General features: G+C 43.8%; 2 protein-coding genes across 2 annotated transcripts in view; both read right to left on the reverse strand.

Moving 5' to 3' along the window:
* Nucleotides 1–257: 257 nt before the first annotated feature.
* On the reverse strand, nucleotides 258–51,169 carry LOC128424921 (matrix metalloproteinase-17-like). Its single transcript, XM_053411367.1, has 10 exons — nucleotides 51,029–51,169; nucleotides 31,192–31,324; nucleotides 30,942–31,077; nucleotides 22,094–22,380; nucleotides 10,409–10,585; nucleotides 9,290–9,392; nucleotides 6,759–6,841; nucleotides 5,864–6,016; nucleotides 5,119–5,376; nucleotides 258–583 (listed from the first exon to the last, which is right to left on the reverse strand). The coding sequence occupies exons 1-10, from the start codon at nucleotides 51,167–51,169 to the stop codon at nucleotides 258–260; spliced, it is 1,797 nt and encodes a 598-aa protein (XP_053267342.1).
* Nucleotides 51,170–71,952: 20,783 nt separating this feature from the next.
* The window catches only part of LOC128424931 (eukaryotic translation initiation factor 4 gamma 1-like), a 1,027-nt gene continuing 890 nt past the window's right edge, over nucleotides 71,953–72,089 (reverse strand). Inside the window, exon 2 of the mRNA XM_053411379.1 lies at nucleotides 71,953–72,089. This exon is cut by the window's right edge and continues 424 nt beyond it. Coding sequence (XP_053267354.1) covers nucleotides 72,007–72,089 — 83 coding nt within the window. The 3' untranslated portion in view covers nucleotides 71,953–72,006.

Consider the following 72,089-nt stretch of genomic DNA (forward strand, 5'->3'; position numbering starts at 1 on the left):
TAGAATGTTGTGTAAATGTGACTTAGTGAGAAAGAGCTTTATAAGAACAGTCCTTTTATCTCTTCCTTCAATAAACAGTTATAGCGCTGTGGGCGCTGTGGGCAGGTTGATGTCTTTACCGACCACACGCCAAATAAATAATAACCAAACGAGAGCAGAAACGAATGATAAGAATGAGAACAAAATATTCCAGTTGTAGGATTGTGTCCACTGGCCCTCCACCAGTCGGCTCAGGAACTCGGTCCCGTGCTCTGGTATCATAGCAGTTCGGAGCTGAGGGCCAGCGAGAGCGTCCAGAGCGGCGGCAGCAGCCAGAGGGGGGAGAGGGAGGGGCGGGCGCCCGAAGGCGAGGCGGAGTCCGAGGTGCAGGAGCACACCTCGTACCCGTTCTCCGCGTGGTCCGGCTGGCGGTGCACGTTGACCCTGGTCTCCGTGCTCTTGGGCTCCGCGTCGGGGGAGTCCGACTGCATCTCCGTGCACAGCAGCCAGTCCTTGGCAATGAGGCGGGGGTAACCTGCCTCCACCTCCATGTCACTGCCCGGAACTTTCCAGTACTCCTTCCCCTTGAAGAAATAGGACGAGCCTTCACGAGGAGAGAGAGGAGAGAGAGAGAGAGAGGGGGGGGGGGATGTTAGTGTCTGTGTGTTCTTTATTATCAACAGAATTATCTTTGCTCTCGTCTCAAACACACAACAAGCTCCGAACACGTAGAAACATCGAGGGCCTTAATTTCGTGAGCCACTGATCCAGAGTAGAAAGTGTTTATGTTAAGCACTTCCGCAGTGTTATTACCCCCCCCCCCCCCCCCCCACCCCCACTCCCACACACACACACACACACACATACAAACACAAACACTTGAGATGCAAAGAGAATAATTTGATTGCGATTGCAGAAGATGCATAACAGCGGGGATGTGTATGGAAAAACAAATTCATCACGGAAAATCTAATGCAAAATTAAAGCAGATATAAGTTAACAATAACAATGTTGACAATGTTGCTGAGGGTTGTATGCGTCCACAGATCAGTGCAGTGACACGTTGCATTTACAACAAGAGGTCAACGTGACCTTCAACCTCTGAACACTGAAATCCTATTCATCCTGGAGTTCAACTGAAGTTTGGTACCACATTTGAAGACATTCCCTCGAGATGTTCTTAAGACATTTTGTTCACAACAATGGGTCAGACGGACAACTGGAGACATTATTGTTTCTATTCCTTCAGTGGCATGAAAACACAATGATCATTCCGACTCTGCTTGTATTTGTAATTGTGTAACTTTGTTTGTTTGATGTGCTCTGATACAAATGTAGCTTTGAGTCTCCTAACAAAACAATTCTTAAAACCAAAACCTCCAGATCTACCAAATAGGTCGACTCTTTTCTCTCCATAGGAAAACAGCAGCTGCTTTAACTGATTCAAATCTAGTTTTATTTGCACCGACACAAATGTAAAATTCTTTACAAATAAATAAGTGCAATAAATGGGGATCACATTCACAAAAGGGTTTAAAATACATGTGAGTGTGTGGTAACTTTGCCGGCTCTCTGTTGGACAGCAGAGATCACAGAAACGCCTGGTGGGCGTTCTTGACACCGTAATTGCACCGGCACTCCCCCTTCCGCGCCTGTTCTTCACCGTGGTGTATTTAAGTTAATTAGTGTCACCGAAATACAAAAAAAGGCTCCGACAGAATCTGGAGATAAAGACTGCACGCTGTGGAAATACCACGTTTCAGGAACAAAGCCTTCAAAGTCGATGTGAAGAAATAGCTTCGGTGTGATAGCTGTGGTCATAACATTCCTTTTGTTGGGGCTAGTGTTAGTTCAGTAAAGTCTAAAGACCTTAAATCAATTTTTTTCCCGAGGTGTCAAGTTGAAAGTGTTGAAAGAGGCGAAGATGATGTAATCAGAGCAAATTGAAAACGGACCAATCACAGCATTCAGTTTACTCCTGACTATCTTCCATTGGTCAAGGACCTGAACACAGAGTGGTATGTTTACATTTATTCCTTCTTTCTATCCTCGTCTTTTACTGTTTTTCTCTTGCAAACATATTCATTCCATCTTATTAATTCGTATCCACACTTGTAATTATTCCCTTTGCACTTTGGCTAAACTGGTGATGTTAATGTGCTGCATGAATAAATCTCACTTGACTCGACAATCTCTTCCAAATAAGCTCTTTTCCCTCTTTTGGTGTTTTCCGTATCCATCTGTCATCGTTACTGCAGGACAGAGCCCAGAGGCCTGAATGACACAGTCTTCTCCAGCTTCCCTCTTCTCCTCGGGGAACAGAAGTCAGGGAGGTGTCAAGGTCGGTGAACAAATCCCCGAATCAGTTTGAGAAGAGTTTTGTCTTTTGATGCTAAAGATAAAATCGCAGACAAAAGCTGCTTTCACGGATGTTTCGAGAGCTCATGTGAGAAATCAGGTAAACAAAGGGCACTTGTGTTTTTTGGGGGATAATAATCCAATTGTATTTGGATTAGACTGCAAAACCGTTTAGTGCAGAAACTCCCATAGTGTTTTGTGGACTTTTCCGGTGAACTATCCCTTTAAGCTCTTTAAATGTTCTGTGCAGGTATCATGGTTATTTGTGTGTGTGTGTGTTTGTTTTGTGTAGTAATTCCAGGAACAACACAACACACCCAGCCTGCTGCTGCAAAGTTAAATAAAAAGAAACAGGGCTAAATACTGCATTTATTGCACTAGTTAGTTTTTGATTAATATGCCAGTTAGTATTCTGCTGTACATGGCGTATGGGACCGACTCCTAATTTACTGCATTTCCCAGCTTTTAGGTTATAAAGGAGCATGTGACTGAGACTGTGGCTCACTGTGTGTATTAGTTTCTGGACAATGGAATTGGAATGAGCTATTTCAGGCTGTGGCTACACACACACACACACACACACACACACACACACACACACACACACACACACACACACACACACACACACACACACACAAACACACACACAGTTATTAGTGGGATCACTTCATTGTTGCTCATGGTATTTTCAGTGGATTTGCTGACAATAACAACACAATAGATTGAAGGGAAATCTGTGGCTGTAGAGAGATTTCTGTCGCAGCCAGTTTTACTCACTGGTTTCTTGTTTTTGTTATTTTTTCTCCAAACATTGCCACCGTGGAAACCACCGGGGGACTGTCTCGGTTCAGAGGAAGTTCAGTCAGATTTTTTTTGGACTGAGGCCTTGTCTAAATTTGTAAACCCTTTTATTTTAAAACTCGTATGAAAAATGCAGCGTCCACTTTGTGGCAACAGATGCCGTAACTTTGTTTTGACAAATATTAATCTGTATTTTCCCTTTCTCCAGAGATGTAGCAGCTATTATGATTCCATGATTCCTCTGTTCATCCTCTGAGTCAAGTCATCCATCCTTCTCACACATCTCCTCTCTTCCCTTTCCTTGTCCTTTCCGTCTTTCTCCTCAGGTATCCTTCACATCTCTCTGCTCATCTTTCATCGAGAGGTGTCGCAGTCTCTCCTCCGTGCTGTCGCATCGCTCTTCCCCCCCCACCCCCCCCACCCCCCCGTCTCCTTTCTCTTCATATTCATCCTGAGCTGCTGAGACAAACAGAGAGGGCCGGCTTTGATGTGGCTCCAGAACCCGGGCCCCATGGTCCTCCTGTGTGTGTCTGTGCATGTAGGTTTCCAAGTTTACCCTTGCAGGCTCTGTGCTGATAACAGCCGGGGGTGCAGCAGGGTTGGGACTTTGCGATTGGCCCTCTTGTATCTCTCTCACACACACAGACACACACACATGCACGCTCATGCACGTGCGTACCGACATCAAAGAGCTGGGAGCGAGACCTCTGAGTCCACAAGCTGAGGAGACAGAACCCAGGCCACTAAACACCTGACAGGGAAAGAGCTTCCTTGTATTCACATGCTGCGGGGGGGGGGATTAGGGACACCCTGCCTCCAGCTGAGAAGTGGTCTCACATTTCAAGAGTCAGGGGCTGCTTTTCCTTTTCTGGGTATTTTTTTAAACTCAGCACCCCCCAGAGCTCCATGCACACACAAAGATGATTGTACCTCTATCTTAGTGAGGACACTCATCGGTTCAATGCATTTGGAGCCTACCCAAACCGTAACCATCCAAACTAAATGCCTAACCCGTACCCTAGCTAAACCTAATTCTAACAATAACCCTGAAAGCAGGTGTTAGCCTTCAAACAAGCCTCTGAAAAAGCGAGGACCAGCCAAAACTGTCCTAACAAAAGGTATAAGTAGAGTAACACACACAAACAAACACACACACCGTCACGAGGCTCTAACAGAAAATAAAATGCTGCACAATTGCCCCCCCCCCCCCCCCCCCCCGTTAGACCTTCCCATTAACATGCACACGTGATCAGATGAGTGTGGCTGCTTGACGGGAGCAGGCGGTGTGACCTTGACTCTGTGATTACACTGGGTTCGCTCCAGGGCTCGAGCGTGTTCGCCTGATAAAAAGGTTTCAAATACAATATTTTCAAATCAGGAAAAAAAAAAATACACAAACAGAAGAAGGGAAAAAAAATCAATCAAATGCAAATGTGCCTCTAATCTGGAAACCGCAGCTATGCCAAACAAAAGCATGAGCATGGATGCAGACAGGGATTGCCAAAATAAACTCAAATTGAACAAACTGTATGAGTCACAGCAAATACTGAAATAGGGAATATATTCATCCGGTGGAATGTCTTATCTCGGAGCGACAGAAGTAGATGCAAACGAATAAATAAAGAAAGTTGTGCGATGTTCGACATCAGTGATTATTACTTGAGTGTCTAAAGTATTCCAGGTGTAAAAGTCTGTTGTATTTTGAGTCTTACACTGAAAGTAACATGAATCTTCTCTCTTTGAGCATGAAGTTTGACCTGAAGATGATTTTAAAAGATCCCCATGGTCGTGACAGTTTTATTTTGAGGAGAACATGAAAAGCTGAACCAACAAAACATGAATGGACCAAAGAGGAAGTGTCTGTAAAGATTCAACTGTGGCTCATTAAGTGTCTGGAAAATTGTCAGATGTGTCGATATCATGTTTATTTTCGTGTTTTGTAACTAAACAAATTGTTTTGCCCAATCGACCACTCACCGTCCGACCACCTCATGGCGTCGTCCAGGTGCAGCGGCAGCCCCTTCCACAGCGAGCTGTCTTTGGGGTAGCCCTGGTCCATGCGCCTCACGTGGTCATCGTAGCGCCAGTACTGGTTGTCCTTGAAGAAGTAGGTTTTCTCGTTGTGCAGCCAAACAAACGCCGAGTCGATGCCTTCCAGGGGCAAACCAAAGTCACTGATCGGACGGGGGTAACCTTCCTCCACGATGTTGTCTTTAAACACCCAGTACTTGAGACCTGAAGAGGCAGAACACGGAAAATAGACTTAGATCACATAACAGGCGGCGTTTTCCACTCGAGATGATAAGTGTGAAAAGATGAGAGACCAGTAAGACACGTGAAGGACAGACAGATAATAAATAAAGCGGTTTAAACATATTTTCTGATCCACAGCCAGTGACGAACGTTCTCTGCCAGGAAGACTGTTGAAAACCGAGATGTGCCCTTGTTCCTGCACCTGTGTTTTTTTATTCAGTTTATAACTCCTGTGTTTAATCTCCTCTCACAGTCCCAGTCACGTTGTATGGAAGGTGTGAATATCCTCTTCAGAAAGACGGGAGATCATCGGCAGTTTAAAAATATACCGGATGCACTGTCACTAAAAATACAGTCTGTACTAAAGTATGAACAAGAGAGAGAAGCTTCTATGATTCCAGATTCTCACTGTCACTATTGAAAAAACTTGAAATTTGACAACATATTGGAAATGCAGACGGTTTTGTACCTTTGAAAAAGACGATCTTGTGATCTCCTGGTCGCTCGTACACGGCGTCCAGCCCGTCCAGGTTGGTCGGCAGGCCTCTCCAGAAGCGATGGATCTGAGCCGGACGCAGAGATACCAGGTGCTTCTCTCGAGTTAGTCGCCAGAAGTACTTTCCTACGAGGAGAAGAACGGGTGTGAGTACGGGGGAGCAGCTATATCCAGGCTGCAGGCCAGAGATATTATTGTTTATTATCTTTTGTGCGTTTCCTAACAGCACAAATGTGAATTCATCTCATGTGCTGTCACTGCTGTTGTGTTGAAAATCGTATCCACGTTAACCTGCTCTGGACTGTTTCCCAGGCTTTTCATTTTCATCTTACTTTGTATTCTTTATCTGAATTAACTTGGAACATGAGATTACTTTTACAAAATGATTTGGCCTCGATTCAAACAAAATCCTCTCCTAAAACCTGATGGCTGAAAATAACAAAAAAGAAAAAAGACTAAAGCTAGTGTAGAAATGATCTCTTAAACATTGAATGATTTTTTTAAATGAGAGACGTTTGCAAAATGTCAATGAAAGGTCAGCACTGTTCACACTGCTGCTGCTCGTCTGGGGCCTCGGTGGACGGCTTCGGGGGGGATCCCTCCAGAGGCGCAGGCATGAAAGCCTGATGTAATTTTTGGGTCTGTTAGCCGGGCTCAACCGGCTCAGCTGGGTGTCTGCACAGCTGCTACCCCCCCCCACACCCCTCAGCTCCTCTCTCTCTCTCATCCTTTTTTCTTATCTCTATCTTACTTCCGCTCATTTAGCTAATTTCTCTCTCTTTTTTTTTTAAAACATATTATTTTCCCACGCAGCTCTGCAGCTCTGCAGCTCTGCGTCTCGCTCTCTTCTCCCTCTGTGCTGCTGTACCTTTGAAAAAGAAAGCCTCCCCTCGTATCTGGGCCACGGCATCAAAGTGACTGGAGCATCTGTCTGGGGCATCTTGCGCCAGCCTGGGAGAACGTGAAGAAAGAAGGAAGAGGATTAGAAACGAGGGGGGGGGGGGAGAACGTCTTGGTCCAACCACACCAGCACAATTTACAAAACTTTAAACTTTGAACAACTACAAACAATGATGTTTTCTGCAGCTGATGGAGGAGGAAAAATTGTCCGACATCTTTTTACGTGTCCACATTTTATTCCCACTTCTGTGACTGGATACCTGCTTGAGTCGGTGATACAAGGCTAAAGATGAGATTCTACCAAGTCGACGTGGTGAAGTCCCTCTGTGCATTTATCACTGATTTAAAGCCCCGATGTGGTCAGCCTGCCAATGATGAATCCATTAGCCCCACGACGCTGCCAGGCCTTGTATCACCAACAAAGATCTCCATTCAGAGCTCTAATAGCACCACACCACTGCTCAGTGGTCAGCACAGGAGGCCCGGGTCAGAGCTTCTCATTGTGGCATGATGAAGCAATATTTAATACAGGCAAGTTATGAGTGTCGTAATGAAAAAGTAACCAACTCTGCCTTGGATTTTCAAAAAAATGAAACAGTAAAATCTTCTGACACGTGATGTACGGACAGTGAAGGTCACCATGAACAAGAGTCAGGGGAAATACGGGTGTCACTTCAATGGAAACAAATCCCCTAAACCAAAACAGCTCCAAAAATCAATCGGGTTCTTCCCTGATCCAATCAAAATCCTTCCCTAAAGTTTCATAGCAATTTGTTGAGTAGTTTTTGCGTAATCCTTCAGAAAAACCTACGGACGGACAGGGGGAAACGTTGCCTCGTCGGTGGAGGGAAAGAAAAGGAAAGAAGCTTTAATTTAAATCAGAGTGAAGACAGGTTTATAAAGTTGTTTTGCTCGGGCCTCTTGAGGGACGTCTTTAAGGTTAGCGCTCGGTGGTTTGGGAGCGTGTGCGTGTTTATGCACGTTCAAAATACATTGATAGACAAAATTAAGTCTAATTATCCTTGATAATAAAAAAAAATACTTCTGCCTCTTAGCCGCCCAACCTGCTGCAGGGAATTACCTAATTAGACGAGCAGGCTCCAAACTACTGAGCCAATTTGCTTTGTTGACACCTCATGATTTCATATCAGGAGGCAAAAAACTCTTCTTTACAACACATGTAGTGAACTCTGCACAGATTCATAACATCGTCTCTCAGTGGGAGTGGTAAAAAAAGTAAAAAAAACAAAAAACGACTTAATCATCCTGACGTACAGGGAACAATCCAGAATAATAGAAATATCTCTGTAACCACGTGCACTAGAGCTTCCCTGCAATAAACAGCACCTGGGCGAGGCCTACTAAAAGTTTAGCGTTCTTATTTGATGCAGCTGAACTGCTGTTATTGCTTTAACTTCATATTTTTTATGACAGTGTAAACATTCACAGTCGAGGAGCATATGTGTGTTAGTGTGCACGAGCAGCTTAGCAAACAGAAGCACTCTCTAAGTTGTGTGTGTACGGAGAAATCTCTAAGGTTCACAGAGACAGCTGATTTTTATTGACCCTCTTCGAAGTGACCATGTCGGAAATTGGCTTGAACAAAAGAAAAAGAAAATCAACATTTATCGGTCCACAAAAAATATCATGTTAGAGGCCGCAAATAAATGAATGTTTGGGAAACACTGAGAAGAGTAAAGATCATTTTGGTTCTTTGTGAAACTGAGTTCACGGTTCTTCAATGTGGCTCACGATGCATTTGAGGACACATGCAGTCAAAAGAAAGTGTCCCAGCCATCAGGACGCATTCGGTCCTGTACTTGGCTCGGACCACTTTACCATCAGATCACAGAGGACGGATGTTAAAACTAGGCCCCGGGTCCCAGACCAGCTCCAAATGTGGTCTGAGTGATCAGATCTTAAAAGCATCCTCGAAGCATCTTGGGGTTTGTGGGTGTGGATCCTCGACCCCAGGCCTGTTGGTGCCAGGCTCATTTGGGGATTTGGCCTAAAACTTAGAAATGATATCTGGGTTGAGGTTGGGTTCGGTCATGTTTGGCTGGGCTGTCTACTCGACTTAGTTTCACACCGCATGTATCTGTCATCGGGGGAAACATTGGCCTCGGTTTTGGTTCGGACAATAAAAACACCACCTGTCATGATCGATTACTTTTTTCTCCGGTTCGGACAGAGAAGTGCGACCCAAGCAGCAATCTGACCACGTTAGATCGGATCAATCAGGTCTAACCGGGTCCACCAGTGCTCCCTCTGGCCACTGAAGCACAGGCAGTGTCCTGTTGAATGAGATCCACAGCAAGTGAAGCCTCAGAAACATCTGTTAAACTGCAGCTCCGGTGACGCTGGGTCACTGCGTCTGATCTCGGCTCAAACGTCCAGGTCCTCCAGTTAGAGCCAGAGGGAGTGTCCAAGAGGCTGGAGTGGACTTTTTAGGACGAGTGCAGTCCAGTAACTTTTAGTTGCATGACTTTTTTTACTCACTGAACGTTGGACCTGTTCTCAGGAAGGTCCAGCAGGACGGGAGGCTCAGCCGTCTGCGAGGTGCCGCCCGGTCCGATTGTGTGCGACACAGAGTCTCTGACACCTGGGAAGAGAATTAACATCATATTGAGTAAAATTCTGCTGATTCATAGTTACTTTCTGTGTCTCTCTTCTTTTGCAATGTCATTAATTTCCTATTCTGTACCGTAGTTATACATAGCGAATACTGAGTGCTGTTCCTCTCCTGCAGCTTTACCTCCACTTCACCTCCATTCACTCCACCTCAACTCGATTCAATTCATTCGCCCTCGCACACTCATTCCCGCGCTTCATTCTCTCTCTCTTCATGTTTATCGTTCTCTTCTCTCATCCCCGCCGCGTTCCTGTATCAGGGCGCGGCGTTAAAAGGTCAAATGCCACAGCGAAGCCCAATTAACTCCATCCCTGTTTTCATTAAATCAATAACCTCGCTCTACAGAGCTCATCAACCGCCTCCTGCATGAGGAGGTCTCCAGATCGTCAGTATTCTGAGCTGCCACCGGCGAGCAGCTGCCTCCGCCGCTGCACCGGGAACACACACGTAATTACAGCAGAGGCTCTGGAGTCATGGTCAGTGGAGGAGAGGAGGAGGTGTCGGTGAATGCAGATGTGTGCGTCTCCACCGGGTTTTCACACAGACAAGAGGATTTATCAGAGAAGAAGCAGAGATTTATTTCACGATCTATCAGAATTAACCAGTATTTACTGTAGATTCCATGTTCATAATGAGATCATACGCCAGATAATGCTGGAAATATCTCCGGTAATGACTTAAATGGCAAGGCAGGTGGACACACAAGAAAATATTCTGATAAATGTCATACTTCCATTTGAAGTCACAGCTCCTTCATAGTTATATTACCACTTTGCTTTTTCTGCCAGCAACGTTCCCAGTACTTATACAGACAGAGAGAGTGGAGACCCAACTCGAGCCCAGGCCGGGTGAGGACAAATCAGTTTGAATTGATATCTGAAATTGGGGTCGCGTAATAATGCGTGTGTGCTTTTTGTAACACTGAAAGCAGATTTATTGGAGGAAATGAAAATAACCCTTCACACACAAAAACAGTTCCCTCGTACCGTAGAGCTGCCACACGCGGACCTTGTCCTCATAGGGCAGGTCGTATTTCAGAGGGTCTCCTACGGGGCCCTGGTAGTACGGCCTCATGATGGACTCGATGGCGGAGGTGTGGACCAGGCCGATGGCGTGACCGAACTCATGGACTGCAACCGCAAACAGATCCATCCCATGGGAGTCTGGAGGAGATGGAGAGAGAGAGAGCACATGGGTAAAGGTCCAAAAAGATCATGAACTAAAGAAAATAAAAATAAACATAAGGCAAACTCCATTAAAGCACAATCCAAAGGTCAAAAGTTAATTTCACTGAATGGTTTAAACTTTTCTGTAAAAACTGTGGCTGGCTCCACGAACCCACTTCAACCTGCTTTTAACACGGACACGGTGAACTCATGCTCACCCCCTCACACCAGTTACCTGAGCCTCTGTGTTCAACTGAAAATTAAACGAAAAATCCTCGATATATGCCAAAATTAAAAGGGTTATTTTACGTGACCCGTTCTTGGAAATCTGCCAAGTAGTTTTTGTGAAATCTTGCTAATAAAGCAAACTAACGAGCAAACTGACAGAGGCGGACCTCCATAATTGACGGAGGTAATTTTAGTGGTTATTTCAGCTGTAATATAGCAGATATAAGTAGCGTAGAGTAAACTGCTTCATATCAGTCACTAATAACCTGATTTAAATGGTCAGATGTGTTGTTTAATACATTTTGACATATGCAGAATACCCAAGATTCTCTGTGAATAACTTTGGGATGACCCCGCGGCTGAACTCTCTGATATGACCCGGTCCAACCCCTGCTCAGGTATTTCATCCTCTCTCAACTCATCTGCAAATTAAGAGGCATGACAGCTCAGGGGGCTTTCAGGGCTGTTAGGCGTGTGGTCTGGTGCGATAACTGTGGTAATACTGCCTGAGTCCCTGCACTGCCAATCAAAACCTGAGAGTGGAAAGACACCTAAAGAGCCTCTGGGCTATTAAAGCACATTTGAGAAAACCAGCCGAAACTCCTTGTCTGGCTTTGCAGAGGAAGACAAAACCCGGGGCAAGGAGATTTAGATTTGCAGAAAGAGTTGGCATGTCGAGCCGAGCTAGCTTAGGGTTCCTTGGTGGCTTAGCTCAAGTCTGCATTCAGTTAACCTTGCACACACACTACAGTACCCACCTGGGGTGTGCAGGAGGCTAATGCCGACTCTAATCTGCAGGAGCACACGGTGCAGAGAGGAAAGGTGAACAAAAGGAAGGAGAGAGGGAGAGAGAGAGAAAGAGAAGAGGGGCTCACAACAGAATATGCACCATGTCATCAGCTCCACGGTTCACGGGCGTCAGACAGAATAGACGTGATGCCTGCGGACAAAGCGGGAGCAGAGAGAACTCGGTGGTTGAACCCGATTCGTTTAGGAAGGAAGAGAGAGAAATAGTTGAGTCAGAGTAAAGTCACGTAGCTCGACAGACTGTTGAAATCCTTTTGTGTTCAGCGGTTCATTATTTGTCCTGCAGGACTCACCGTTGAGCCATTAGCTAAATATCAAGCTGAAGGCTTTCATCGCATGGTGATGATGATTTGAACGAAAGGCCTTGATTCACCAGAAACTCTAAACTCTGGAGATTTGCTAATCATCTGTCTGGCTACTTCAAAACATTTCACACAGCTTGTCCTGGAAGCCCTGAAGTTTTCCTACACGGCAAACTCTGTGCGACCCTATTCTCAAACTCATGAGGAACGAGAAGTCACTTGGGCATTTGAGGCTGAAACATAACCTCCAAATATTAGTTCTAGAAAATAAATGATTCATTTCATGAGTGAGAAATTGACAAGCTTCTTAGACCTTAGTTAGAATAACCGTTCAGCCAGGGGAAGAGTTTTCCCATTCTCCCTGCCTGGGTTTTTTCCAGAAGTTAGATTAATTGGAGAGTCTTATTATTTGTCTTTGTAACTTGGCCCTGTGATGGGCTGGCGACCTGTCAGGGGTGTAACACGACTCTGGGCCAATGGGTTTGGCTTGTCGTTACTCTATGGATTTGAAGAGTTGTTATTGGATGGATGGATGAGTGAGAAATCACTTTAGAATCACAGAATTTAGAAAAACATAGTTCTTAGGTTTTCTTAAATTACTTTTAGGATTGCTCAGCTGGAGCAAGCACAAGACTGGGAAATGTTGGTGGACGTGGGCCAGCGGGTTACACTCCCATCACATATTGTCACCTGCACCCTAAGACCTGCTCCACCAACCTGTGCTTTGTCTGTTTCACAGAGGTTCGGACTGTATGGACCGTACAGGGCTGGTTGACTAAAAGGCCAAAACACTTGAAGACGCTGAAGTGCACAACTGAAGCCACGTCCCTAACATCCGCTCCCTGAGTCAAGAAACCTGACGTGACACGATAAGAAGCAAAACTGAATCAAATATGACACATGGTGACTCAGTGACCAGACACACAATGGAAGTCATTCAAGCTGCCTTTTCCTTTGAGATCACAACTTTAATTCAGTCAGTGAAAAGGCTCAGCGGGGGGGCAGGGTGGGTGGAGGGTGCATTAATGTACCAGCTGAGGACAAGCTGCCTGGACCACAGCCACAATGCAGCCCCACCGGGCCACGACACACTGGGATAAAGACCAACACAAACATAATCAGAGTCACTGGAGTTCACTGGCAACGATTTGCCCATTCTCCTGAAATGTCTGCCTCTCCCGGCTGCAGCCGTGTGCATCCGGCATCATTAACAACCTCCTCCATCCACAGTATCTACACCCCCCCTTCCAGCAGGCAACCGAGGGACACTCGAAACAGCGAGGCACAAAACCTGCTTCTTCCCTTGACCAGAGCTGCTCACTGATCCATAAACCGGTGAACAGAACCATGAAAAGCACAGAATTATATGATAGAGCCAATTGTCCTTGTGCTGGTTGCATTCCTTCATTGTCAATTACTCAGTACTTGAAGTTGTATTTCATAGCTTTTTCAATTTTTTCTGACACAGAATATATCTAAAGTAGTTAGTGTGGCTTGTTAGTGAGAGTCCCCTCAATGGGTTATTACCTCGGCCAATGTTTTCATCTACTTTTGTCAGTTAGTTAGCAGGAGATCAAATTGTATGTCTGATAATTGATGTTATTACAACTAAACTATGTAAAAGTTTCATTTTTTTACAAAAAATATCGTGAATAAACTCCAATTCCTACTTCCACTTATTCAAGCGGTAAACAGAAGGTTTATTTAGGCTTCCTACAAGTTGATGAGAAATTGGCAAACTGAATAATGGGCCAACAATAACTTCACACAACACATAATTATTAAACAGTGTATCGTCATTTCTCTCCAGTTCCGTCGAAATGAGTTTGTCACTGTTGTTCTGAGGAAATTAATCAGAATATTAGGTTATTTTTCTCTCTCTCTCTCTCTCTCTCTCTCTCTCTCTCTCTCTCTCTCTCTCTCTCTCTCTCTCTCTCTCTCTCTGGCTCGGGCGGCATCTAACAAGGTAAACAGTGGAACAACGTTCGGTAAGAGAACAAAATGTTCTTCATGCTGTATCTTAGCTTAAAGGTTGAATGCTGTGCACTCACTACAGTGGCAGATGTGTCCTTTGATTCCACCACAGTGTGATGAAATAACCTTGGTTATCAGGGACTCGTTCTCCAGGTCAGCATCATTTGTTGTGGGAGTCGTCAAGTGCAACATGTATAATGCTGCGATGAGGTGATGTAATCGCTCGGGCCTCAAGTACCTGGCTGAACTTTGAGTGCAGATGAAAAGAATCCATCTTTGCACTTGATGTGAATTTTTTTTTTTTAACTATTACAGAATTTCAAGTAGTTTTTTGGTCCTTTTTTAATTTACATATCATATATAACAGGCTGGGAAACTGTACATTTGTTCGTCTCAAATTCCCCAAATGAACTGTTTAGCTTAGGCCGAACAGTTGAAATTTAAGTTTCTATGACAGCAACTGTTTCGTTGTATGTATTTGAACATTTTACCGTCTGCTCTGTTGCCTTAATCGTCGGCCGTCGTGTGAAACGAATGAAAAACAACATTGCACTTTAATAAAGTCTTATAAAGGAGCATGGAACAGCATGACAGCCCATTGTGACTGAAGTCTACCTTTGTCCATATGTCCCTGTTCTTTTAGAGGCTGTAGCAGCACTCTCTCCTTCTCATACACCCACAGAGAAAAAAAGAGATTGACAGACGAACAAGGTTATTTGTCCTGTCCACGGTCCAGGAACCTGACTTGTCCCCTAGCAACAGATTTTATGCACTATGTGAGGAAACCGGAAAAAAAAATCCAAAATTCTGCACATTGTTGGTGCCTTGATCTCACATGAGTTTCATTTTAAAGGTTTTCAAAGCAAAAAATGTAGAGTCAGCCAGTGAACTTGAGTAAAATGTCAAAGCAGTAACGTTTAAGTTATAATCAAGAATCCCGATTTACTACCGTTTTCTGTTGTCAGATTGGATATTCATTAATCTTGTGTGAGGGCAACTTTATTGTATTTATTTAACCTGTTCAAATTCAAAATATACAGTCTGGAAGCACATTAGACGCTGAGCACATCCTGACTGAGAGATAAACAAACACACCAGGCTGCGTGCACACCACAGGAGCGCGTGCGTGGAAAGAAAAAACTGAATATCATGAAAAGTTCACCTGCTTAATGATGCTTTTGTTTTAGTCGGAGTAATCAGTTTGCAGAGGCAGATTGCTGTGATCATAATAATTAATAGACGCAATCTGGCGCCTGTCAAAGACAAAAAAAAAAAAAAAAAACAGCACTTACAGGCCTTCGCTTATTTGATCTCAATGAGATTCCACCTCTCAGCGCTGGCTAATAGACACCAGGACCATCCATCACATAGCGTGGGGTGAACTGGTCCGCTAAATGTGGTGCTTAATATTCCACTTCTCAGCATCATCGTGCACATTAGGAGATGGCCTTCTGCGGACCCAGATGCAGGGCCCTGCTGAGAGCAGTGCGCCGGGAGCCGGGGCCGGGGAATTAGCCAAAGCAATTACTCAGCCGCGGATTTGTTCTGATAAGGTTAATTTTTCTAAAGACGATTACAGAGCGTCCACAATCTGCTGGAGCGTCGACATTGGCTCTTTACCCTGTGGGCCCGACCTCACAGGTTTACCTCTCCTCATGGGATTGCACACCTGATTGAAAAGGTAACAAAGAACCAACACTTGATGGATCCGATAGCTCTGTGGGCGCAGGGCTGAGCGTCGCCCCGTCCGACAGGCACACACCGTGCACAGAGGCAGATCCTGACATTTGCTGAACAATGCCTGAGAGACGCCGGATGAAAGGAGTTGAGAGATAGCAGCGAGGTGAAGCCGGCGGAGTGTGACAAGAAGAAATTAAGAGTTGTTTAATTAACTTTTTTCCTCCTCTATGCCTCAATGCGTCAGTCTAACAGCCTCAGATTTACTGAGAAGGGAAACTCAACAGCGGGAAAAATAAGTGTTGAATGGAACGGCAGAGTGAGCACCTCCTCCAGCAGCCCCCTTATGAGACCACATGCAAATTCACAAGATCTGGATTGTTTGAAAATCTGTCTCAGCAGAGTTGACATTTTAAAACCTCTGTATTTCTATCTTCACAAATTCTAAAGGAAAAATTCAAGATTTAAAACGGTAAATTTGTACGTATATATTCAAGTTGCTCAAATTCGGAGTTAAAAAAATTCAGATTCAACATCCGGGGATACCAAGGATAAGCAATCAACCACAGATCGGCACCCTCAGTCACCTAAACATGCCTTTCCTTTTCATCAAGATCTATGAGTTATTCTATTATATATGAGAAATCTACGGAAAATATATAGAAAAAAACTAATGTTAACATAGTGAAAAAAAAACACATCTTGAATCTGCACCCTGATCCGGATCCAGACCAGAATATAATGGGTTCTTCGCTGACCCGGAACAAATCCTTCCTCCATGTTTCGTGGAAATCCTTTTTTCTGCTAATTAACAGACAGACAGGCAGAAACATAACCTGAAGTTCACCCTTGACACCACAGAAGAAGAGAGCAGATTCTACCCGGTCATTAAAGACGAGCTGATTAAAGACGAAGGAGGAGGGATTGTTTTTGACTCTAGAAGATTTAACCAGTTAAAGAAAGCAGCCTGTGCTTTACGGATCAAAATTAAAGAGTCTCATGTGCAGGATGTGGATTTCTCGATTTTTAAGACTTGTGAAAAGAGGAACATCTAACATCTGTGTGGTGATTCAGATGGAAACACATTCACCTTCAGCACATGTAGCTGTGATATTTAACTGCAGCTCAGTGATAACAGTGTTTTGGGTTTCACCAGATGATGGAGGCAGGCAGACAATGACACAACAATTACAGTCATACAGATCTGACCTCTGACCCCTTTCTCCTTCGCTTCTCCGCTGCCATTAGCCGATTATATATCTTTGCAGCTGTTGTTAGCCCACCCCCCCACCCCCCTGCCATCGTCCCCCATACATTTATTCAAACACACACACACGCACACACTCCGGTAAAGCGGCAGCATCGTCTGCCGGCCCTGCCGCTGCTGCCCCCCCGTCGGAGGTCTAATTGGAGCAGATTGAGCCGCTGTCCCGTGACATATGGTTCACAGCCCCGACAGCGCAAAACAAAGGAGGGAGATCCAGGCAGGTCCTGGCCCCATCACAGACTCAGCAGCTGGGACAGACTGCCTCTCCGTCACAGACACACACACACACACACACACACACACACCGTCTGTACCCTCCATCTTCCAGGCTGAAGTTGAATCTAAAACATGAGGTCAAAATGCAACATGGGGCTCTGGATCTTTTCTGTTTTGTGGACGTGTGATGCAAATGTTAACGAGCCGCTGAACTTCAGGGCTTGAAAATGAGTCGGAAAAGCAGCGTGGTTCAGAGGCAACGATGGGAAATCATGTAATGTTAAAAATGATTTGAAAAAACCCAAAGGAGCACGACAGCAGAATGACCAAACAAAACATGGAAAGCAGGAGATTTCTTGTCTTTGTGTAAAGTTAGAACGGAGCCTTATTGAAAAGAACTGTCTTGCAGCGATATATATTTATCGGTGACGCTTCTGTATTGTTGCGTAATGTGCATGTGCTGTAATTGAGCTCTGGCATACAATGCATTACACCAGATAATGTGCATGTAATGTTAAAAAAAATGTCCGACTGGCATTAAAGCAAAAACTCTTGATTGTATCAGAGCTGCTGCTTCACCAAATAAAATGTTGCCTGCTTCTGGATTTCACTCGGTTTTTCCTCCACCTTTGAAATTTGAAAAAAAACCCTCTTATTTGGGATGTCGGGGGGGGGGGGAGAAAGAGATGTACTTAGAAATAGGCACAGGGCTGCAGAGTCGAGCAATTATTTTCTCCCGGACTGGAAAAAGGCACTTACAGTCATAGATGTGGAATTATGGCCACCCCACATATCACAAACCTTTTGGCAGCACTTTATTTCATCGCTTGGTTTCGGGGACTTTTCAGCAGAGGGTTGGAATAAACAGCACAGAGAGTAACAATTAGTCCCGAGCTGCTCAGGGTTCTATTTTCAGTTGAACAAAGACCTGATGCAGACGTCAGTCACTCACGAGCAGCATATGAAATTAGCAATAAGCCTTCAATAACGTAGCTGTCATTCCCTGTCAGAGCTGGATTCCATTTTTCTTTCTGCAGCGACAGAGCATTGATTTCTCTAAAACAATCCCAATCGCCCTGAGCGCCGCTGAACTCAGGACGCAGGAGTTACGTTTGGGTCGAGACTCATTTTGATAGAACATCTGCATGTGGGGATGAGATAGCTGTCATTGCAATGGATGATGCACGCGGTCCTCTGCTATTGTGACCAGGGGGGGGGGGGGGGGGGGGGGTTGTTCAATAAGTGCTTGAACGGCTGGGCATACACCATTGGATCTCTCATTATAGGCCGAGGTTTGTGATTTATCATCACTGAGCTCACTGCAGATGATAAAGTATGTTTTGGAAAATGACACTTTATTGATGACCGTTGGGCAAACATGCCGGAATGTCACTGTCAGACAGCAAATGGTGAAAACATAATATCTGCAGATGCATTACGAACGTTCACCTAAAGCACCGGGCAGGCTCGTCTTATTGCACAATAGGGGAGAGCGGGGTCATTTGCTCCCCTCTAGGCGAGCTAAACTGATATATCAGTAAAATTCCCATTAATTCAGGATGTTTTCTAGCAATGGAAATGATCAGAATGTCTTCAGGACAAAGGGCAGTGAAAATATGATTGTTTTTAAAAAAGTGGTCTTTTGTTCCACTTTACCCCGGCTACGGGGTAAAGTGGAACTTCTTTCCTTGCATGACCTCAGCGGCTGCACTCTCCATCTCTGCGAGGGGTGTTTGGCCCCAGGTTGTCTTCCTGGTGTAGTTTCTTGGCATGATGGCTTTTCTACAATGTTTATGACATTAAAAATAAAGCATATATAATGTAATATAACACTGAAATATATTTAAGACTAAACTTAACTTGTGCTTCATGGTGGGGTAAAGTGGGACAGTGTCTCACTTTACCCCACAGCTAGCCTGGATGCCAGACGAATTTAGCCCCGCCCACAACATTTTTGGTCGGGCAGTTCGGTCTGGAGTCGCTCCATTGGGAAAAAATTATGGGGCGTGTTTCAACTGACCAGGAAGTAAAATTCCTCTTCGCTCAATTGGATAGACCTACAACCAATCAGAGCAACGTAGTATGTGACGTATGCTAAGCAACGCATTGTGAGTTATTTACTAACGCCGGGTTCACACCGGACGCTTCAGCGCAGCGCCAAGCCTTAAATAACAGCTGGCTCCCATCCACTCCCATGTTAAAACTTTGTGCCGGTCACACCGGAGGCTGAAGCACCGCGAGGCAGCCTTGACGCAGCGTGGTGCTTCAGCCTCCGGTGTGACCAGCACAAAGCCGTGCAGCGATCTACTGGATCAACGGGTGATATTATTAGCGCTGCCCGGCGGTTCAGCGTCGCTTCAGTGTCCGGTGTGAACAGCCAAGCGCCGGGGCGATAGGGATTAGCGCGGTGCTTTGGCGTCGCCTCCACGTTCTGTGTTCCTCTTTCAAAATGAATGCGCTGTCGATATCTTCTAAAACAGACTCAATGGCAGCATCTGCACATCTCAGCTCGCCAGCGGCAGGCATGTTTGTTGAAAACGAATTCAACCCAAGGGCACTGTGATGACGTGGTTGATTACGTTACCGTTTATCATCTGTCAATCATCGTATAAAGCCCGCCCTGACAATCTGATTGGCCCGGTCGGGCCATAATTTTTTCCCAATGGAGCGACTCCAGACCGAACTGCCCGACCAAAAATGTTGTGGGCGGGGCTAAGTTCGTCTGGCATCCAGGCTACCCCACAGCCACAATTTTAGAAAAATCTTCAGCTAGCATCAATCACATGGTTTTATATGTTGGAAGTTCACCAACATGTATGATATAATTTTTTCTACCTGAATCAATTTGTTTTGACACAACAGTTGATTAAGTTCAAAGCAAGAAAATGTACTTTTACATGCAAAAAACTCATTTTTGTGAGAAAACAAACTTTCCACAGCACCTGCACCAACTTCTCCTTCATGGCAAGGGGGCAATGGGAGGGGCTTTTAAACATAATAGTCACATGACCACAAATGTGTTCCTTTGCCTAGATACAGTTGGTGTTTCACATCACCCGATGTCCCACATTACCCCGCTCTCCCCTACACAACTTCATCACAACATGTCCTTTTCAGCTTGGAGGTTGCTCACTCGGAGAGATATGGCGTTCTGCCAACTTCGTATTATCATGTTTGTTTCAAGCTCATTTCAATCCTCGAGGCTCCCTGTGGTACATGAGGACTCCACCACCATCTGAAACTCATCATTTAGACTTTCTAGTCCTCAATCAAACCTCTACAAAGACAGAACTTTTGGCAGAGTGCTAAAGCGGCACGGGGCCTCCTTATAGGGGGTTTCCAACAATGGGGTGATTGCAGTCTCTTGTACATATCGTTGTTGCTGTGGCCAAGTGCAATCACCTGTTCTCAGGCCCCCCCCCCCCCCCCTCCTCAGCTTGGGGGCCCCAGGATATTACCTGACTTCCCTACCGTGCTTCAACGCCTCTGAACTTCAGTTAAGAGGGGTCATAGAGCTGTTTCCAGGGTCAACTATGAACTTTCATGCTCAACTTCCTCTTTTATTTTTGACTTTTGAGAAATGTTTTACTTTCAACATTTCTCACATCAACCTCTACCGCTCTCATCACCGTGTCCCGTCTCCTCTTCTGTCCAGCCATCGTTCAAAAAGAAGGGGATGAATGGAGATGCCGAGCAGAGGAGTGAGGGATGCCATTTAAAGTCAAGTCATCCGCATGAAGGGACGAATAAAGAAAGCAAGTCGGAGAAAGCGAATGATTTATGCTGTCATCCGGTTGACCGCGACTGAAGCAGCCTCTGCCTGACGATCCAATCAGCGTGACCAGATCCTTCCATCGGCTCATTTCAACCGGATGAGTGGACTTGCACCGCTCCTCCTGCCCTTTCCCGCTCGCCACCTCCCTCCTTCTTTTGTTTTTTTAAATGAGGGTCTGGAGAAAATGAGGTTGACGCTAAGTGACAGGACGGCGGAGCTTCAGAGAACCAAAATGTCACCATTTGGACTCGTTTTGGGAAAAAACTGTCCTGTTGTGCCGCTTATAATTTCATTTTCACACAGTAAAAGCTCTGGATTTCACAATTGTTCATTCAAGGAGATGCACAGTTCAGCTAAAGTGCAGAGAGGAGGCGAGTGAATAATGACCTCTGCAGAGGGGATGGATTTCACATTGTGAGGGAGTGAAAGCACGAACAAGTGGTTTAATGAACCAGTGAATGTGAGTCCAAAAGCAGCCTGTGTTGTGTTTTGTCGAGACGAGAATGACAGATATTTCCAATATGAACTGCGATTGGCAGAGCTGATTGAATTCCACTTAGAGCCGCGGTCGTCCTGTCCTCTTTTCTAACTCGCTGATTTCCCTCTGCGGGTAATCAGGCTCATTGAAAACTGTTTGATGAAAGAAATTTGGCCAGATCGAGCAGGATCAATTAGCCACAACCCACGGGGTGATTGTGTTACACTGAGAATGAGCCAAACACAGCCGGTGTGCCCAGAACTATAATAAAGACAGACTTAATAAAAATAGTTTATTAAAAACATAGTTAAGGTTTATTAGACAAGGTTATGAGATCTGTACAACTGAGACCTCAGCCTGCACATTAAAGGTTCATGGGGTTTCATTCTCAATGCATAAAACTATTGGCTCATAAAATAAAGAATATTGATTGATCGATCTCTTCTTCTTTCAACCAGCATTTTTGATCAACAGCTTATATATATATGGTTCAGGCTGTAGCCTCTATCACAAACACTCAGCAGCAGCTTTGCTTTGAAAACAATGTTCCAGAGTTTTGCAGCTCTTCCATCAATTTCCACTGTTTTGTAGATATTTCAGGAAGTCAGCATGTACACAATTATCTGAATCACACACATATATATTTTCCTTTGAGGAAGTAAACACATTGTCAGTGGAAATCAGTTTTATATCAGTCTGTGCTGGTGACACCAAATTGATGCTTTAGATTTGTTCACACTCACTCAACTGGTTTTCTTGGTCTGATAGCAATGTGCCTCACCTGGCGATCTGAAGGTCCACGCCTCGTCGTCGTCAAAGTGCGTGTCCCCGGCGGTGAACCTCTCCCCGGGGAAGAACGCGTGTGCCACGGTGCCGCCCGGCCCGTCAAACGGATACCCATCGTCGTGGTCGGCCTTGGTGAAGTCGATCTGAATGTCCGCGTCGCTGCCGGCCACCTCGTGGAAGTTGAGCGGCGCGATGTCGCTCCAGACTTTCAAGGCGTAGTACATCAGGGCTCGAACGGTGTCCCTGCCCAGTCCGGCTGAATCCTTAGGGAAGGTCCTCACTCTGAGAGGAGAGAGGGAGAGAGACGGGATATATTACGTTCAAGAAGCACAGAGAAGACGGGAGGAGGACACGGAGAGAGACGACAGGAGACAGGAAAGAAAAACGTGTAAACAAGAGAAGAGAGCTGCTGGCAAAGTGAAGGGAAAGGTCAAGAGAGTTGAAATCTGTGGGAGAAGATAAGAGAAGAGGAGGAGTCGGCCAAGTACAAGGGGGACACATCCAAGATGAACATGGAAACGGGGAAGAGACGAGAAAGGAGAAGAAGAATGATTGGCTAAGCTCAGGAGAGGTTGGTATTGGCAGGACGCTGAGCTCTGAGTTGCATTGAAGCACAAAGGCATAGAGATCAAATTTGCCACCGGGACAGACCTGCATGAACAAACCAAAGTTACTGTTTGCATATTTCATGTGAATCTGTTTTTGTATTTCATGCTTTGCTGCTCCTGCCGCTCACTGGACTGATAAGTCGAGGCCACAACAGGAATTGGAAGAGATTACTGCGTCAGCTCCCCGGAAAACAACTCATCAAATCACTTTTTCACTTTCTTTTCCTTTTTCATACCTTCTTGTTTAATTTTCTCCCGTCCTCGCATCATTTCAACATCTCTCAAGCTATTTCTCTCGACAGGAGACAAGAGGGAACCGGAGATCAGGCCGGCGTCGTGCTAACTTTGTCCACCCACTCTCCATCTAAATCTCCCCCTGCTTTTTCCTGTTCTTTTTACCCTTCTTCCATTTCCTCCTCCTCCTCCTCTGTGATGCACTTGACTACTTTCTCCTCGCGAGAGAAATTTGTCAAAAAACAAGAAGCAATTTGACCATTGCAGGATTGGAAATTCAATCAGTGTTCATCTGTAGCAAAGCAGGGCTCCGAGCCTGGAGAGTGCCGCCTCGCCTCACCTCCACATCGAGCTCACAACCTGATAGAAATCAGTGGGCTTCCTCTTAAAACTAAAATATCAGGTGAACAAAACATCGGAACAGATATATTATTGATTGTTGCTTTACATTAAAAACTGATAATACAGGGAAATGCCTATTTTCTGATGACCTTCTTCCACCAACATACTTATGTGTTATTGTATATAATGAATAAACGTATGTGTTCAAGGTTGTTCTGGGAGCATCCATCACATTACTACACTACAGGGTTTATTGACATCGCTCTCAAGTCTCGTGACAACCTGTAAACAACCTGTGCAGCTCATTTTGATGAAAAAGGAAACAAACACTTGAAAACTGGGTGAAACGGCAAATGGAGCGTGAAGTCTCTGGGGGGGGGGGGGGGGGGGGGGGTGGGAGGTGACTTTTCAGTAAGTCCTAGATTATGAATGACTTCTCTCCCACTCAAGGGATGCCACACGGTTTTTTCTTATTTCCAATTAAAACACCCAAAAATAATCATAATCAACTTCTGGTAGAAAATATCTGAATATATCACAAACTATGTGAGATTCTATTTGAATACTAGAATCCTCTAAACCCAGTGGTTCTCATCCTGGAACAAAGGACATTACAGGGGAGCAAACTGACTTGGGTGTTAAATCTGAAGCTGGTTAATTAAAGGGAGAATTTCCCAGACTTTTTAGCTCGTAGCATCCAAAATAACGGAGATTCAAAACCCAGATAATCCCAAAGGATATTGAATCAAGCTAGTTAACAACTACGTGCACATGTCGCAATTAAGGGAAATTGGTTGAGTACTTTTTTGCGTAAATCCTGCTAACTAAGAAAGAAACTCTGAGGAAAACATAATTTTTTTGACTGAGGTAATGAGAATTTTTTTTATTTGCATATCTTATATTTAATTTAAATACTATTTATTAATTTTTTGGAACAATTATTGCTAAAATATGAATATGACTCATTACCCTTCCCTGCATCTCGTGACCCCACAGGAGATCCCGACCCTTCGTTTTGGGAACCACTGCATTCCCCCTTCATGCTGCATATGAAAATCTCCCTCTGCAACATTAACATCACAAAAGCCTTATTATTTTTGATTGGTTTAGACAAGCTGCTCCAGCTACGGGACGTCAAACTTGGTCTGCACAAATCATGCTCAACATTCAGGTCACAAATAACTTCAGAGACTAAAGCCCTGTCACTCCCAACACAAAAGCCCTCTGTGGTTCCCACCTCCTCCAGCCAAGTTTCTGTCAAGCAAACTATTTGTACATGACATTTCTTTCAAATCAAACTTGAAATCTTTCTGATTAAGGACTCCCCGCTGAGAACTGGTGACTCATTCCTCTGACTGGAGCCTCACCCTCAGTTTTTTTGGGGGGGATAAATGAACACAGCAAAAGACCAAAGAGTGTGAGGTGCCATCAGCTTGTTGAAAAGGGAGTACAGAGGGATTATCTCACTTCAGTCCCGGTTTCTCATCACCGATGTTGGCTCTGTGGACTGGTGCCGACCCTGACAGCTCCCAGCTCCCAGAGGTTTGAAAGTTAATGCTCACCCTCTACAAACAGCCCCAGTTGTAATTCAGCCGAGCGAGGCCGCGCGGCACGGTGACACCAGCTATTTCACTTCGGAGGAACTCGGTGCACGTGTCCAATCGCCCGAAGAAATAACCGGGGAGAGAATGAATGAAAAGACGCAGGCAATGAGTCGATAATGACGCAGGGAAAGGGAGATAAAACCTGTCGGAGAACAGAGGCGTAGCATGAGGGAGGGTGAGACAAGAGGGGCTAGCAGGCAGAAGCACAGACACTTTGCTATTTCAGAAATATTTCTGACAGCTCCCTATGGCTCCGTCTTCCACGCCTCTAACTGCAGAATCACACAACCGCATAAGAATCACAAGTTTCCTTCAGTTCCAGCTTTTCTCCAGGCTACTACACTCAGAGATGAGTGATCACAGTGATGTCTGAAGTGTCCTTTTCCTTATCCACCCCCACCCAAAAAATGTGCTCCTCGTTACAAAAGCTTTTTAAAAATGTCTTCTCTTGCAGACTCGTGAAGCAGGAAAGAAGTGCGAGAGAGAGAGAGAGAGAGAGAAAGAGAGAGAGAGAGAGAGAGAGAGAGAGACAAGAGCGAAAGCTTGCGCCTTTATACTGATGATACGCAAGTGTATGTGGGAGACCTGGCAACAAGCAGAGACTTTACTTTTAAACCCAAAGTCGCCTTCAGCTTAAGGTCACCTGTAAAAGCTAAAAATACACAAACCAAAGCAATGATCATGGAGGGTGTGGTTTAGAGCCTCGTCAGGCTGCATGAAGCCCAGATGAGCTCCATCAGGTGGGAAGGTCAGAGAGACTAGATCCAGGGCGTCCGTCTTTAATTACAATTGAATGCTTTTAAGCAAAAGATAATAAATCGAATATATTGTCTTGGAAATTCTAATTATAACTGCAAAACTTTAAATGTAGGGAGGAGAAAACTGGGACTGGTGAAGGGGAATAAGTCATGGGTCATATAGTATAAATCTATATTAGGTAGAGGTAATGTTCATGGGAAACTACTATGACTAAATTATGGGTAGGGTTACACAGTGAAAATACTATGGTTAGGGATGTATACTGTGTATGGAGTATATAATATACTTTATTTAAAAAAGTGAATGTCTTTTGTTGCAGGTCTAAAGAGCTGGTTGTGTTTCATGCAACCTCCACACCATAACTTTCTGTATCTCCAAGTGCTCACAAGTTCCCAGATCAGCAATGAATGTCTACATTTGACATAGAATAATTGTAAATACATATAATTCACAGGAGAAATGAGAGAAACCTTCAAGGCTGAAGATGTAATCCAAACTTTTGATTTTGATTCAGAGTGTTTATATTTTTTTGCATCATAAACCACGACTATCTCACTTTGCCAACCGGAGTTGTTTCCCACTTTTTGTTTGGCCTGATTCATGGACACCGTGTTTCCACAACACATCTGCCACAGTTACAGTGAATCAAACATCCTCTCGGGCAATAAAAGGTTTTTCATTTCTGCTCAAGGAGCAATTTCATTTCAAAGTCATATTTCAGGTCACTATTTCACCTGCGATGACAGAGCAGAGTCGAGGGAACAAGCAGGAAACCGGACTGGAACCTATTTTTTTGTTTTGTAGCTGGAGGGAAACTGCAACCGAAGATTCAAACGACTTTTAAATTAGTTGTGCGGACGGAGGGATGATTAAGAGGGACTTCATTTTCTCGACCTATTTAATTTCATGACACAATTACCTCCCTCGTTTGATGAATGACTAAGAGCACACTGGGCTTTTGTGTATGTGTTGGCATGCATGCAAGTTGTGTATGAGCTTAATCGGATGTGGAAAGACACACTCACACACACACATACACAAATTGCAATTACATTTTACCTGTTTGGCTTTTAAGTTCCCCCACATACTCCTCACAGAGCTTTTCCCCATGAAGGATCTGAGTGATGATACATTATTAGAGAGGTGAGGAGAGAGGGATGGAGAGAGGGAGAGAAAGAGATCAAGAGAACTCGGAGACTCTTGCTGCCCCCCCCCCCCCCCCTGCCTTCAGCTCCCCAGCAGGCTCTTACCTCCCGTGGCTCTGCTGCTCCACAGAGACATGAGCTGACATCGAAAACGGTGCTAAAAGTGCGGGTGCACGGAAACGCACTCACACACACAACACACACACACACACACACACACACACACTCATGCACAAATAATATTCACCTCCTGTGCTCCGCTACCCTCTGTAGACATAAGCTGATTACCCTGCAAAATGAAAGCTCATATGCCGATGGTGATTCATATGCTCGTATGCGAAAACACACTCACATATTTGAAAAATATTTTGCTGACAGACACTCATGCTGTGAATTATCAAAACCTCCTCATGCTTCCCTTGAACACACACACACACACACACAGAAGCATGCACGTCATGTCAGTGGGGCTTTGGGTGAAAGACACTGAATTAAGCAGCATGAGTCTCCCCTCTGTCAACAAGTCTCTGTCTGCATCTTCCTCTTCACTCATCCTCAGTTAATTTGGACACTTGTGGTCTTCGCACGAGCAAATTTAAACTCACTTGTAAATAAATACGACCTCACAGTGTGTCCATCGCCTTAACGCATTAAACTCCCGTCCGTGGAACAGCCATCAAAGGTGTTGCAGAGAGTTGTTTAAGCTGATCGGGGATCAACTGGATCACAGAGAGTTTGTCTTCTTTCCTTTAAACGTGAGTTCTAAGAGCGAGTAGCTTATAGACGTGGACAGCTGACATCCTACAAACAGACTCAGTCACGGCTTCTCAGGGTTGGATGCAACCAATGTTTTTCTTTTTTCCAGAAGTGAGACAACCACAAAAATCATTATCTCTGCTCAATTCCATTTTATCATTAACTGCCAACTTTAAAAAAAAGTAAAATCGGACTTAGTGTTGAGGACAAACTTAGTGTGAAAAGATCTTTACCGATGTTGAGATGGTGAGTTGAATTCATAAATAAATAATAATGATTGGTTGTAATAAGTTAACAGTAAATAAAAGGGCCTCAAGGTCCCACTAAGCAATTTCACAGGTTGGTGACTTCAAATGGCAAAGAGGAGTTGAACTCAGTGACCGTCAATAAACTGTGTGGCTGAACGTCTCTGAGATTCAGATGCAATCATGGATCTGTGATTGATATACGATTCCCTGACAAGGAGTAAATAGCCCATTCAAAGAGAGTCAGCCGCTAATGTGATTACCCCGGCTTGTTAACGAGAATGTATTTTGGGAAAATGCAATTATAAATAATAAGAGCAGTTCCTGTCTCCTTAACAATTTTATTCCCACGCCATTTTTTTTTAATTGAGGGTGATGGAGCTGTGGAACTCTCTATCATGAACGATGATATTTCTGTTTCCCTGCAGATGAAGCAAATCTGGTCTGTGGTCTGAAAAGAGCAAACGCCTGGAAATCAGATAAATTCAACTAAAACCTGCTTTTCTCAGTTTATAAAAAGCAACTGGCTTTGAACCCGATAAAGACTCAGCACTATACATGTCCCATTATTCCACATGGGCCAAAGGAGTAAGAGAATAAAAACAAATTGCCACGCCTGTGAGCAGCTCTGTGTGATAACTTCTTATTGTCCTGGAGCTTCTTCTACGACTAAACCTCACAATACCTCGGATTCAGCAGCGGAATTTCTAAACGCTTGCCAACAGCTATGAACTATGGCTATAATTAGACTCTGATGGACCCCCGCTGCTGGGTTATGACTGTGGTTTTACTCGATGCTCTTAATAGCAAGCACCTTCCACTTTAAATGCAGATCTGCTGTTTTCACCAAACCCTCAGTGGGTTTCGCAGAGCTCGCCGATTGCTTCACCGTGAAGGTCTCAAGAAACACTGGAGCTTAAATGTTAATACAATGAAAACTAAATTTAGAGAGTATGATGCCAATGAAGACCTGTTTCCATGGATCATTACAACTCGTGCATTTCTCATTCTCGCTGCATTTATGTCATTAGAGGAAACGGTACGGGCCTAAAGAGACGGATGAGAGTTGGTGATTCCGTGTAAAACTCACCTGCTTTATTAGATCAAACCGACGCACAGAGGAAAAGATGCAATCTCCTTCCTGCGCGTTAACTTTCTTTCTTCACCATTATCGTTATTCTTTCCCCTCCTCCACTGAGCGCCACAGCGATCAGTTTGAGTTGTCAGTCGGGCTGCTAATGAGTCCGGGCTGTCTGCTGTGATAATGGGCTAACAATATGAGATAATGAGCAAACACTGGGGTGTTACACAACTGGGCTGTTAGTGTCTGTAACACACTTACAGACAGGCTGAGTGCGGTGCAGTGTGTGTTTGTGTGTTTAACAGAACAAGTGAAAAGGTAGGATGGAGTTAAACTAGGATTTAGGGCTCAGCCTTTTACCACAAACTCTCCCACACATCATCATGAAATCATTTTATAGTTCGACTGTGGGAACAAAATTATTAAACTACTTGGAAGTCCAGTCTGGTTCCGTATCTTTTCTTCCTTCTATGGAATAAGTGACCACCCCACCCGCTCTGCATGTAATGATATGATTAACACGTGTGTGAGCAGGAAGCAGAGAGCGCGAGGTGAGGTTATTTCTTTTTGGGATTTCGGATGATGCAATGGCCCAACTCCCATGATGCACTGAGCCCTGAGACTCATAAAACCTGACTATGATCGGAACATGACAGTCCCTTGATGACTGTTTTGTTTTGGCTGCTGAACAGAATAATTAGAATTGATGTATTTACGCAAAATGTGTGTTTCCGCGATATAAATATTTGGATCTTCCCGTCGGATTAGCACACTAACATTTAATATGCCTGTCACATTGCATCTGATTCATTAGCGGCTCCACGCATTATCTCCATTCTGTCAGCCTTGTTACTGGCCCATATAATCTAATGAAGCCGAGATACCGTGAAATATGGGATAATAAAATGATTTTTTCCCGAACCAGGCGGGAGGGAATCGCTGTGCGAGCGGTAGAACATCAACTGAAGACAGAAACAGAAAGCACACAGGAGATTTACAGCGGAGGCCAACCTCTGCAGGAAATGAGTGTTTTTTTTTTGTTATGGCGCTTTTACCCTGAAAAATCTGCTCTGTATGGAAATCTCACCGGATCTGAAGCTAGAACATAATCCACAACTGCTCCCGTGCACTGTTCTACAAATCGGAGTGCTGCGAATACAACAGTGCTTCACTGGACCGAAGACAAGCCCGTCTTATTCCAGAGTGGAGGGAGCCGACAGGAGCGCGGCGGCTGACTGGCAGCAGCACAAAGAGGAGAAAGAAAGTTAAAGCCCACCAGGAGGGAGGCAGTGAACACACACACACACACACACACACACACGCACACACACACACACCTGAGTGCGTATGTGCATATTCTGCTACATTTCATGAACGCATTTGTATTCAGCGCACACACAAACACTGGCCCACACGCAGCTTATGGCAGCTCATTGTTGAATCAGGGCCGGTGCCGTCTGAATCAGACCAGACCACCGGATGTTTCTCTGCCTCCTCCTCGGCTTTCTGACGACTACACTGTGGTTTCTCACATTGTCGCACGATGGGAAGACATTCGTAAGAGTTTCTAGACAATTAGAGGTTTAGTCCTCCAACTAATGTAACTTTTATCAATTATGCCCCATGTTCTACTACTGAGTGAAGTTCGGCACAGAGCCAAGTTTTCTATCATTTAAACAAATGTCTTATTTTGGATGGTTCATGTTTTCATAGATGTTTTCATGAATCTGGAATGGGAGGTGTTTTTGAATCAGTTGTTTATACAAGGTCTCTCTCCAATCACCTCACGACTTTTACATTATTGAGCCAGAATTGATCCGACTTCCAGCCGAAGGAAGAATCCTCTAATCTCATCTACCAAAGGAAGAACAGAAGGAGGGGAAAAATTGGGATTACCTTGGATTTGAGCAAGCGGCCCCTCATGGATGAGACATATTGGACTGAATCTGACTGAGCAGACAGACTAGGATCCTCTAATCTCAAACAAACTGAGCTGAAGCACAAAGTGTACGAAACAAAATATCAAGTCGACCGATTTATTCTTCTTCTTATGTCTCATTGGTTCCTACCTCCAGGAGAGATGCATTTTATTCCATTTGTTCTGTGGAATCAGGCTTCGTTTCCTGCGGCCCATCGTCCCCTCGGCCTCAGACACATCTGGCAGAGAACATCTGGGTGTTTTCATTAGACCCAGTGTGGCTGGGTCTAAATAAAAATGAGAGGAGAGAAGTGGCTGATTCACTGACAGAGGTTATGGTTGATTATTCCTTATTCATTTTGCCTCCATCCAAACAAATAAACAAAACACAGCCCACGTACCGAAGACTCCGGTCTCCTTCAGGCCTCCGAACCTCTGCATGGCTTTGATGGCCTTGGTCAGGGCCTCCTTGGTCTGCAGCTGCCCAGTCACTGGGTCGGGGGGCGGGAGGTAGCCAAACCTGCTCAGCCAGTCCTGCAGAGGGAAACAGCAGACGCAGAGGTCAAGGGTCGTCGCAGGCATTTCAATGACTCCAAGTATCCCACAGCCGCTGAGACGGTCGAGACACCTGTTGGTGTTTACGCTCTGTGGATTCAGTGTCTGTACACGTTGTGTGTGTGTGTGTGTGTGTGTGTGTGTGTGTGTGTACGTCTGAGCAAACAAGCTAGACGCAAAAGACAGTGATGGATAGATAGGAGATCATGTCTCTGGTTAAAAATATATTGATCCTGTCTCAGCCTCCGAGAACCCACGTTCACGTCTGTGCCACATACACATGGTAGGTTTCTGTCTGTGAGCCACAGACGGCTGCTGATAGATGATATATATAGATATATACGTATTTATTTGTTCATACCCGGCTCCTGATTAAAATTCATGCATCCATATTATCTATACCACTTATCCTGTGAGGGTCTCCCGAGGCTGGAGCCAATCACAGCTTGTCTTGACAGGTCTCCTGATTAAAATATGATGACTAACTGGAACGTCACTCAGTGTGATGTATACCAACAATCCCCTGGTGACCCACCCCACATCCTTCCAATTAACCTTTATGGAAAGTAGTTTATTTGCATAATCCTGCTAAATATTAAGACAAAAACATAACCTCCTTGGTTGAGGGAAATATTACTCTCAGGCCTGTACTGGTGACTGTATAGATCTAAAAATAATAGATACAAGATTATTTGAAAGAATGATGTGGATGCATGAGGACACACACACACACCAGCAGAGACACACACCATGTGTATATGAAAAGGTAGAGCCGCAGCTCCCGTCTCCATCTGGGGCCTGTGAAGCTGCTGTCAATCAAAGCAGCCCAGCGGAGAGCATTGATTGGTTTTAGATCTTATAAGATCTGACGGATGGAAGCATCTGAGCTGCAACCTGAGCGCTGAGCTCTTCTCCTCTTTTCTTTCTAACCCCTTCTCCCCCGAGGCCCCTCTTTTTGTCTGGTTTCTCTCTCTCCCCCTCTTCCCTTCATCCGTCTCAGCTCCGCTAAAGCATCCTCCTCCCTCACGATCTGACGGCCAATGGGAGGCGGCGGGTTGTAAGTAGGTTTTTAACCAGCGCTCATCAGAGGTGAACTGATCGATGGGCAGGCATCCCTCCTTTATTGACAAGGCAGGGGAAATCCCATTAACTTGAATGACTCTGCTTTAGTGAGCTCTCTGCCGGTTGATATTTGCCATCTCATGCTTTGTCTTTGCCATCCCTGCAGAGAAGTGCAAGTGTAGAGGGGGAAGTGACCCATAACAACAACCTCTTCCTGAACGACAGGGGCAAGTGGGAGTGGTGAGAGGATTTAAACAAACTGAATCAACAGAGAACAAAAACGGTGACACAGTTTTCTGTGGTTATGTAAAATGCTCCTCAAAATAATCCAGTGAATTTAGAATGAAGCAAATGGTCATTTCAATCTAAGGTCTCATCTTTGTCTCATCAGTGGTCACACTGTTCTCACCAACATGGCTGAGAGAAGCCTGACAGGACAAGAAACATGAGCATTCACTCATTATACAGGTTTCAACAAACAGCTCAGCCAAAGCTATTTGAAAGAGAGAATGAAAGAGAATGGAGACGGATGCTGGATCTGTTTTTTGTGCTCAGAACCTTCACTGCACACCAATTCTAAGCAGGTTGTGTCCATGCTGGAACAGTGATAAAATGAAATATGCTTTTCTGCGAACCAGACAATATGCATAACAAATATGGCCCCACAAGGCGATGCACAAAGGAAATGGAGGCGCTGCTCGAAGCTGGAAATAAAAACAGTGGATGTGGGTGATACAGCTCCAGAGAAAATAAAGGCGATGTGCACAGCGTGTAATTTAAAGCTGCTTTTTATTTCCAGGGTATATTATTCTGTTCTATCTTCCACCTACACTGACTAAGATGATTTGGAATATAAATTACTTTGAGAAACATAATGCTATTATCAGTGTTAATACAAGATCTATAATTATATTGTTGTGGGTTAGATGTTCAATCTCTATATAAAAAAATGTTGTTCAGTTTGTTCTTTCAAGAAAGGTATAAACATAAAAGACAAAATGTGTATTTGCAAAGTAAAAACTTGTGAAATTGAGGTCTTATTGACATCCAGCATCACATGTACGATTTCCTCTTTGTATAAAATAGTAAATTTTAATGATATATCTAAGCTGCCAAGACAGTATACTATGGTGGTTAATACATTGGCCAAAAACTAAATTGAATAATATTGTCAAGACCATAAATAATGAAAATAAAACCAAAGTTGTAAATAAAGCCAACAACGTGTGTGCCCATCTGTGTGCGGTGTGTAAATGTCCAATGCGTCCACGAGGACAGGAGGAAGTTCCCGTTGTCGCTCCCTGGGAAGAAGGTGAGCCAGTGATTGATTACATCTGCGCTGTCGACACAACCTCACCCCCTTGTTTTCACACACCGCCCATAAAGTCACCACATAAAACTTTTTTTTTCTGTGGAGCCAGCAGCTAATTTAAACCTGACATCGTAGCTCAGAGGGAGCGAGTCCAGGAACCTGCTGAGCACTTTGAAATCCTGTACAGGGAGGTCCCTGTGTTCAGGTGAGACTGGGTTTAGGTTCAAAAGTTTGATCAAGTTGTACGAGTCCAAATAAAGAAAGAAACTAATCTTTCTCCTGGGGTCCTTATCCATCTACAGGCCAGCGTCTTGCATTTTGAACACATTCATCTTCATTCATCATCCTCTCCCAGTTTGACACAACACACACACACACACACACACACACACACACACACACACACACACACACACACACACACACACACACACACACGTACAGTGGGGTCAAAAGTGTTTACCACGAATGGGAGAGTGGTCTCAGACTTCTGGTCCCCCTGTGTATATATACATATATACATACACATGCAGTCTGAATGCATTAAAGCTGATTTCCAACACCTGTGCATTAGCATTCTGAATCCACAATGAGAGCTCCCTTCTCTAAAAGCCTTTGATGCCACCGTGCTCACTCGTTCTCTCAGCGGTGTCTTCAGTGCCGTGTTGTGTTGGAACGTCCACTTCTCCTGTGAAGACTCGAAAAGCAGAACTAAAGACGATGTTCGGCCGCCGCTTCAAGCTTTTTTCATCTCGATGTGCTCGCACAAATTTATTCGGGAAGAAGTGAGCACGAGAGAGAAAGTTACAGAAGTGACAAAGCCGTCAAAATAAATAGGACGACAAGGTTTTATAAAGAAAAACTACAAAAGTGTTAAAATCTTATTAAAGTCACAATTATTTTAAGTTTATCTCTGAAAACAAGAAAAGTTGAGAAGACACTTTACTTTTGATTGTTTTTTTTGCAGATGTAATTTTACATAGAGCAAATGTATGATGTGCATTGATTTTAAATCCGTATGAATTGTACATATTGTTTTGAATATGAACTATACTTGGTTTAACGAGAATTAATTAACCTGGACTGTGTTTGTACATACAGATCAGATTGAATGAGCTCACAGTCCAGACTTCACACCCTCTGTAGAGGATGGTCCTCTGTTGCTCATTTATAATCAATTTGTGTGTAATTCTTCTGAAATAAACAGAAGGAGAGAGGAATCTCCAAACAAGCTGCAATTCAGTGGAGAGATAAAAAGTGATGACTAATGTGGCTGCAGTGAGTAACACACAGAACCGTACTGCTGCAATGAGTTCCTCATCCAAACACCAACTGTCTCCTGTTAATGTGTTTTCCTCTCACACCGAAGTGAGGGCGGTGGCCCGGCTGCAGCCCAGAAGCCCTGAACCCAAAGTATTCGGTGACTCCTGCAGGTCAAACGCTTGCTGACACGGGGGCTTGACCTCATGTCCCAACTCAGTCCCAGGGGGTCTTTACCACTTAGCCGACACGCTGCTCAAATGACCGCACCGGGCCTTGTTTATTATCACTTGGTAAGTTCAGGGCTCCTCGCGAGGAAGAAAACATGTTCAGCTAGAATTTAGTGAAAGTGCCTTGAAGAGGTCACGTGCCATTTTGTCCGAAGCAGGAACCCAGAGACTCAAGATGCTTCACCGAGCAAGAGACACTTTAGGTTTATAGCTGCAGTGTCCAACTAAGTACTGACTCTGTATTTTAGAGGTTCTTATTTGATGACTGTCCTAGGACTCTACAGCTGGAACACAAAAATTAACCAAATTAGTTGATTAAGGTCAATGAAGCCTAAAAATTGACTGTTACCCAAGATCGCTACGATATAATAAAGCAACATTCTGTTCATAATGCACACTCTCACTGTCTTCCAATGATTTACAACCTAAATGTGCTTCGACCTTAAACCCGTGCTTTAAAGAAAAAACTCATCAAACCATGGTGTGCTCACAAATATGCACAAAACAAACGGTGCAACAGTGATGGTAGAAGCATGTGCATGAGTGTATTAAAGATAATCTAACTCTCAAATACTCACACAAAAATAACGTGCACAAAAACAACATGTCCGCCCCCTCTGGCTGTTTGCCCGTTACGTCATGGTCCAGCTGAAAGAAGAAGAAGCTGTTTCGTGTCACCGCTGACAAGAATCAAGGCGACTGTCAAGAAGAGAGAAGGAGCTGCAGAATGTCACACTCTCTCCGGGAGACATGTTGAAGTAAGAGACAAACCAGAGCTCCTAGTTTGTAGGGACGTCCCTGCAGTGATGATAAACGTCAATCTAAAGCATTGTTGCATTGTTAGCGAAACAGGATGAGCTAAGAGGACATAAAGGTTAACGCTCTTCGGCAGATTTCAGACGCCCAACACCAAGTTCAAAGATGAGTTTAGTGGTGAGAGCTGTAATGGATAAAAAAAGTTTAACCTGCCGTTGTGGAGCGCATCTGTTTCAGCAAGTTGTTTTTAATAAAACGGTTCCAGCGATCGCGATAATAACTTAATATGGTCGATGTTATAAAAAAATAAAATGGCCCTTGATAGGAAAAAGGTTCCCCACCCCTGTTCTACAAGACATGGCTCATTAAGTTTAGTATTCAAACACACACACACACACACACACACACACACAGTCCTTCCACATCTCATGAACATGCTACAACCACAGTCAAGCCCTTTATTTATGTCCACGTTGGACCATTAATTCACCAAGGACGACTCACGCACTTGCACATACACACTCTGCATTCCCCCCTCTCGCACATACACACATCACTGAGGCGAGCACTGACTATGATAGCGTCTACAGCCTCTTCCAGTGTCTGTTACAGTATCTGGACGTGAAGGTTGATTCATCTCTTCATCCCGGTCCCTGGAACCTGTTCATGCACTGAGATCGTGGAGTAGAAAGAGTAGAATCGTCCGTCCAGAGATTCAAGGAAGGCCAACGTCTTTCCTCGCCTCATTAGAGCTGATGGTATTTAAAGGAAGGTATGGAACTTGGAGTATATTATGGTATGGTGTATTAATAGCAGTGAGTTTGTTGGAGATGGGAGGCGTCAGTGTCGGGAATAGAAAAATGACCTAATTAAATAAACGTTTGAATGACTGAATGGCAACGTTAAGTGAAGAGAATAACTCTGGCGCTCGTTCAAGCCAAAGAAAACAGAGTTCTGAAGTAGAAAGACACACGTACAGGACAGTGATTCATGTGAAGTGTTGCTCAACTGCTTGTGTGGGTGAGTGAGTTTGACGAAGGATGAGTCAGTGAGAGGTTATGTTGATTGGATCAATTTTTTGTTGATGTGGGAGAAAAGACCTCAACATCTGTCTGGATGGAAGGAAAAGAAGCGCCTTCAGTGAAAAGATAGATTTCATTACAGTGGATCATGAGAATCTGATCTTCTTCACAATAAGACTGTTGCCGAAATGTTTCAGTAAAACCACAACGTTGTAGATAAATCCACTGCAGAAGGGAACAGAACAGACTCAAGGTCTTTAGACTTAGATTTGATTGAAGTACAAACTATGTACGGTTGTGGATACACGACTTAAACCCGTCAGAACCATTTGGGACAAACCTATCGAAACGGTTTTGGGAAACGATTCAGTCATGTTCACTAAGCTATCTACTTCTTTATAATCGGGGAAAACAAAAAACATCGCCCTCCACGTTCAGGTCGGGCTCGGGTCACTTTTATGGTCTGGAAATGGTCCCGAGATGGTGACAGGTCATCTCTCCACCAGCTTCACTGTCACTTCGGCTGAGACTCACAGGTCAGAGTTCACTGTTGTTTAACTTTGACCTCCAAATAGAAAGACAGCTGCCACACACACACACACACACACACACACACACACACACACACACATTTATGAGCACTGTCGCCTTGGTGCCACCACAGCAACAATTCTCAAAAGCGGTGTGTGATAAACACTGTGACCTCCTCCGTCCCACAATACCTCCCTGTTTAGTCCCGATGAGCAGCTGCTGAGTCCCTTCATGTTGGGCAGGAAATGAGTCACACGGAGACATTTAACCCCGGCGACCTCAGTGACTCTCACTGGGTCACGAAGTAGCGGAGTCCGTTATAGTGTTGACATTGTTCCTCCCTACCTCCAGGATGAGGTCGAAGAATGTGAGGCAGCGCTGGAGCAGGAAGGGAGTCTGAGAAGTGGACCTTGTGTGTGATGTATTAAAAGAATCCATCATCCGAGTCCATTAATTAATGCCAGCTACGAATGAAACTTCCTCTTTTCCTCCCGGCAGCTGACAAAAAAACATGAAGACTCTTGTTTTCACCCACGGACTAAAGAGGAAGTGCTCGATTGTTGAGGAAAACAAAAAAGACACAGAGCTACTGATGTTCAGCTGCAATGTCTTCCTCATAAATAGTTTTTAATCTTTCACCGAACTAATTATATCTCTCGGAAACTGTCCCAGTTTCTTAAATAGCATCAGAATTCTGCTAAAATCTTCCAATCAGGGTTCTCTTTTATTCAGGCCAATAATACGGTGACTATAAAAGCTCAATTCAAGAGAAATGGAGATATAGAGAAATGGAGATAATCAAAGAAAAGTTATTTTACGTCCAGAAAGGCAGCAGATCGAGATAATACTTCGCTTGTGGGTTTTCTTTCGTTTTGTTTTTACATTCCTGACATTTATCTTTACAGGTGTTTATCTTTTATTTCTCAGACAAAACCCTAATATTCCCCAGGTCTCTGTAGAACCACAAAACATGTTCTGAAAGTTTGTAAATGAAAAATATTCAGATCTTCCTTGACAATTCCAATCCCACAACTGATGAGGTATCTGCAATCTGCCATACAATCTGTCAATGCAGATAAAGATCAAACCAATAATCAAACAGGAAGGGCCCCACAAAGATTTCCGCCTCATCGAGAAACAGCTTCGCCAACACAGAGCACAGATTTATTTTCAGTTGAAACCGTTTCTTTGTCGTCTAAATGGCACAAAACTCGATAAACACAAATCACACGGATGTAAATGACTCACATCAAGCGATCCTCCACTTCTCATGCTGCTCTGCGCCCGGGAGATTTCTCTCACAAAATGTTATCAGAACATCTCGTTGGCCGTTTGCAGTCGGCACAAAGATCTTATCGCTATTCAAAGCGGTGGAAGCATTTTAGATCAGCGGCTTGCTGCCAGGCAGACGGTTTACTTAGAGCCTTACACTGGGATGATGTAGGATCCAAGGAGTGAAAACTCACTGAAGTGTGTTTGACTGAGAAGCTCCTGAAACCGTTCCAATGCCACATCCTGAGCGTAAACACAATTTACCGAAGAAATGAAGGATTTAGTCTCATTTGTGCAAACATATAAGATCAAAGGGGAGGGGGGGGGGGGGGGTGTAGGGGAATGAAAGGAGAGGGAAATTGGCTGTGACATGCAGCCTGAATGACACCGGCTTGGATTGCCGTGCAGGCGGTAAAAGAGGCAGAATTAATCCAGGCCTAGAAATCACCAATACGCTCTGATGCAATTCCCTCACCTCTGCTGTCGCTGCTTTAAAACATGACCTCTCTCTCTCTCTCTCTCTCTCTCTCTCTCTCTCTCTCTCTCTCTCTCTCTCTCTCTCTCTCTCTCTCCCTCTCCCTCTCCCTCCTGCTCGTTGACTCAGTCTTCGGAATTTGTTTTGGCTTTTGGAATCAAAACGTCGCCTCACAAAGGTCAAAACAACAACTCGCTCAACAGCAACACCGTGAAATGAATTGACGCTAAAACAAAAATCCCAATTTTTTCCCTTGCAAATGTGTGATTCATGTATGATTCATTCTGGCTAATGGCTATGGAACTTAGTTAGCCTGTACAGCCCCCTCACCATTAAGTAGACGTCACTCAACACTGGTCATTACTTCATGCAGCAAAACAATAAGCCTTATTATCATGGACCTCCAACCACACCAGGACTTATACGCTAAACAATCCTGATATATTTGGCTCTATTTCTGCAAATTTGATATAATGGTTCCAGGCGATTCACAGACGTGACAGAGCCGTTCACAAGGAGGCTTCACAAAGAATTCAATCCATGATCACTTACATCCCTCTGAGTTGACAGCACAGAACATATAATCAACTGAGTAGAAGGGAGGAATTGCTTTCATGCTTTCTGTTGACAAAGGTGCTCTGTGTTCTTTTCGTTTACTGCCCAGGTTTCCTCTCGGAGCAGCTATCAAGGATGTCTGCAGCGAGGCAGAAAGAGATGAGAGGAGAAAACTGGGGTCAGCTCATTTCTTAGCAGGAGCTCTGATGCAAAATATATAAATGAGACATGTCGTCTTGAAAATAAAACTTTAAATAAGACCAATCCAAACGGGGAAAGGAACTGCTGCTTCAGCTGCAGAGCGGGCATTTGAGATTTTTGTTTCATCGTTGTATTACGTGTAACCAGACTTTATCTTCCATTGCAATGAGTTACAATTTAACTATTTTCCATCGATTCCACGCATCCGAAAGTAAAGACGATGGAATACAACGAGAAGTCATCATTCAGATTCCAGCTCGCTGTGCCACAAACAGATGGCACCCGCGCCACCTGCTGAAACACTCAATCACAGGCAGTGTTTTGCTCGGCTGCAGATACAATGTGCATGTAATGGGACACGCGTCTGACTTGATGAAACGATACTGTGCATTGTGACAGATGAGGCTTTTTTCTGACGCCCTTTCTTGACTTTGATGGAGCGTGTCAGGTGCTCGAGAAAAGGAAAGAAACCTGCAGCGCTAAGACGACCCAACCGCACTTAAATCAGGATACAGGATTATGCAACATGGGTCAATAAATGTTGCTGCAGCAAGGAACTGACGGACGTCCTTTTCTTAATTCCTTTCCTAAGGGAAGGTCCAGCACACCCTTTGCTTAAGGAGATATGAAAGGAAGTATTGACACACCTTTCCTTAGTGATTCGAGAGTTCCAGCAGCCTTTTGATGGCTGACACTTCCCCCCCTGAGTCCTTTCACTCAGTTACAAACCCTCCTAAGCAGGAACTTGACAGCATTCCCGGTTCCCATTCAGGTCGAGGTGCGACTGTCATTTTCGAGAGACACTCGGGAGGAAAAATCTGTCCTAATTTGCATGTTTGTTTGTGCGAGAGCGTGACGACGAGGATTAAAATATGACTGTAAGTGAATCATTTAATCCCGGGGCTTAAAGGAACAGCTGGTCGTACAGAGAGAGCTGAGACACAACCCCTGCCTCTTCCTGCAGGCGGCACGGAGGGAAGGTGGAGAGACGGAGGTGTCGAGAAACAGAAGCGGAGGGAAGAGAAATGCAAAGAGGCAATGAAAAAGATTTAAGAAGAAAGAGAGAGGAAGTTAATGGTTGAAAGAAAACATGCAGAAACAGAGAGAACACGGAGAAAGAGGAGAAGAGAGTCGGGTTGAAGCTGGACGTTGCAGAACATATTCTTCATCCACTGCAATAAGACACCAGGAGCGGGGGGGGGGGGGGGGGGGGGGCGTTGTACCTATAGGGCCATTTCAATTTTTAAAACCTCCCTCCAAGGGCCATACTCAAATTATTGAAGTCATACATCACACCAACCCTCTGATGAAACGGCTAGAATCGCTTCTCCTTGGAGAGGCGGCTGATGTCAGATGGTAGTGATGATGAAAATGATGCTACTCGCTGCTATCAAAACAGCTCTCTAATACAAATACTCACTTTTATCCAGCCGTGCATTCCCTTGAAAAGATCCCACACACAAAAACATGTCAGATCCTCGTGAAAAATTGACGTATATGGGAACAATTTCACTTCCACCAGTTCTGGCAGCTCTGAAGCAGCAACACGACTCCTTCACTAATCCTCAGAGGTTTCAGAATCAGAAGCTTTTAGCCCACTAACCACAGAACCTGCCCGTGTAACCTCTCGATGCTCAGAATATGTTTTTTCTAAACCCAAACTCCGACAAACTGTTTCATCACCGTCCAAGTGACTCATCCGGCTTCACTTAATGCTTCCTGCTGCAATGACATTTGAGATTGGCCTTTATTTTATCACTGCGAGCACGTCCCCACGATCGAGACACACTGATGTGTCTTTTGCTTCGGTGATAAAGTAATGACTTGTAAAAACCTCTTTTGGAACACAGAGCATTCTTCACCGCCCTTTTTCTTCTCTTGACAGAACAATCTGTGTTTTTCCTCAGCCTGACCGTGACCTGACAGTCAGAGCACAGCCAACAGGGGACCACCCTGAAACCCAGGAGTCTACTGTTTTATGAGGTTTGCATTTATCGCGGAAAAATATAACTGTCATCAAGAGAATCTTTAGGTATTGCTGAGTGGTTGTTTTTTTAAAGTATTAATGAATTGTCTCGTGGGCCAGATCAAACTGTCTCGTGAGCCGCAAGCAGCCTGGAGGCCCCGACGTCCCCCCCGCCCCCCCCCCCCATCCCGCCCCTGAGTCTTGTTAATCAAGTATGTTAACCGCTGGTTTGTGTATAAACTGTTCAGGCTCAAAATTTACACATCAAAGATGATTTATGTGTTTTCCGACCTGTGTGTTAGAGAGAGTGTGTTCATAAGCGCTCCCTCAATTTAACATGAATCAGCAAAATATGCAGATTGTACAATTGCTAATCACGCTTCAGGGTTTTCCTTCGTAAAATAGTAAACAGGCGCATCTACATATTGTTCAGACTTTTCCTTTTTGGGGGCTGATTTATTATTTACTTTGCCGAGTCTGCTGACAACTGTTTGAGGGGGTTTTGTTCAACACGGGTAACATTGTCTCAATCTGTGCCATCAGCAGCTCACTTCCCTTCACACAGGCCCACAAGATGCCCTAAAGACTCATTTTGGCACAAAGGCGGCCGTGCTGTGCCCAAGTTAACCTGTGTATTATTGCTGGAGCCAAGGGATACGTCCTGGCTAATGACTCAAAGCCACAGAAGCAAAACTGCAACTGAGCCCCAGTGCACAGAAGGCCTTTTCTTCCCCACTTCCCGGAAAAATCCATCCTTTGAAAAGACAAGACGTGTAATCGAACCTCTTTGTAGGTTATGTCAGGACATAAATCCGACATTAATGGATGGGTTGCACGGGTTTGATCATGTTTTGTGACTGAATGCACGAGAGTGGGCTACTTTGGGGGAATTTTTCGGCATGCGATTAAAGATAAACAAACCGATGGGGCCAATTAGAACGTCCCCCTAAGTTCCAGCGGCTCCACTGAGGGAAGGATCCTCCGATCCTTCTTTGAAGTTGCTCTCTCTCTGTGGGCGGTCGTGTGGCGAGGCATCCAGCCAAAGCCCACAGACACAAGGATCGAATAAAGCTCGCCCAGCGCCCTCCTGATACTGAGGATAAAGGAGAAGGCAGACGCACGACAACACGTCGGCAAACATGCGCACACCCACGTGGAAGCCCCCTAACCATCGTGGTCGATGTTTATCTGTTTGGAATCATCATCCTGGTGAATCCAAGGACAAGGATCTCTTAAGTTTTCTGCCGCTTTTATGTGAACAAAGGTTTTTCGTGATCATCTGAGATGGATTTTGTTTCCCCCACTCACACTTTAGGAAGTCTTTTATGAATTCACAGAGAAAACTGGCAGTTCACTCGAGGTGAATGCAACTTGTCTTTCTGGTGTTTTTCAATGCATCAGCTTTATGAAATCCAGATAATAGGTAAGTCATATTAAAATACAGCCAATCAATATCACACGTAGATTGCTTTTAACCTCAGTGACCTTTAATAAGGTGGAAAATGTCAATGAAATCCACGCTAGAGAAATCAAGGGCGAGTAAACGTAACGAATAAAGAAAAGCCTGTTTTTTTTATTCGAACCATACAACTGTCTAACTCTTCAAATACAAAACAAGTCTGCAGGCTCATCTATTAGCTTCCCCTAGTGTGAGGCTGCGGAGGAGTGTTCAACCTCCTCAGACTGCATGGATCGAGTGGGGGGGCTGGTATTCTAATGAATTGCGTGTCAGATCAAATTCAATCAAACTTGTATTTTTGCATTATTATTAATAATAATAATAATAATAATAATAGACTCATGTTCTGTAGCTGAGACTGAACATGGAGATCTCAGAGCTGATTTCTATTTCCGTGACTTCCATCCACAGTTCAAAGCTTTACACTGTACACATTCTGCCCATGAGCGTGTATTTATGTCCTGTCCTTGTATGAAGTTCATGAAAGCGCTGCCATGTGCTGCTATAGTGATCCCCACAAACAAGACAATGTCTCTGTGGTGTTAGCGGAGGAATGCTGCCAACTGGCATGTCCACACTGCACATGCAAAAATACATACACACACACACACACACACACACACATACACATGCATGTCCTCGCTCACATGTGTCTCTGTATGTGTTTGACTCTATTTTTAAGCATGGTCCTATATCCCTCACCCTGACCCGACTGCAGGATAACACCCGGGCTAGATTGTGCGTTCTACTTAAAGTCCTGCAGCCGGTTAGCAGCTCATTATATTCACTTGATGAGAAGTTGAGTATCAACACAGAACTAAAGGATAGTGGACCTAATTGCCAGTGATAGGGGAGACGCTTCTCTCTGCCACCCACTCAATCTCTCTTGGTCTAGTTCTCCTCATTTCACTCGGACCTTCAGAGAAACGGGATCACGGACACACAACGGTGTGGAAGTCGAGTCCAAAGATGATAAGGGATCTCCCGCTTCCCTCTTTTCCTACCGCCACCATCTTCTCTGCTGTGACTTTCTGAGAAATGACAAATACTAATGACAAGCTATGAGATCACCAGTGTGGCCAGTAATGCTCAACCACACACACTCACATGCATTCTTGCATACATGCATTTTATAGCGACACACAAACAAGAAGAAACTAACTTGAACACACACACCACACACACACACACACACACACACACACACAGATACACACACGCACACACACAAACCACATTTATTATAGTGCTGCCAATTTCTGCAAGCAATTTCAGAGTAGCTTTGTTGCTGCTTTGGGGTTTTCTTGATCGTACTATTAAATCCGACTATTGGCAGTTCAGTTGGCAGCGCTGTGGATTATTTTAGGCTGCAGCGTGCAGGCCAGGCCAGTGCAGCACCAGAAACCACCGTAATTACAAGACGTAGTCGGGCCTTTGAGCGGCAGCGGCAGCCGAAACCATGATCTGGTTGAAGACAGCGACGAGGGGCCGGGCTCCCAGGGTTAAAATAGAACTGTCCACATGGAGCTGATTTGAGGTTTTCTATATGGGGAGCCCTGCAGTGGGCCTGCACCAGTAATGAAGTCAGCTCAAGCCACTGGAACAGGACCATCGCGTGCAGCTCTGTTGTGGGAAACATCACTCACATGCCCACGATATTAAATCCATCACTGATGTAAAATCAAACACAAGCAGGCGGGGGGGGGGGGGGGGGGGGGGGGGGGGTGACGACTGTGTTGCGACTACAAATGGTAATTTTGCATTATCCACACTTAAAAAAACAAGGGAACCGGTGATTATGCAGAACTCTTGAGACACAGCAGCATTGTTACACAAACTAATTCACTCGTTTTACTACTTCATAAAGTCACAGAGAGAGAGAGAGAGAGAGAGAGAGAGAAATACTGAATTACTTTATTTGCATATTGCTCTGAAAATGCACACAAAACACACAAACACATTTCCCCTGAGGCACCAGTAGTTCACCACTACGATCAAAGACCAGAAACACACAGTTCTAAATTCATGACATCCAGCCATTTCTAAGCCACTTATCTTCTGAGGGTCACAGGGGGGGGGAGCCCAGATGAAAGTGGGCTACACCATGGACAGGTTGCATGTATAACAGCAGGGTGAACAAACAGAGGCAAACCTGAACCCATCTGCAGTTATTTGGACAGTGGGAGGAAACCAGAGCACATGCACACTCCACACAGAAAGGCCACATGGGATTAGAACCGACAACCCTTTAAGGGCCGGGCCGCACTTGCATGCGTGAGAGCCTTCACGTAAGATCTTCCTTTCCTTTTTTGGCGCCCATGTTACCAGGTTAGCGCGGCCACTCCGCCCTGCTTTAGCCACACTGCTCCTCTAGATAGTCAGGATCTATGATGAGTTTTAATGTTTGTCGAATATGTCACAAACATAAACATTTTCAATGCTTCTGTACCAAAGTAAAAACACTCGTCCGTTCATTTGTTGAAAGGCTTATTCATTGTGAAATACTTGCAGGACAGGAAGAGACACAGCTTCTTACTGAGTCCAGGTTGTTAGTTGAGTGCATATCTGCACCAGGCAGCCAGTGTTACTGGGAGGCCCCGAATCCATGACATGCTTAAACTGGTTATCAACCCTCAAATCCTTCATCTGTCTATAGCAACAAAATGTACCTGCTGGTGTCACCGACTGAAAATATCGAGCAGAAATGTTGCCGCTGCACATCTGTCCCTCGCAGCCAATAAAGAACCAGGAGCCATTAACATCCTTATTGATTCTTTCGGTGAAGACCTTATAAAGTCTGACAATCTCCTCAGTAACCTGCAAAGCTGCCATGACAGATTCGATAAGAGCGGACTAAAAGACTCATCGGTTTCAAGATCATCTCCCTCTGCCTGAGAAGCCCCGAAAGCGAGATGTACATTATGCGCCGCCCTGTCTCAAGTCCTCTCTGTCAATCATTCCAAAGTGATATACTCGATGCTGCTGCACTGTCATCTCCCCGACATGCCCTGGATCTAAGCTCCGTGATAGGCTGCCACGGAGAGAAAGGTCACATGGGGGTGCCAAGTGTACGACACCATGTGAGAAAGACGAGTTAACTTTCATGCTTCTGCAGCTGCTTAGAACAATAAGGGTAGAAATGTGGAGCCTGTGAGATCTCCACCTGAATTATTACGCTGCTGTGAGTCGAGCAGCTCTGAGGTATCATCTTCCCTTTTCACTCCACTTCTGCTCTTGACTGTGTCTGGCTCATTACTTATTTCAGTGGAACAATCCCTGCATCTTTCCCCTTGACTTTCACTCTGCATCCAGTTTTCTGTTTGAGCTCCTTCTATGCCGGAGCCTCCGGGTGCAATCAGAAGAAACCGTGATGCACTGGTAGAAGAAAGCCTCCTATCATTTTTTTGAAGGGGGGGGAGACTGAAAGACAGAGGAGATAGAATAGGATACTGGCAAAAAACGCACTCCTGAGAGGCATTGGAGAGCTAATGAGGGGTGGTGGTATTGGAACCAGGCTGTAGCTGCTTGAGAAGACAGTATTATGAGGTCTGGAGAGTGGCTGGAGGTGGGTGGCGACTACCAGGCTTTTTTTTTCTTCTTCTTCCAAATCATTGGACACAAGACCAGATGGTTTCCTCATTGGAGAAATTTGAAAAGCAAAACGAGGAGAGGATTAGAAGCAGACTGCCACGGTTGCAGACGTCCAATCGTGCGTGAAGCTCTCTCTTCATCTGGTTTTTTCTTTCCTACGACAGCGAGAAACACAAGCAAAGTTAAATCTTCCTCACCGAGAAAAGATTAAATGCAACGGAGACACTCGTCAAGGTCACTTTCTGCAAGATTAAATAGTATTTATGGGGTTTTATATCAGCAGCCGATCGCTTCACCTCACTCTAAAGCACAGTACTTCTTCGGAAGGCAAATAATCCTTTAAGTATCTAGTGTAAGTCATTCCCTGCAGAAAACAGCCATCGGGAGTAAAATGATTCAACGAGCAGAAAAAGGCGTAGATTGCATCGTGGCTGTGACGTAGCAGCTCCCTCCGATGCTTGAATTGCAAATTGCTGCGCCGGATAACAGCAAAACTGAAAACTGGATGCCTCAGAGCTGTGCTAAAGTTTGTGCTTCGGTTAATTACACTTTCGCCTAAAGTAGTTTAAAAAGATAGGGATGCATGCAGAGCTCAAGCGAGAGGAGGAGCCAAGAGAGGCAGGACGGGGGCTCTGAAGTGTGATGGGACTCGGGGGCAGCCGGGCCGGAGATCAGGACACGGTTCGACGGGTAGACAGTTGTTTTTGTGGTTTAGGTCCCGGACGTATCGGTGTTATGAACAAGAGGCTGAGGGGAGGGAATCCACTCGAAAAGCCTCAACAACAAATTATCCACCTGCTCCCTGCAGCTGAGAGCGATTTCTTTAATGCAGGAGAAGTCTTATTTGAAAGTCAATCGGGGGGGGCACAGGGGACGATGGTGTTCAGCTGTCTGCCTGTCCAGTTGGAACACTACCCTAAAAAACATCTGTGTCTGCCTTTGTTGTTACCTTTTATAAGATCGTGGTTTAATAATGAGTCGCTCTGTGAAAGTTTTGGATCAAAAACACACTCACACACTTTTTTTATTGACTCGTCTAATCGGAGCTGAAAATAGACTTCACCTTGGTTGTGACCATTTTCCATTACGGAATTATTATTCAAGGAAATGATTGGCAGATTAGCCTCTAATGAAAACAATCATTAGTCGGGGCAACTATCAAATTCCGTTCTTCTCAACTGCAAATAGTGCAGAGACGGATTTGCAATTTGAAAGATGCGTCGAAGAAAGGCTAAATTTAGATGAAAAGCTAAAATGATTTTAGAAAAGGTGACGTTTGCTAATCTGTCACTTTTCAAACTGAAGCTGTGAAAACACATCAGTTATATTTAAACCTGCATGAAGCGATGAATTGGAACACAGGATCAAATGATTTCCAGTAAGAGGTTGGATTCTGCTGCTAATCTGACGCAGCTCTCCGCAGCTTTAAGCCTTTTGCAGCCTATTGTATTGGTTTCTGTCATAAGGAGTGAAAACTGTGGCCAACTGCTCTGAGCACAGACAGCAGTGGTACGGCCTGGAATGAAAGAGAGAGCCGTGAATTTGAATTCACAATTTCAACATGTGGTGAGGAGCAGAAATCCAGAGGGGGCCCACGTTACTCTGCCCATTTTCAGACAGGAAATAAGGAAATGTCCGGATTTTTGTTCCGGGACTTTTACCAAAAGTTTGTTCCGGGACTTTTACCAAAAGTTTGTCTTTCGCATATGAAGAACGCAACAGGAGATTGTCCAAGTCAGACGTGTTCACACCAACAAGAAACAGTCCCCTACATTGGGTAGAGGAGTGGTGCCTGGGTAGAAATCATGTGTTTTTCTTTACAGCACATTGACGCCCAAGTCGGCCCATATCGGGAAACGCTCCAGATTCTCGTCTTTCCAATCCGGAGACATTTGTGTCCTTTCAGTTTCATATTTGTTCTCGCTTGCTGAGAATTAAGCTGGATAACTTGTGAGAAAAGTAACGCAAATTGGGCATTTACGTTCTCACATACAGCCGCTTCTGACAATTTAAGCAAAAGCCCGGACTTCAGTGCATGTCTGAAAACAGCTTCTGTTTCTGCTGCAAGGGAAAGACGCCACGTGTTTGCTCACACGCTCTAACACAGCTTGATAAGGGATGACATAGTATCAAGGCAGCTTTAAGGATTGCCTGACCAAACACCAGCTCACGGGCAGCCCATCCGCCCAATGTGTTGATTCTCCAGTGTGAAAAAACAAAAGACTTAAATGATGATGGAAATGTATCAAATATATATTTGGCCGCTTTGTTTTCCACATTTGAAGCTGTGGATTTAACTTGTGTTTGACTAATGCTACAATAATCCTGTTATTCAAATGAGCCGATGTGCTGCACACTCCAGCAGCTCGCCCCGCAGACGTTTGCCCTTCCACCTCGTCATCTTCCACACGCGTACGTCCTGCACATCGGAACCGCTTCCTGATGAGTCCTGTAGATGAGTCAGTGCTCGTCCCTGTGCACTCAGAGGCTCCGACTCCACGTGACTGTCCCCAATAAGCAGAGGGGACGATTCATGTCTGCTGCCGAGTGTCTATCCAAGTACCACCGAGGACATGAGTGGATGTGTGCAGCCGGAGACACACAACCACTGGGGAGACGGTGGAAGTGGTAGAGTAATAACATGATAAAAGATAGATAGATATTTAAATAGATAAAAAGAGAGATAGATGTGGATGTGACTGAATGTGGAGAAGAGCTGCAAGCAAATGAGGAACTTGTGTTGTCAGCTAAACAGCTAATTAAGACGTTGTGCCTAATTAATACATATTTTATCTGCAGGTGCTTTGCTCATTAAAGCTACCGGTGACATTATTTTTTAACAGCTTCATTTCCTGCTCGGATGCAGTTAATTGGAATAATTATTTTTGTTTTGAGCTGCTGCAAAGCATCACAAATTACATCAATATCGTTCAAATGGATTTCTCCGTGCCACGTTTCATTATTACTGTTAACCTCTAAAATCACATTGATACAAACTACTATATTCACAGCTCCACGCCATTTAAGTGTTGACACCATGTTAAGCATTACTGACGGTTAAAATATGATTTTCATAAACTGCGAAACAACAAAAGTCAAACATTATTGATCAACCTCGGACTGGTAAAATGTTTTGCTGTTTATCAAGTGTATTTTTTCTCTACCCTATACAAATAGATATTGATATGACATTTATTGTAATAACTGTCGATATCAACAGATATTATCGTGATTATTTGGGCCATATTGCCTGTCTATCTATTTATCAGTCTATCTATCCATCCATCTATCTTTATGTATATCTATCTATCCACCTATCCATTTATCTATCTATCTATCTATCTATCTATCTGTCTATCTGTCTTCCTGGATCATTTGCTCATTTTCAGTCAACACCTCATATTAAACCCAGTGACGGTTTAAACTTGTCTTAAACAGATATATTGGAGCAAAGTCTTCCTCAGGCATCATGTCCGAGAAAATGGAAACAGCCAATAACGTGTGTGTGTGTGTGTGTGTGTGTGTGTGTGTGTGTGTGTGTGTGTGTGTGTGTGTGTGTGTGTGTGTGTGTGTGTGTGTGTGTCACTGTGCTGGAAGTGACTGAGCCTGGTTTGCCATTCATCAGTGCAGCGCATATACAATGTCAGCAGCCGAGTAGTGGAGCAGGTCGATGAGCCGCCGAGGTAAAAAATACTAATATTTACATTTATTCATTTAATGCATTGCAGCCACCACAGGCATCCTGTTTGAATTCGCCCATCACATGCAGCCTGCACAGCCGGACTCAGCCGTGCACTGGAGGTGTTAACATTCAAGTCGAGTCCGCCTCCGAGCACGAAAAGTCGGGGAAACTGCGCGTTCTGATGGAGAGGTCGGGTAGAGACGCACATCCCTGCGTCCAGCTGGAACACCGAGTGGATGAACTTCCATCCCATCGTGTCCAAAACTGATTTAAGTAGCAAAACTCGCGAAGGGAAGGTGTGAAACTTACCACCCCGGTGTCCAGCTGCTCTGTGCGCAGGGCAGGAGCCGCTCCGGTCCCGGGTAAAACCCACAGGATCCGCACCAGCAGCAGCAGCAGCATCTCCGGAGAAATATTCCTCATCCACATGGGAACAACTGGAGGAACCATGGTCGCCCCTAGTCCAGGCTGATCCCGCAGTGGGGCTCACGCACCGACCCCGGCACCTGCATCCACGGGCTCGACCCCACGCCGGTAAAAGGAAACGCGTGCCGGGATAAGTCTACCTCACTGTCGAGCGCACACACGTAAAACACATCTAACCCGGTGGCGCACGGAGACGCGTTTGCAAGTTTGTCCCCCACGAAACTTGCAATTGCACGCGCAGCAGTCTCCAGGAGAAGAAACAGTAAGATGTGAGTGTTATCTGCTCCTATACGGCGTCCATCGGAGGTGGTGTCCGTGCTGCAAACAGCCCGAGCTCTCCTCCTTCCTCCCTCCTTCCTTCCTCCCTCCAGACCGAGCGAGCGAGCGAGCACTGGAAAATGAAAGCTGCTGCGTGCGAGACCACTCGTTGACTCACACACACACACTCACACACACCGTGAGAGTGAGAGTGGATGAACGTGTGTTTGGACAGAGTGATTCAGGAAAAGGAGGGAGGAGGAGGAGGAGGAGGAGGAAGAGGAGGCAGCGTGGGGAGGTGGGGGTGTGCAGCGCCCACTCAGCCATCTCGGACACTTGCTGCCTCGCGTGGATTTTTTTTTTTTTTTTTGCTGTATCCGGACTTGAAACAAAAAGTGAAATGATACGAAGTGAAGCTGAATGAATCAATCTTTCATTTTCCCCCTGAAACAAAAGGGAATTTTTCATAACTCGCTGCAGGCTACAGTTTTGTGTTCATTTGAGTTCTGAGTTTAGGCTTTAACCTGATCCTGATGCTCATCCCCATCGTTACAACTTCTCATGTGTTGGTGGCTGTTGTGTCCAAAGAGTTGGCCCAGTGCCACGCCACACACTTTAGGGGCCCGGGGGCAGAAATCAAATGTGGTGTTGATGTTCCCCCCCAAGCCATGACAGTGCACTGTGCATGTATTATGTACATGCAAACAAACTGTAAAACAAAAAAATAAATAAACTAGAATGGCACTCGGAAGAGCACATACCTCCACCAAGGCCCAACGGCCCCCTTAAATCCCATCAAGCCACATGAAAGTCCACACACAAGATATCAGACTGTGTCGGGTTTTTGGATATTCTGCAGTTTTTGTGTTATCCTGTTGGTGGAGGTAATTAAGGAACATGCATCACGTCAGCACAACATATAATAACGATTTAATGAACGTATTAGTCAGCTGCATGATCCACCATCTTGTCTTACACTGGAATATCCCAACAGCTAAATATTGCAGTCCTGCTTATATTCATGGTCCCCAGAGGACAAACACTGACTTCAGTGATTTCCCATGACTTCCACTCTGAGGTTTTGAGTGAAATATCTCCACTGATGGAATCCTGATCCCTGTTGGATGAACTGTAATAACTTTGGTGATCCTCTGGTTTTCATGCAGCAGCAGCAGCAGAACCATCAGGTCAAAACTTCCACTTGCCTGATGCCATGGTTTAAAGGACCGTGCTAACACACTCTGAAGCCTGAATCGCTGCTGATGATCAGGACAACAACATGCTGCCATTGTCGTGTATGTGAATGGGTGGATGTCAATTGTAAGGTAATTACCATTTGTTAGCGTGAGCCTCTAAGTTATTTTTTTGTCCTTCCACGAGTTAGGGCCTAGGGATTGGTTAACAGTAGAGATCCTGGTTAAAGGGCTTTGATATCACACATTTGAAATAAATCAATTACCACTAAACACATGCACAGTGGACATGATACTAAGTGTCCCCATATGTCCAACGTCCTGGGACGTAATCCTTCTTAGACAGGTTGATATGCTTAATACGTGTTTTCCATATGCCCCCTCTGATTCAGTGTACTATTTCTTTAAGTGACACATCTGGGCCTTGAATGTAAAAACCTCATGTAAATCCTCACATGGCGATCAATAAATTAATTAAGCTCCGTCCCTGAAGTGCAACTGTCCCATGCTCAGTGACACGTTAAAAAAAAAACAGCATTACTTTTTACATCTTTTCCACAAATATGCAAAGTTATTAAATCACTATGTATGAGGAGGTGGCTCTTCAATAACTGTCTGATAAGGTTTATATTTTGCTCTGATCCAATTGGAGACAAGGTATTAAGATTAACGGCTTTGAAGGATGGAGGAAAAGAGGAGAGAGAGGAAAGAGGGAGTCTGTCTTCAGTGTCTGAATGAATCCTCCAGTGAAATGTCTCCGTGGGACTTTCAGTGCATCACTGGTGAGAAAATTTAAACCTCCAAAAAACAAAAGGTCACTTTTCTATTTCCCCTCCCAAAAAAACCCTCACTTATTCAATAACATACATCGATATATACTTAATCCTCGTTTTGCCCTTTAAGGAAACATGAAGACGTCAATCTGAAGCGTCTGAAGGAAAAGCTGGGACAAAATGTTGCTACTGCTGCTGAAGATACTGTACTAATAATAGACTTTCAATTAAAAATGGGCAATGAGCATTTCAAGAGTTGTACTCAATTAAATATACAAACCACCAGAAGCTGGGTCGCTGAAGTAGAGAAACTCCAAATGTCCCTAAAAACCAGAGAGGCTTATTTTGTTGTACACCCACGCTACTCTTCTCTTCTCTCCATGTTTGAGGAAACATCTGAGGAGAACACAAAACAGTTTGTTGAGCCGCAGAGAAAAAAATACAACAAGAAACACCAGCATCCAGTTATCCCTTTGTTTGGGAGAGAAAACTCATGTACCAATATTTATTTCTTATGTGTTGCATAAAAAGAAATAACCAACTGTAACGATTTTCAATCACAAGAGCCTCTGTAGAATATGAACCATTTAATAGATGATCATTTTTATAATAGGAAAGTTGAATTGGTTGTGTTGAACGCATCGTGGTCTCCTTGATAAAAGTGGAAACAAAAACACAAGTGGTGGGTTTGTTGTCTTTTTCAGTTTTAATCTCAGGATCCATTGATTTCCCGTTCAGATTGTGTTGTGCTGTCACTCAAACGACTGCGCTTACACTCAAATCGGCGCTGCTTACGCTCAGATTTGCTGAATGAGTGCAAGTGGAGAGTTTTGGGTGTGAGCATTACAAAACATGAAAGTTGAACAGACCAACCTCTTGAAAAAAGAAGGAAAAAAACAGACATTACAGTCATTCATCATTGGTCCAGACAAGAAAGACTGTAAAAACATGAACAATGTGTGTTGTTTTACGCTCAGATGTTTTACAGTAACTGCTGTTGTCTTAACGCTGAAGGGTTCAAACTTCTCACCCGCCCAGACTCACTCATCATGAACACTGTGGTAATTGTGATATTGTGTCTCGCGGCCTGGCCTCTGGGGAAAAGAAAGGTTCAGTCGTGGCTCTTTTAAATTAACCAAAAGGTTAAAACATCCTTTTACGCAGCTCACTCTTCTGTCCGCTGTGCAAATCTCACCTGAAGTGTTTCATCATCCAAACACAATTTCCCACAGAAACTAACCTCATATTCCACGGTCAGATTGTGTAATTATAGGAAAACTCATTCCCGAGCACGGACGTGGACTGAATAGATTTTTGTCGGCTGCTATTGTAACACACTCGGTTTGATATGTGTGTTGCTGGAGTTTGGCTGCAGAGTTATTGTGTTGCAGAGGTTTAAATTCGGAGGATAAATGAAACGAAAGGAATCTTGGAACAACATTAAGTAACACAGATGTGTGTGTTTGTGTCTGTGCGTATGAGTGTGTGCGTGTGTGTGCGTGTGTGCGTGCGTGCGTGTGTTGAATAAGGATTATGAACAGGGATGATGAACACCTCGTCATACTTGCGTTAAACAGGCAGACATAAAGCTCTATTTCACTTGTGCTCTGAAATCTGGGAGAACAAGCGTGATTAAAGCTACGACAATCAAGTCACAGCTCCATCATCTCAAGTGTCGACAATTTGTTGCAGCCTTCGCACAACCTGCGGCAGAACATACGTGCAATAAATATGCAAAACCAACCCACTGTTTCCTCTGTAATACATTATCATAATTAAGAATCCGCATGGCAACGCATCTATCTATAAAACTCCAATCTACCTGATTATGTTGGGATTATCAGATTCTTGATTTGTGAAGAATCAGTTCATTTGTGACTCGTGGGGTTTGGCATCTGTCTTCTCCCTCCCATATGTTCGTCATATCCTTGGATCCATCTGAATGTTGTCTATTTGTCAGGTTGTGTGTCGTTTCAAAGGAGTGAAACCTACAGTTGTCTTTGTTAATCCTAAAAACACTGTTGTGGGATTTAACTTCACTACCATGCATTATAAGTATTAAATGCAAAATACTCAATATAGGAAGTTTAAATACAGAAAACCATATTTAGCATGCTTCACTGTGGATAATGTTTTTCCAATGATATTTGTTCCGTTTGGAGGAATTGTCAATATCAATCAGGCGCGTGAAATCAATCATGCAAATATATGAGTTGTAATTAATCAATTTTACATGTTGTGCTAGTGTGTGTCACTCAAACGCATCCTTCCTTCCACAACCCTCTCTCTCTGTCCCCTCAAAGTGTCTATCGCCCACAGTGTCACAGGCTCACACACTTTGATGCAGGGTCCTCGTAAGTCCTCAACAGCTCGGGGCTGCCCCCGGCCCCCTTTTGCATATACACCAAACTTTTCTTGCAAATGACTAGTTCAATATATTTGCCTCTGAGAAATCATGAAAACGTTGAAAAATACAGCGTATATGAATGTGTAAAAACTCTTCCTAGATGTGGAACTAATGGGATTTTTCCGGACTGATACAACTTCCTTCCACCAAGTTTCATAGTAATCGGTCCAGGATTTCTTGAGTGTGTTCTTACTTACAAACAAACATACGGGGGTGTAAACATAACCTTCTGCATGAAGCTGATGAATCTCTTCACCTTTTATTTATTCTCATTTATGTTATTGTGTGTAAGTGTGTACGCACACAGGCACTTGTGTTTATGCTGACTAATAAAGAATAATATGGAATTTATAATGCGATTACAGGAAACCCTGCCGTGTAGTAAACACTCTTAAATTGATTAAATGCTTATACTCAACCATGGGGTGGGGGGGGGGGGGTAATATGCTAAACCGTATTTAACATGCCAGCGTGCATGATCTCAAGCACTGATTCAGTTTGGAGGACTTTCATTCTGGACGGTGAAATCAATCATGGTAATGGCCGAGTTGCAATTAGTCAATCTTACATGGTCAAATGCATCATTCCACATCTCACTCTCTCTCTCCATCCAATCTGAGTGTCTCTCGTCCACACTGTCACAGACTCTCACACACTTTGATGCACACTTCTCGTAAAGTCCACAACAGCTCGGGGGGGGGGCTCCGCCATTAAATCTGTGGTGGAAACGCATCAGACTTTCTCAGGACTCGGGGTTCCTGTGGGTGAACTGTGCTCGAGGACAATGATCCGTAATTTACAGGATTGTTTCTTTAAAAATGGCAAAAGAAAACAGAGCTGACGAGATGATGATGTGACGACATTATAAGGAATGTTATTAGTGATCCAGACTGAAATAACAACACAAATAGTAAATAGGTTCAATACTTACTGGTGCAAAACATCTGCATAAACTGCTTCCCTGAAGCCTCGGTTATCGTTTCTACAAAAACTATATTGTAAACATATTAAATATGATTAACCTTAAGAAAAACACTGTCCTTAAGCACATTCAGCAGCTACCATGGCTACAGAGTTATGACAAATTCCCACTCAATTTACATGAAGTGGGTCCTACTTTTATTACAAAATTCTTCAATTAAATTTTTACAAAGCCCAGTTCTCGTGGTTTTGTTTCGTGGACACATTCAGACAATAATTCGATTTCCTTGCTTTTAAGGAAACTGTTTAACTTTGGTTAATCCTGCTGACAATCAAACAAATAACTGGACAGGAGTTATAACGTAAACCTCCCTGGCAGGGTAATGAATCCAAAACAATTTTCTTTAGTTTTTAGTTGAATTTTCATCATTGTTGATGGAACCCACATTGAAAAACTTTCCATAAGCAAAGTTTTCCAGCTCAGGGGTTGAAAGTGAAGTTATGTATAAGAGCTGACCTGTCAGGCGGCTCTGCTCTGCTCTGGGATCTGCTGGATGATTAATGAGGGGCGGTGGTGTAAGGGCAGGGGAAATCTGGGCCTCGACAGCTTCTGTCACTCGGTGACCTCGCTCCAGTTATGAGAAAAGATCTCCAACAAGTGTCTGGATGAATATCATTCATTAAGGAATAAAACTACATCCACCTTTACGACAGAGATATGTTAAATACCTGTTGTATAACTCACTGTCATGAAGGTTTCCTGCTCAGACATTAAAAGGTCAACGAGACATATTACTGATGGCATAAAGAATAAGATCCATCCATTTATCTAACCATCCACCCTTCCCTCCGTTCATCCATCCATCAGTCCATCAGTCAACCATCCATCCATCCATCCATCCATCCACCTTGCCCCCACCCCCTCCTTCTTCTTTTACCCTTCATCACTCTGTGTGTTGGTCCACACATCTAAAATCACGCGCTAGCTGCAGAAAACCGCTCACAGCCGCGGCCTGGGTGTTCCCTCAATCATCCTCCCTTTAATTAATGAACCAATTAATCCAATCAAGGGCTCCAAAGTGGATTTATAGCGTAACAATAAATGATTCATCACAGGTTACGTTTGATGTTGAAGAAACAGGGGAGGTTTCAGTGGTAGCACTGCTGAAGGCATGTTTAATTCATGGCTCCCTACAGGTGCTTGATTTCATACAGGATGCAGCACACTCGGCTCAGTGTTCTCTCCTGTGAGGGGCTGCATGTGTGAAATGCATATTGATCCTGGGACGTATTTGTGATTAGTGGCAATCGTACAATTAGACCCTTGATTAAACCTGTATGAGCCGAGCTGCAGCCCTGCATAATGAAATCTGTCAGCCGATAGCGCGGGGGGGGGGGGCTGTACGCAGACAGGTAACATTACTGCTGTAAAGAAAGATGAATGTCCGCAGGTCCAACCTCTCCTTGTTCTTCATTCCCTTAAGTGTAAAGAAGGCCCACAGATATTAGATAGTGAAATAAGAGAGGCCAGGGGGTTGTCCAGGCGTTAGATATGCCCCTTTCCTCCGTCCATGTTAATCAGATGGATGCTGATGGTTTCTCCTGCCCGGAGGCTTGCGAGAGTTGTGTGCTAGATTAGAAATCTTTCTTGGAAACCGGGCCTGAGGCTGGCCTACACCTGCCCAGAGGTAATCTGATTCTTCTCAGCCTCCATGTTCCTCCACACAAAATGAAAACGACAACTGGTTGATACAAGTGAATAATTGTTTGTCCCTGGGCCAGGACAAGGATCTGATTTGCAGGGGTGTAGCACAAGAATCCTGGTCACTGTAGTAAAAGAAGTGTCATCACCTGATCGGTGTCTTTCACACCTTTCGGACTTAGAAAGAGACAAAAAGAACCTAACACTGTTTTCACTCAATTTGCTTTTGTTCTATTTCCTTTTACGCTTCAATTTTAGAACCTTGCTTTTGTTTTCTTGAGTCACTGCAGGAAGTCGGGCTTCCATTACCAGCAGCAGCAGCTTCTCAGCTCGATTAGCTGCATTTAGAGGAGTCAAAGGGGGGTCAGGAGGATAAACCATTTCTCTTGTTTGGGAGGAGAGGGGTCTCACAGACCCCCACTGCCTTTTCTATTTGAATCAAAGGTCAGTCTCACATGATAAATCCAGTCATTTTTTATTTAGTAAAGTAATTAAACAGAATAATATCAAACAAAACTGACTTTAGCCCAACTTTTCACCACATTATGATGCCTGTACTGATTTGTAACTGTACGACCATGTTCAAACCTGGTATTATTACAAGCTGTCAGTGTCAAGTTTTTCAGTTTGCACATCCTGAATGTGTCTCCTGTGAACACTTGTCATGTCACTTTCCTGTTCTGTATGCAAACAATCCTGTGTGTCACTTGTATTAGAGAGAGAGCGAGAGAGAGAATGGCTAAATGATAGATTATTATTACACAGCTATCATTATATGTTGATCCGTGTTGATATCGTGTTGATGTCCACAAACAAATCCACGAAAGGTCATTCTTAGGTGTAAACATAAATTTGATTCATTGCGGGACAGGACACATTTAAATTCACACACTGGCCACATGCATCCTTCGGGGGCCTTCAGATCTGTACTTAGCCCTCACCACTAGTGATGCTCATTTCTTCTCTGCTTACCATCTACAGTGTGTGTGGGTGTGTGGTGGAATACTTGGCTTCATTTCTTCGATGTTAATGAGTGGCAGCGCAGTATGGGCCAGTTGGAATTGCCTGCTTTTGCTTAGTTCAATGGGTGTGTGACCCTGGCAGATAATAGAGAGCAGCACAGTGGGGGATTCAGCCAACTACAGAACTATGAAAGCAATGTTCTTGTCAGCCTGCTGCTTTCTTTTTTACTTTTCATCTCCTCCTCACAGCACACATCCTGCCAGGACATCAACTGTCAGGCTGTTAATCTTAATTTGTAATCTCACTAAGTAACCCTGGAGTGGGCTTTCTGGATTCTGACGAGCAAGGGGATAAAAAAAGCACATAAAAAAAGATGTCTTTCAGGGGTGACCTGACGGAGGATACCATATGTGCATAGACTCAATCTTATTAGTACATCAGCGCCAAATCCCAACGTACATTATCTCAAGGCACTTAACTTATAAGGTCAAGACCTTAAAATATTGTAGAGAAACCCATGAGCAGATTGTGATACAGCACTTGGTGACAATGGAGAGGAAATGGCTTATTTCCAGATATCCCTTTATCCATCCATTCATTTTCTATCTGGAGTTTGGTCATAGTTGCAGCAGGTTAAGCCAGCTACTTCAGATATCCCCCTCTCCATCAATGCTTTCCAGGTCCGGGAGAATTAGTTAAGTCAGATAAAAAATGTTGTAGGTCAACTCTGATCCTCTGAGTTGGACCTTAGGAGCTAAAATTAAAGCTCGGTTTATCCTCAACGTTCCTGTCATTCTTCATGGCACAAAAAAGAACAATATTCCGGCTTGGCGTCGTTGTCAGCTGGTCTTTCACCTCCCAACATTTTGTAATTGCATGACTGGTGCAATGTTATGTAGGCTAGCCTTCAAACAGGTCCCACTCTACATCCATCTCGTAAAGAGCATAGCACAGAGATTATCTGGTGGCTCGTGCAGGGTGACTGCACAGACTGCAAAGAGGCATTCTGCAGAAAAACTATGGAAAGACCTCTGCAATTGGTGATTGTATAATTTCCTTATCGTTTAAGAGAAGCCAACAACTATTCCCTGGCCCTCGAGTGAGAGTACGAAAGGAGAAGACGTGATGTCGACGTCACAGTTGGCGAACAATGAACAATCTGTCCAGAATAACCACGGTTTAAGAGAGTCAAACAAGTCACAGTGGACCATTTTAATTGGTTTCACACGTTTTTTTTAAATGGACAATTCCATCTCATAGAAAAACCTGAAACTATATTGAATTAGCCGTGCTAATAACACCTGAAGGAAATTACTTGGGTAAGTATGAATCTCTAATGCGTGAAACTCCTTTGTAGAACTCTTCAATCAGTCATCGCTCCTCATCCCCTGATAAAAGACTCCACCTCTGTGCTGCTCGTTGCAAGCGTGGCTCAAATAGGCCAGAGGCTCGTAATGAGATTAAGAGACCGTGGAAGAGAGGCCAGGGGAAGAGGACTCTGCATACGTGGTGGTAGAGGAGCTGCAGCAAGAAACAAAATCGGAGGAAATAAAGTTTGAAATGAAATTCAGCCAAGACGTCTGACACTGCTTGTCCAGAGAGGCAGGAGGTTCAGCCCCAATCTGAGCATCGTGGAATCTACTGTCAGACTCTTTTTATAATGAGAATAGAGAAACCATTGTGTGATGGTTGCATCGGGTCGTTTCTGACATGAAGTAACCTGCAGTAATAAGCTGTGGCAAATAACGACAGACTGCAGGACTCACACAAGCCTGTGGTTGACAATGTTTGATGAGTCTCCGATGCAGCGGCTTCAGAACGCTGGTGGCCAGTTTATTCAAAATGTATTAATATTGAACGTATAGCATGTTCAAGTTGTACCAAACTCAACACTGCAGTTCCTTGGGCCCCTAGAACAACACTGGCCAAGCATGTAGCCCAAAAGAGAAACGGTTCTCTAGATATGCAAGTCACATACAGAGAGACAGATTTCTGGTTAAAATAGATCATCAAGGTGCTTTTTACCTAAAGGACAATGGAACGTGAAGCTAAAGGAGCAATCACAAGTTCATTAAAGTGCATGAAGCCCATTTTATCTTCTGTAAACTTGAAGTGGTCCACTGCTCCAGTTCCAGGTAAATATCACCACATGTGCCTTCATCTCTAATAATGGTGACCTCTGCCACATCCCACCTGGTAGCTCACACGCTACAGAACACCTCATGTCTCTCATGTCTCTCACATTACCTGATGAACCGAATGAAAGACGGAATTCACGGTTGTTGGTGCCTGGCGACCGTGTATGTCATTATTTCACCGTTCTCGCCTTGTGGATGAATGGCTCCTTGCACGGTCCTGTGTGATGATACAATCCCTCCGTGCACGCTCCTCTTCATAAACCTAATTGATGAATTATTCTCTGCTTGGAGATTTGAAGATGTATGATCACCAGTCACATGACCAGATGTCTCTCCTGGAGGCAATGGAGGCTGGTTGCCTGGCAATGGATGTGGAGCTCTGCCTGGATACACCATGCATGGACATTTTTCCCATGGTGCACTGGGAGGGAAGAATCGACCTGTGGCCTTATCATCAGAACAGAGTTGAATAGATGTGAAGTGGTTATTGTATTCTTGGTTCCAATAATTCACTTCTAAGTTTGAAGAGTATGGAAAAAGCTAAATCTGATGCAGTGTAATATGTTTGTAACCTTGAGATACAAATGTAGGGAGAAAATAAACCAGTGAATGTCAGTTTTTGGCACACGCTATAACCATGTAAAGTATTGAAAAATGACATAAGTCATGTAGCATAAATTACAGTGGGAACTATTCATATTTATAAATGTATTTCTATTTTAAATTCCATTGTGTAATTATTGACTGAAATATACGAGTTTAATGATTTCTGAATATCTTTGCAAAGAACTGTAATTATTATTTTGTCAGCTCCTGCTTCAGCATTAACATCAGAGTGGGCAAATGTGTTCAACCAAATGGGGAAATTGTAATTATGTTAATGCAATTATTGAGTGCTAGTCGCTGCTACTCAATATTGGCAAAGTTTAATGGATCAATCTTAGCTTGTCTTTTATTGTTTGCATTTTTGTGTATATATGTTATATAATGTCTGAATAATCAACAAGATTCTGAATCCTATTTCAAAAGCATATGTTATATATTTCTTTTTAAAGTTAACTTCTAACATCATCCTGCTGTGAGTGAGGAACATCTTCAGCCTTAGACTGACCTTCACAAATAAAGAACTGACTTCCCTGCAAAAATAAAACTAAGAACGAATAAGCTCATCATCTGCCTAAAACAATTGTGTTTCAGGAGATTAGTCTCTGTAACGTGGGATTTGATTCTCGCATTAATCTTCCTCGAGTCCCATCATGGCCGCTCTGTTCAAGTTATTGTCTGAGATGCTGACCGGGTAATTACAGTGAGAGTCGACTGCAGAGAGCAGCTCCCCGAACAGACTTCAGCACAATAGACTCAGTGTGACCTGGATTAAGTGAAGGTCTGGTGTCATTAAGTGGTTCTCTGATGATCAATTCCACATCACAAGTTTCGACCCGCAGACATTTCAGGTCCCTCTGCACAACAATAAAAGCTGAATAAGCAGAAAAAAGAGCTTATGTGGACAGTATATAAATCAGTGATATGAAGACAAAAATTACAATGAGGTGTTCCACTCGATCATCGGGTTATGAACCATTAATCTGCAATACTGTGTCAGCCCAAAACCCCACATGTAAGGAATAATTTAAGAACATATGTGGTTTTAAAAGTTTAAAAGTGACTACATAGCAAATCATTTCTGAGGATAATATTGAAGGGATAATAAAGACGTTTTAAAAAGTGATCCTCTGCTTGATTAAAAGGAAAATGGTTACACCGTGAGAAGAACCTTTCAGGAAGTCTGTCGAACAGTTGACACCAAGATCATAGTTTACGTGTTAAATTCGATGAAATCCCATTTGTTGCACATTTGGCTCATTCGTTTTCTTCAACCTTGGTCCCAAAAAAAGTAAGAGCTGCAATATCGCTCAGTGAAATAAAGGTCACTGATGGGAATGACTGCATTGACTGGATTTGATTAACAGGTTCGAAAAAACATTAATAACAAATCGTCTCGTGTCCTTTAGCCTCCTCAACAGCTCGGGGTCACATGAAACCTGCGTTTACACCGATGCTATTTTTTTACAAATCCCTGATCAGTTGTCAGTTCCCTGGCAGTTTGTCGAGCCACCTCTGTCTGCATCCTTGCCTCATGCTGCGAGGCCCCTGCTGTCAGCCTCAGTGAGCTGTGATTCTCCTCTGAGGCTCCCACTCCACTACCTGTGCCCGGCATCTGTGAACATCAACAAGTCCCCAGAGACCCCAGGAAACGAAGATGATTCGCTGGGGGTCCTTCAGCCGTACAGTACATCAGGCTGGTGTTGGTAAGGAGATGGCTTCCAGGTGTTGTCATGGGACCAGTATCGTAATGACTTACTGTGCCTGGAAGCAACGGACACATCGAGGTAAGTCTTTCAAGTATATGATGTAATGATTAACTTACTGGACCAGTTTGAACAAGGTTTTCATGGAACTGCATTGGTTTCAATTCAAAGTTTATTTTCTTTACCAAGAAATACCTGGATAATCAACTCCTGCATTTGTATGCAGTAGATTCTCACAGGAGGACAGAGGGGACATCTTTGGCTTAAGGTTGTGGGGTTAAGTCAACAACTGGGCTTGTGAATATCCATTAAAGGCATCATGATAATGTGGACAGGAGGTTGTTGCTGGTAGGACTAACATGTGGGCAGCACTGCCTCACAGCAAGAGGTGTCTGGGTTCGAAGCCCAGTTCTGTGTGGAGTTTGCACTTTTAACCTGGGTCTTTGTAGAGTTCTCTCTGACCGAGAGACCTGTCCTGGGTGTAATCCACCTTTGGCCCCAGATAAATTGGGATTGGGAGCAGCTGCGCCTGTGACCCTTAAAGGATAAGCAGTATGGATAACAGATGGATGGATGGAGGACAGGCTAATCAACGGACCTTGCTGACATGGTGATAACCAAACACATATCTTTAAAAAAAAAACAGTTTAAATCACCAACAGTGAGCCGTCTGTGTGATGAATACTGTGGATCAGAGGAGTGAGCACGTGTTGACCTCCACCAACATGAATAACAACAACAACAACAACAACAACAAATTAATATTCAGATTATGACTCTTTCTGTGTTAATTACACGATGACAGCTTCGGCTGGCTCTTGGCTCTAGCTTCGTGTAACAAGATGAGTAAAGACCCCAGAGATTGTTAGGAGAGCTCCTGGCTGCACGCTGAGGGTCCACGTCCAGCTGTCGGAAAGGAGCCGAGACATTAATTGGTTGTCTGACTGGACTGGAACTAAACTGGTAAGAGATGAAGATAAAAGGTAAATCATAGGTGTGGAGCTTCGGTGAAACATTCAGGCGTCAATTGGGTATTTCAAATCTAAACTTATATCAGTGTTGATACTTGCGAGGGGCCAAAGTTGACGGACTCATCTCCAAGCTGATTCACTCTTATAGAGATCTTTAAAACACTTAAAGGGAATGAGCGTCTCCACCAGCCACTGCGACATGGCAGCAGTGGCTTCAATGTTATCTTATTGGGCAACTGGGACAGTTCATGACACGTCCACTAAAAGTGCTTTTATAAACATTACACTTTATCGCTCTTTGTATTATTTCATAAATGTATCTGAAGGATTCAACGAGCATTAAATTAATCTCATTTGATGTCGCTAATTGAAAAATGTCAGATTATTACATCTGACACACGAGTTCCCCAGGTAGACGCTTAACACTATGAGCCTCATATCTTCTTGCTTAAATATATAAATTGATATTCATCACATTTTGAGTTTGTTAAACAATGATAGCGCTGATTCTCTCTCTCTCTCTCTCTCTCTCTCTCTCTCTCTCTCTCTCTCTCTCTCTCTCTACGCGTAATTTCCATCCTGTACAACAGTTGATCTTAACCTCTATTTTCCCCTGATCACTTATTCATAGGAACGTATTTCAGATGAATGTGCTCCGCTTTGAGCTTTCAAATTATTCCATTTCCGCCTTTGATTCCTCTGTTAAATTATCATTAATAGAAATCATCAGAGTGCAAGTAAACAAACTTCACAGAGTTTCCCTGCTGCTCGAGAGGAGGAGGCCCGGCCCTCGTCTGATCACACAGAGTCCAGATTTTGGCTGAACAACTTCGTTTTACTTGGGAGAAAATGTACGAGAGTGTTTGTTTCAAAATGTAAAAAACAAATACTGTCAGAGGTAATACAGGCGTGGTACTGGACTGTGTACTGAAGAGGAGCTGAGCCACAAGGCAAAGCTTCTGATTTACAAGTTGACCTATGTTCTGACATTCACCTTCTGCGATCACCTTTGGGTTGTTACCAAAAGAACGAGTGCACGTAAAGGCAGTTTCTCCTTTGGGAGGCTGGGTTCAATCTTAGACATACATTGAGGAGTTCAGGCATCTAGAGGAAACCGCTGCTCCTTCAGGTCCTCCACGAAAGCTTTGAGTTTATATTTTACAAAGAAAAAAGTAGGTTGTTTTAAGCTTTGATTAATCCCTAATAGTGGTATTGGCCCATAAATATCAACATTGGTCGGTGCTCTAGTATCCAGTTTCAAAGTTTTTTCCTTTTCCAGAAACATTCCATCCAAGTTTTCACCTTTTAACTTCAGCAAAATACATTAATCATGGCACCAATTGCAAAACCTCAAAAATGTGTTTTGGCAAAGAAAGTTGGTGGTAAAATAAATTTGTTTTGCAGAAGATAGGATTGGATGTTCCATTTGTACAAAGTCTGGTGGTTTGCACACTTTTTTGTAACATTTTTGCCGGGTTCCATCAACTGCAGGACATATCTATTATCCAGAGGTATGGACGATTGGAAACTTCCTCAGGAGCTGGTGAATTTAATTTGGAAGCATCGTGTCTGGCTAACTGAAGCTGTATTCACGGTATTGGAGATTGGGACAGGGTGCGGTGAGCTCTCACTCCGAGGACGGCTGCACAGGAGAGTGAAAGGTGTCCATGTCATTTCCCCCGGTCGCCTCAGGACTGAACCGAATATTGCATAAACCTATTGACCGGGGGGGGCTGGCTGCTGGACCTTTTCAACCTTTTGCAATCACCCTCTGTGCTGCCGGCTGCTGTCTGGGGTACAAAGAGAGATATTTCAAATTCCGCCCGAAGGACCATCTGGATGGATTCGGCCCATCGGTAAGTTCTGTGCTGCTTCCTCACACTGTTACTGACTCATTCGGATCTCGAAATCCTCATCATAGAAATCCAGCCGGCGTTAAAGGGCTGTTTCTGAGGTAACCACCTTCCTGTCCTCTGGAGCAATCATAATAAATTGAACGGGATGTATTTTCTTGGATAAAGCCTCAGCATCTTTTTGCATTCCCCACACAACTCCTTTGGTCAATTATATTCTCTTACAACACCCAACAACACCATGATAATGAAAGCAAGAAAAGGACATAATTGAAAAGCAAAAAGTAATATCAGCAATTTAATGTGTGCAGGAGTAAAAGGAGAATTTCAAGGGAATGTAAAAAGTATTGCAAGGGAATAAAAATGAAGCCCAGAGAAAGGAGTTTCCCACCTTGCCCTTTCCGAGGCCCAATCATTTATATCGTGGCATTTATTAAAAAAAAATTCCACTTGATAAACCATCTATAGCTTAGCTGCAGGTACACAAATGGACTTCATCTTTCACTGGCGTCAATGTTAAATTATATAAAACTTAAACCACCTTTAGTTGGCGAGCTACTGAGAAGGAGAAAGGTTTACAGTCTGGGTTTGTTATTGTAAATTAAAAATCGTATATGTTCTATATACGAGTTCCTGATAATTTATAATAATTGAAAAAGATGTTCATATTCCAGCTGATTTCTGAATGTCACAGGATTGACCACAGATATCTATCTTAATTCCAGAATGGTTTGAATGTCCGACAACCCTTTAATCTTATCACTCCCACACTTGGCTTGTGTTTTGTTAAGGGCCAAAGGTGAACAGCTCTTTGTGCAACACAGTGGTGCAGCTTCAGGTTTCTGCAGTCGCTCTTTATTTGCCGCTACTAGCTTCAACCAGCATCACCACAGGAAAAGCAAATGGCCCATTCCAAACAGGCAGGTTCAGAACACTAGCATGATTGATTCCCATTATCTATTCTCTAAAGTCTGAAAAAGAAGAAAACTGTCCGTAAGCATTAATTGTTCATTTTATTTAACATTTAAAAGTTTAAGGACACTATGAATCTTTATTAAACTGTATTATTGTGGATGGTGTTGAATAGAAGAAAGACTTACATCTCATTTAACCATAATTTGTTTAAAAAAAGTTTTAAAACTAAAGCCATTGGGGATTCCCTAATTATCAACTTTTTTACGCAGCACTGTTGTTCTTTTCAACTCCTCTCTCACTCAGCTCAGCGCATCACGGATGTAAAAGACATCACCTACTCCCTCGGGCCGTGTTATGATGCCATCATCTATCAACGGTAATTCTAAAACAATTATATTATTATTATATTATATTAATTATATACTTTGCCGTTTGACGTGGGAGCACGAGGGGGATCAAAGATCTACAAGAAATAGAAACAAGCGAACCAGCGTCCTTATGTCTCTGGAATTGAGACGGAAGCGACGCAGCTTTTAATGTTGATTCTCCCTCGAGATTTGTTCCGATTTTGAGATGAAGCGACGAGCGAGAACTTCACAAAGATGCTGAGCGGGTCGAGGATGTTTGCGTGCGGCTGATGTTGCCGGGACGCCAGATGACATCCTCTCGTGGTGGGCCCATTACAAACTGATGAGGAGGGATGGTGGTTTTCTGCAGTTTGCTGATGTTGTGAAAACGCTGATTGAGATGCAGGGCGTCTGAGCGAGGAGCTGCCTCTCAGGCCCTGAAGGATGCAGCTCGACAACACAACACAAATCACTGACTGCTGTCAATTACACAGAGTGCACTGTATTCAGTGAGAGCACTGGAATACTGCACACACACTCATTTTGGAAGTGTCTCCTGATTCAAGTGAACTTACAAAAAGCCTCTCTGTGAAACAGTTATTTTCTGAGTGGAAAAAAGCAGTGAAAGTTTCAAAACCAAGGACGCTTGTCGTTAAAAATTCATCTGTGAGCAAATAAATAACTGGCACTCTGCAGAGCTCATAGCTTCGCCAAGGCCAAACAATCCTGTCTCACTCTTACATAATACAGAGACAAAGGAAGATGATGTGCTCTGATAGGTACAAATTCAGTTGATATCCAAACCAAAGTTAAATGGGCTCTTTCCTGGATCATGATCTTTCCCCTCATCAAGTGTGGTGCAAGTTTTTAACATAAACAAAAGAACATGAAAACCAGCAGGTGAAAACATACATTGCTTCTATTCTATTTTATACCTAATGAAATATAATCTATGCAGTTCATATGAGTAAACCCTATTTTATACAATGTGTAGTGCCAATGGAGAAAAGTCATTGTCTCAACATTAAAAAAAGTCTTCTTGTAATCCTGGTCCATGATCCAATCAGAGCAAATTTAAGTTTTTTGTTTGGTTTTACAATCTGACCATAAATGGAAGAGTCAATAAAAAACCTCACCACAGTTAGTGAAATAGATGAACATAACCTTTAGGTCCAGCTCCTTCATCTTGACGCTGCAGTTCATGAGCAGAAGGAATCTGGTTGTTTTTAAAGTCCCAGTAGGACAGAGGGTGAGGGGACGAGATCAGAGCTCAGCCATCGGGGGGAAGGAGGGTGAGTCACAGTTCAACGCCTCAGAAGAGGAGCAAAGGCTGCTGGGGTCCAAGGAGCCTGTGGGCAAATCAGTGTGTATGGAAGAACAGCTCGTTCCTGGAGGAAAACACAGATCTAAAGATGGTCCCTACGTCATGTCTCAGAAGACGTACGTCTCTCTGAAAAGAACATGACAAGAAGATGAAGTGTGTGTGATACAGATCAGTGAAACAATGCGTACTGTATCCAGGGTTTACGATCCTAGAAGGGCTAGAAGTTATTATACCGGAAAATATGTGTGTGTGTGTGTGTGTGCATGGATCTGTATATGGTGGGTTTCCCTCATGTGCTTGATTTTAACCTATGCCAACGAGGTTACCGTCAATGGCTGAGATTTGAGAGGCTCGCCGACACGTTGCCTCGTCTAATTTGATTTCTAAAAGGCTAAATATCTAAATGAATTTGCGACAATTGCAGCCAATCAGAGCACAGGACGAAAGGAAGGTGGCTGTAATTTGGAGACCTCTGGTTGGGGGTTTGTCCTGGTGACAGATCGTGATGTGCGTGATCCTCCGACTTCAATCAATCACAACATCTGCAAGCCTCGGTGACCTGCATAGTGATCCAACGACTTTTTTTAAAACAGTCAAAAAGACGGAATCAAACATTAGCTCGCTGCAGGTATATTCATTAAATCCATTGGAGCCCACATATCTATTCAGAGATTAATTCTACTTATTTGCTCGTTGAGGAAACGCACATTTCTACCTACAACCCACGTCAGGGACCATGAAAAAGACAGAGGAAGAAAAACGGAATGATTTGTGAATGGTGACGACTTTCTCTCTCTCTCTCTCTCTCTCTCTCTCTCTCTCTGCGTCTGATTCAGTGTGAACACGGAGGAAACCTGACATGGTGAGTGGAGGTAGCACCGGCACGTCACATCTATAATTCAGAAAAAGCATGTGTGAGCAGCTGTTTCCAGGGTCATTAGACTGTGATCACACGGCGACTGCTGGTGCCACGATTGATGTGAACTCCTCACCTGCTCCCTGTGGGGATCCAGGGCAGTTTGCAATATTGACAGGACATAATGGAGTCAGGGGATAAATGATTAAACAGACAGACAGGTATTCGATGTGGCCAGTTACAGTTTGTGCTGTAGAGACTGGTTCACAAGCATAATGCCGCCATGTCTGTCCATCCCATTCTGGTGAATACGATATCTCAGAAATACCTTGAAGGACTTTCTTCAAAATTGGAACACATGTTCATTTGAGCTCGAGGAGGAATTGGTTGGATTTTGGTGGTAAAAGGTCAAAGGTCAATGCTGGTGTGACCTTACAAACCCAATTTGTCTTTTGAAGAGATATTTCAGGAATTCTAATTTCTTCAAATTTGGTGGAAATGTTCACTTGGACTCACAGATGATCCGCTTAGATTTAAGTGTTCCAGGGTCAAAGGTCACGGTGACCTCATATCCTTATGAACGGGATGTGGACTTGGACTAGGTAGATTAACCTCCATTCATTTGAATTGGTCTCCCCAACTTCTTAATGTTTATATTTTATTCTTTTATGTATTCATTCACAGCCTCATTCTTTGGTGCATGATATGGCAAGAAGACAGCAGAATCGCATGCTCTTAAGTAAAGCCGACACTGACAGGATTGTGCGGACCCAGTGTCAGACTGTCCTGCAATTTCAAATTCTCAGTTGCTCATTTTTCAGGAATAATCTCAGTTATTTGTCTGTCTATCCTATTATCTGGGAACTCATGAAGCGATGAATATATTCTTTATACGTGTACAAATGAGAGAAATAAATCCTTGAAGCACTGTTGTAATATGCCTTAATTTTAATGCCTTGTTTGTGATGACATATCACATAAATTTACATATATATTTACATAACTCGAAGAAGCTCATGGGGCCAAGGAAGACAATCAGTGCAGTACTGCCTGTTGCATAACTTTTCATGCAGTGAGTGCATAGGACGTTTTGGCAGGCCAGGCCAACCCATCCATGCAACAACTGTCCCACTTAAGCTACTGGAATCCTGAAATATGCTGCGAGTTTGTCTCCCAAAAGAAACACATTTTTAGTCCAGTGCACAAACATAAGCTCACAGACAGAGTCTCTGAGTTTCAGCAGACGATACTGAGCTAATTTTAGGAGTCTGACCTCGGATGCCGTATTTATTAAACATGCACTGAAATATCTAAAGGATTGGTTGAAAATAGTGTTATTCAACACAAAGCTGCAGTTTGTCTGTCCTTGTCAAATAATATCATGCTCTTGCTGATGATATAATAAAGCCAAGCTTTTTGTCCATTCATAAATATCACTTTCCAGAGGCTTATATTGAATATCCTCACAGCTTGAAGTGAAACTAGTGGTACACAACCAGCTGTTAGGAGATAAAATATGACATCAATTATGTTTTTTTTACTGAATTCTCATTTGGATTTGATGTTCAGTTCAGAATAAGTACTTTTGTCAAATGTTGTCCCAGAAACTCTCCAGGCATCTGTGCTTTTCATTGATTATTGGGAAAAAGGGAAATGTATAAGTTGTATTTCCCACATGTGTTTTAATTGAAATGTGAGGGCAGCTGCATGCAAGACATAAAAACACCCAAATTAAATTTAAAACATTTTATTCATTAGTCGACAACATAGTACAAACCAGAAACAGAGTGCAGACATGATGTCACCCAGTGCACATTATACAGAGTAGGAGCAGGGGTTGCAGTGGGGGGTTAGTGTCCATTTACAAATATCACTGTATAAGTTGTATAAGTGTATAAGTTGTATTTCCCACATGAGTTTTCATTAAAAACTTAGTGGGGGGTGGAGTATGCCATCTTCCTGGCATCCACTGTTTCCCTCAACAAAAGGGAGAGCCTTGGTGCCCTCTTCCCTT

The sequence above is a fragment of the Pleuronectes platessa genome, chromosome 19, assembly GCF_947347685.1.
Source record: "Pleuronectes platessa chromosome 19, fPlePla1.1, whole genome shotgun sequence".
In the NCBI taxonomy this organism is placed as follows: Eukaryota; Metazoa; Chordata; class Actinopteri; order Pleuronectiformes; family Pleuronectidae; genus Pleuronectes; species Pleuronectes platessa.

Excerpts from the sequence above, each read along its gene's own strand:
- LOC128424921 (XM_053411367.1), bottom strand. The coding sequence starts at position 51,169 with ATGGTTCCTCCAGTTGTTCCCATGTGGATGAGGAATATTTCTCCGGAG. Across the intron at positions 6,842-9,289 it reads GAGAACAGGTCCAACGTTCA|GCTGGCGCAAGATGCCCCAG; the intron begins GTGAGTAAAAAA and ends ACGTTCTCCCAG. Across the intron at positions 6,017-6,758 it reads GGAGGCTTTCTTTTTCAAAG|GAAAGTACTTCTGGCGACTA; the intron begins GTACAGCAGCAC and ends TTCTCCTCGTAG.